Source organism: Malus domestica, chromosome 02 (genome assembly GCF_042453785.1).
Source record: "Malus domestica chromosome 02, GDT2T_hap1".
Classification (NCBI taxonomy): Eukaryota; Viridiplantae; Streptophyta; class Magnoliopsida; order Rosales; family Rosaceae; genus Malus; species Malus domestica.
The window spans coordinates 994788-1065165 of record NC_091662.1 but is presented as its reverse complement, the minus strand read 5'-3'; the positions used below and the strand labels follow the sequence as shown (position 1 = coordinate 1065165).

At 39.5% G+C, this 70378-nt stretch overlaps 7 protein-coding genes, 1 long non-coding RNA gene and 1 pseudogene across 9 annotated transcripts; 5 read left to right on the top strand and 4 right to left on the bottom strand.

The window, feature by feature from the left end:
* LOC103416067 (alcohol acyl transferase 1 allele RGc-like) overlaps nucleotides 1-1316 on the top strand; it is a 3788-nt pseudogene extending 2472 nt beyond the window's left edge.
* Nucleotides 1317-5784: 4468 nt separating this feature from the next.
* LOC103431628 (methanol O-anthraniloyltransferase) lies at nucleotides 5785-8661 on the top strand. Its single transcript, NM_001404980.1, is given in 2 exon segments — nucleotides 5785-6292; nucleotides 7563-8661. Coding segments are annotated over 2 exon segments (1380 nt in total). The 5' UTR covers nucleotides 5785-5851; the 3' UTR covers nucleotides 8502-8661.
* A 9124-nt stretch (nucleotides 8662-17785) lies between these two features.
* On the bottom strand, nucleotides 17786-27503 carry LOC108175038 (uncharacterized). Its single transcript, XM_070813710.1, has 4 exons — nucleotides 26451-27503; nucleotides 26281-26334; nucleotides 25581-26197; nucleotides 17786-18107 (listed from the first exon to the last, which is right to left on the bottom strand). The coding sequence occupies exons 1-3, from the start codon at nucleotides 26814-26816 to the stop codon at nucleotides 26192-26194; spliced, it is 426 nt and encodes a 141-aa protein (XP_070669811.1). The 5' UTR covers nucleotides 26817-27503; the 3' UTR covers nucleotides 17786-18107; nucleotides 25581-26191.
* A 1304-nt stretch (nucleotides 27504-28807) lies between these two features.
* LOC103447378 (uncharacterized) lies at nucleotides 28808-30071 on the top strand. The gene is made up of 4 exons (XR_011571321.1): nucleotides 28808-28954; nucleotides 29079-29222; nucleotides 29346-29435; nucleotides 29578-30071. It is a non-coding gene; the product is annotated as an uncharacterized lncRNA (long non-coding RNA).
* Nucleotides 30072-34290: 4219 nt separating this feature from the next.
* On the top strand, nucleotides 34291-37591 carry LOC103447370 (probable protein phosphatase 2C 27). Its single transcript, XM_008386559.4, has 4 exons — nucleotides 34291-34776; nucleotides 35737-35934; nucleotides 36059-36267; nucleotides 36612-37591. The coding sequence occupies exons 1-4, from the start codon at nucleotides 34579-34581 to the stop codon at nucleotides 37171-37173; spliced, it is 1167 nt and encodes a 388-aa protein (XP_008384781.2). The 5' UTR covers nucleotides 34291-34578; the 3' UTR covers nucleotides 37174-37591.
* Nucleotides 37592-37608: 17 nt separating this feature from the next.
* On the bottom strand, nucleotides 37609-39282 carry LOC103451810 (protein ROLLING AND ERECT LEAF 2-like). Its single transcript, XM_008391240.2, has 2 exons — nucleotides 38393-39282; nucleotides 37609-38311 (listed from the first exon to the last, which is right to left on the bottom strand). The coding sequence occupies exons 1-2, from the start codon at nucleotides 39280-39282 to the stop codon at nucleotides 37609-37611; spliced, it is 1593 nt and encodes a 530-aa protein (XP_008389462.2).
* A 1868-nt stretch (nucleotides 39283-41150) lies between these two features.
* Nucleotides 41151-52312, bottom strand: LOC103447358 (putative glycerol-3-phosphate transporter 5). Of its 2 annotated transcripts, XM_070805223.1 has the most exons (4): nucleotides 51713-52312; nucleotides 51533-51587; nucleotides 42000-43077; nucleotides 41151-41833 (listed from the first exon to the last, which is right to left on the bottom strand). In XM_070805223.1, the coding sequence occupies exons 3-4, from the start codon at nucleotides 42304-42306 to the stop codon at nucleotides 41370-41372; spliced, it is 771 nt and encodes a 256-aa protein (XP_070661324.1). In that variant the 5' UTR covers nucleotides 42307-43077; nucleotides 51533-51587; nucleotides 51713-52312; the 3' UTR covers nucleotides 41151-41369. The 2 variants fall into 2 exon arrangements, with proteins under 2 accessions (XP_070661324.1, XP_070661322.1); XM_070805221.1 differs by lacking the exon at nucleotides 51533-51587 and having other exon boundaries at nucleotides 51713-52311.
* LOC139188121 (uncharacterized) lies at nucleotides 42534-43034 on the bottom strand. The gene is made up of 2 exons (XM_070805227.1): nucleotides 42726-43034; nucleotides 42534-42683 (listed from the first exon to the last, which is right to left on the bottom strand). The coding sequence occupies exons 1-2, from the start codon at nucleotides 43032-43034 to the stop codon at nucleotides 42534-42536; spliced, it is 459 nt and encodes a 152-aa protein (XP_070661328.1).
* Nucleotides 52313-66177: 13865 nt separating the features above from the next.
* On the top strand, nucleotides 66178-68870 carry LOC103447337 (alcohol acyl transferase 1 allele GSd-like). The gene is made up of 2 exons (XM_008386535.4): nucleotides 66178-66826; nucleotides 67761-68870. The coding sequence occupies exons 1-2, from the start codon at nucleotides 66386-66388 to the stop codon at nucleotides 68697-68699; spliced, it is 1380 nt and encodes a 459-aa protein (XP_008384757.2). The 5' UTR covers nucleotides 66178-66385; the 3' UTR covers nucleotides 68700-68870.
* Nucleotides 68871-70378: the final 1508 nt, after the last annotated feature.

Genomic DNA, 70378 nt, shown 5'->3' with positions numbered 1-70378 from the left:
AGAGGTTCAGGGCCGAAGGGGTAGAGGAAGACCTAGGAAAACTTTGGAAGAGACCCTAAGAAAAGACTTGAGTACTTGGATCTAACGGAGGACATGACACAAAACCGAGCGCAATGGCGTTCTAGGATTCATATAGCCGACCCCACTTAGTGGGAAAAGGCTTTGTTGTTGTTGTTGTTGTTGTTTGTATTTATTTTTTTGTCTTTTCTTCTAAAGAATTGTTAACTAGCACGAATATGATCAAGAAAAAAGTCTAGTAACTAACTTTTGCAATATGCAGGTGACATGTCTTACATGTGGAGGCTTCATACTTGCATTGCACGTAAACCACACAATGTGTGATGCACCTGGATTACTCCTGTTCCTGACCGCTATTGCAGAGATGGCAAGATGCGCACATGCACCATCTATTCTACCAGTGTGGGAGAGAGAGCTCTTGTTCACTCGAGATCCACCAACAATTACATGTGCTCATCATGAATATGAAGACGTGATTGATCATTCTGATGGCTCATACGCATCCAGTAACCAGTCAAACATGGTTCAACGATCTTTCTACTTTGGTGCCAAGGAGATGAGTCATTCGAAAACAGATTCCACCCCACGTAATTTCCACTTGCTCCACATTTGACTTGATCACAGCTTGTTTGTGGAAATGTCGCACTCTTGCACTTAAAATTAATCCAAAACAGGCTGTTCGAGTTTCATGCATTGTCAATGCACAGGGAAAGCACCACAATGTACGTCTTCCCTTGGGATACTGTGGCAATGCATTTGCATTTCCAACTGCAGTTTCAAAGGCTGAACCTCTATGCAAAAATCCACTGGGATATGCTTTGGAGTTGGTGAAGAAGGCTAAAGCTACCATGAATGAAGAATACTTAAGATCAGTGGCAGATCTTTTGGTACTAAGAGGGCGACCTCAATATTCATCAACAGGAAGTTATTTCCTAGTTTCTGATAATACGCGTGCAGGTTTTGGAGATGTTAATTTTGGATGGGGACAGCCTGTATTTGCTGGACCCGCCAAGGCCTTGGATTTGATTAGCTTCTACGTTCAACACAAAAACAACACTGAGGATGGAATATTGGTACCATTGTGTTTGCCATCCTCGGCCGCCATGGAGAGATTTCAGCAGGAACTAGAGAGGATTACTCAGGAACCTATGGATGATATATATGTAACAACCTTAGATCCACTAGGATCATGTCAATGGTGTGAGTTTTAGACGTAATGCACTTTCTGTAATGTAGAGTTGTGTCTCTTGGAACTTATCCAAGAGTTATAGTTGTTATCCAAAGGTCTGAATGTTATTACAACAACAACAACAAAGCCTTTTCCCACTAAGTGGGGTCGGCTATATGAATCCTAGAACGCCATTGCGCTCGGTTTTGTGTCATGTCCTCCGTTAGATCCAAGTACTCTAAGTCTTTTCTTAGAGTCTCTTCCAAAGTTTTCCTAGGTCTTCCTCTACCCCTTCGGCCCTGAACCTCTGTCCCGTAGTCACATCTTCGAACCGGAGCGTCAGTCGGCCTTCTTTGCACATGTCCAAATCACCGGAGCCGATTTTCTCTCATCTTTCCTACAATTTCGGCTACTCCTACTTTACCTCGGATATCCCCATTCCCAATCTTATCCTTTCTCGTGTGCCCACACATCCCACGAAGCATCCTCATCTCCGCTACACCCATTTTGTGTACGTGTTGATGCTTCACCGCCCAACATTCTGTGCCATAAAACATCGCTGGCCTTATTGCCGTCCTATAAAATTTTCTCTTGAGCTTCAGTGGCCTACGACGGTCACACAACACACCGGATGCACTCTTACACTTCATCCATCCAGCTCGTATTCTATGGTTGAGATCTCCATCTAATTCTCCGTTCTCTTGCAAGATAGATCCTAGGTAGCGAAAACGGTCGCTTTTTGTGATCTTCGCTAGATTGCTCCGGTCATTAGTGTGGATAAGTATATAAATGGATAGAGATAGGAAAGCAAACACAAGATGTACGTGGTTCACCCAGATTGGCTACGTCCACGGAATAGAAGAGTTCTCATTAATTGTGAAGGGTTTACACAAGTACATAGGTTCAAGCTCTCCTTTAGTGAGTACAAGTGAATGATTTAGTACAAATGACATTCGGAAATATTGTGGGAGAATGATCTCGTAATCACGAAACTTCTAAGTATCGGAGTGTGGTGTCGTCTTGACTTGCCTTATCTGTCTCATAGGTAGATGTGGCATCTTCTCTGGAAGTACTCTTCCTCCATCCAGGGGTGGTATCTTTAACTGGTGGAGATGCACAAGGTAATGTATCAATTTCACTTGAAGCTTACTTGTAGTTTCAGGCTTGGTCAAGCGCGATACAAACCATGTAGTAGGAGTCCCCCAAGTCGCCGAGCTAGGGGGTCTGCTGAAAGAGGTGACAGACAAGGTAAGCAATCAGAGCTCCGACTGATTGTTCACCTTCTCCCCATCTTGCAGCAGCATGAAGGATAAAGAGAAGAAAAATGAGAAGAGATGATATGAGATACTTTTGCTTTTGAAGAAGTAACTTTCCACAGGCTTATTCTTGAACTGAGCTGGAGGGTTTTCTGGTTTCCTCCAGAGTATAAGGCCGACTCAAGAATTTGAGGGTCAAAACAAGTCCATCAAATCTAGAGTACGTTCCACCCTGCTGATATGGGATACTTTTGCTTTTGACAGAGTAATGGATGTATCGGCACGTGTGCTGTTACGCTTGTCTCCACATGCTTCCTTGTATCCTTCGCACTTGCCCTATCTGTTCCTCAAGCAGATGCGGAATCTTCCCTGGAAACATAACATGTTGAAGATGAGTACTCGAGAGCAATGCCAGGTAAGTAATCAGGTAAGGGGTTCCAGGCAGTCACTTCCTGGCTGGAAGCTTGATTCCAAGTGCTGACTGATTGCTCTCTTTCTCCTTGTCTTGCAGGTAAAAACAAGGCCAAAGGAAAAGACAGGGAAAAAGCATGATATGGGATACTCTTGCTTTTAACCCTGATGATATGAGATATTCTTGCTCTAGTATAGCTTGTTTGCAGAGGTATTATCGGGGGGAAAGAAAGCTGAATATTTCGAAAGGCTTCGTTGGGAGTGCCCTCTCAGATATGATGAAGGGTTGAGCATTTTTGCAGGTCTGCCTGTCCGTTGGGGATGGAAGTCGACATATATAGGAGTCTCCCTAACAACAAGTAGTAATGCTATTCCTTTACCCTGCTTGGTCATAGCACGGTAGTGGGAGCTGCCAGTTTCACATGTTTTAACTCTGTCAGAGCACTTTGAAAAGGTGGTCTGTGGTATCTGGCAAGGGAAAATTAGGTTCACATCCTTCTTTTTGTTACTTCATTAATTAAAATTTTATTCATTTTCAATTTTTGATCAAGGTCCTTGGGTATTAATAACATCATTAATTATTTGAATAATAAAATATTTTTATTTTTAAATATATTCCTTTAATGATAAAAATGTTACAATTAGTGTATTTATATTTATGACTAAATTTTTTATCATATATTTTTATTTTTAGTTTGTACCAATTTTTAATTTGCAAATATTTTTTAATTTGTACCAATTTTCTTTTCATTTTTAATTTGTACCCATATATTAGTTTCTTGTTGTGCCCATATTTTTTTAAAGTTTTATTTGTGTTTGTACCCATGTGTATACCGTCACATGACATTTAATCAATGATAGAAAAATTACATATAATATATTTATGTTTTATGCCTAAACTTTGTATCATATATTTATATTTTTAGTTTATACCCACTTTTAATTTGCAACATTTTTTTTTTTAAATTTGTAGTATTTTCTTTTTGGTTTTATTTTGTACCCATGTATTAATTTCTTTTAGCGCCTATATTTTTAAAAATTCATTTGTATTCATAATTTTTAATCTTTTATATGTACCCTAATTTATTTCTAATGTACCCATTCTTCTTTATTAATGTACCACTTTGTTATATGTGAAATGTACCAATTTGTTTGTAAAATTTACCAATTTTTTTAACACTATGGATACATTCTTTTGCCATTTATTATTTATTATTTTTACATAGTTTTTATCCATTTATTCAATCAAAATTTGACAAAAAGTTCAATGTTCGGAAGTTAAGCACCGAACATAAGAGTTGAGGATTAGCCGATAACCATGAACATGGAATCGGGGGTTCAGTTAACCAGTGCTAGCTGAACCCGCTCGCGATCTTCTCCTCCAAGTCGACTTCTGACCTTCATGCTGCTGTTACAAAGTCTTGATACAATTTGGCTTCTTACTTCTTAGTGATGGAATTTTACGTATTGTTATATTCAACTCCAATGAATATATGAACACTCAAGTCTAGTTTGGTTTGATTTCTTCTAAAAATTGATGGGGAAGAACAATTGGATGGCTAACCACCAACTTAAATGAACGCAAATAAATACATAATTCACAAGTAGTTGCTAAGAGCTGTTGGTTTCATGTTCCTTATAATTAAGTTGAATTCTCAAAAGAGTGTGCATAACTTGATGAAGAACCAAATATTGATGGAGGAAAGTGGGTTCGGCAGCCCCGTATTGAAGGGGAGGTTGTTGGAAGATATATCGTGTAAGATGGAGAAGGATTTGGAAGGGGTAATTTTGGAAGATTCGGTGAGTACGGAGAGTAGATGTTAATTTTTTAAAATCTTGTAGAGTAAAAGGAGTTCATTGGGTGAGGAGATAAAAGTTGGGTGTAATCAGAAGCTCCATTGCCATTTTAACAAACATAATATTGTCTTCAGTGAGTCTTGTCTTTAACAAATATAATATTGTCTTAAGTGAGTTCTATTTTGTCCAAGTGATCGAATTATTTGTTCCATTTTTTTTTTGTACATATTTGCTTAACAGTGAAATGTTGAGAGTATAGATCTCATATTAGGTAAGGGAAGGAATTTGCATGTGCTTATAAGTAATTGAGTTACTCTTCATATTGTCAATTAGTTTTATGATAGAAACTCAACTACTCTATGTTTTTGTTTAACAAACGACATTATCTACACTAAGAGAAAAATAATGGGTTTAGACTCACAATGGAGTAATAATAATGTAGTTCAAGTTCTCCTTTGAACCTTTGACGAGAATTGAACATAAAATCTTTCACTTATAAGTGAAGAGAAATACAACTAAATTATAATACTAAATGAAGATGGAACCTCAACTTTTATCATGGTATCTGAGCAAATTATGTCATATGTGAAGCCCAACGCTTGACGTGCTCCACGCCATCAATACGCCAACAATGTTTTCCTTTATAGCCCAACACTTGACCTGCTTCTAACAATGTTTTCCTTTATAGCCCAACACTTCACGTGCTCCCAAGTCCCAACAATGTTTTCCTTTATAGCAGACGTCTAATGGATGTTTTACAAAAGTGACAGCTGTAATTGGGGCAGGTACGAACGATGTTGGCCTTTTTACTTCCATTCCTATCAAAGGTTTTCTACCGAACACCTGTCCTCATATCCCTGTTAGTATTCAGTTTTCTGATGTTGAATTGAAATTCATTATTATATGTACGAATCTGTGGTGTGAACTGTGAACTGTGAATTGGGGCAGGTACGTACAATGTTTTCTTTGCAGTCCATGTTGATTGCGTGATTTAAACGTTTCTTTCTAACAACATTTTTAATGGAAAAGAAAAGAATCACATTCACAACAGGTGGAAACTTGGACGAAGGATTCGGGAGCCCTAGAGCATCTGCATAACGCTATATAAGTACTGACTATCAACTTTTAGTTACCATGCATACCAAAAAATAAAAGTTCCAAATCCTTTGATCTTTTGCTAGTTCTTAAGCTCGTTACTGAAATGATGCCACTCTCAGTACTTCAGGTAAAACGATTGCAATTGGAACTTATAACTCCGGCAAAGCCAACTCCTCAAGAAACAAAGTTTCTCTCAGATATTGACGACCAAGAAGGCTTGAGATTTCAGGTTCCAGTCATAATGTGTTACAAAGATAACCCTTCACTTAATAAAAATTGTAATCCCGTTAAGGTGATTAGGGAAGCCTTAAGTAGAGCATTAGTGTATTACTACCCTTTAGCTGGAAGGCTTAAGGAAGGGCCTAACAGAAAGCTCATGGTCGATTGCAACGGTGAAGGTATCTTGTTTGTTGAGGCTTCTGCTGATGTCACACTTGAGCAACTAGGAGACAAAATTCTACCCCCTTGTCCACTTTTAGAGGAGTTCTTATTTAATTTTCCAGGCTCTGATGGAATTATTGGTTGTCCTTTGCTGCTGGTTCAGGTGAGTCAATTAATTATCAATTACATGTTATTTAGTTTTTCGTATTCATATTTGGTCATAGACTCATAGCCATTAATTCTTTACAAAAAATTTGAAGTAGGTTAAGGATATGAGTAGTGTTTTTTGCGTTAAGGTCGCATACACACCCCGAAGATTTTTTGTAAGAAATTCGTGCAATCAACAACATATGAAATTTTTAATGACAAATAGGTACATAAACAAGAAAGCGCTAACAATATTGTTAATAAGTTGAAGTTTGGTGGCACCGCAACCGTTTTTTAATTTTTCATAAAATTGGTAACCCTTTTCATAAACGAAAATTTATCATACTGCCACCACTCCCAAACTTGAACTTATCTACGATACTACCACGCCTCTTTGTTCTTATGATTAAAGAAAGTCATTAGGTGGTTTTGGAAAGAAAAGATTATGAGACGCTTTTCATTATTTTTCGAAACTAATTTTTCTTCAACAATCCTTATGTTTAACCCTATACATTGTAAAATTTGTATACACACCGAATTGAGGAAATTATATTTCTACATGGTATCTGCCTAATTAGGTCCTAGGTGTTCTACCAGTCTTACATCACCTTTATTGTGTAGTTTTTGATGAAATTGGGGTTCCACCATGAAACCAATTGGCAATTTAGGGAGTAGCCCAAGACCATATAAGCACATAGCAAACTTTGTCCCTCATCGATGTGGGACAACTCTCAACACGCCCCCGCAAGTGTGGTGGATTTTCAAGCCTACACGTGGACAACAACTGGGTGACGTGGAGCGCGTGTGACCGTTGGGCTTCACACGTGGACAACCTTGCTCTGATACCATGATGAAATTAAGGTTCCACCATAAACCAATTGGCAATATAGGGAGTAGCCCAAGATCATATAAGCACATAGCAAACCTTGTTCCTCACTAATATGGGACAACTCTCAACAGGTTTTCCTTTGCCGTTCTTCTTCTAGGTTTTTTGCATGTCCTCATGTCGTCCTCTTTGTCTTCTGTCTAAATTTTTCTCTTCTATAAGCGTTTTGTCTAAATTCCTCTATATTTAAAGACTCTTTCAAGTAACTACAACAGGCACGAGACTCCATCCTTTTTGAATTTTATTCCTAATTTTTATGAAATTTTTGTTTCCTAATTAGATCATCTAATTTAGATGGGTGTTTTTTTTTTTTTTTGGTCTTTTCTTCTAAAGAATTGTTAACTAGCACGAATATGATGATCAAGAAAGAAGTCTAGTAACTAACTTTTGCAATATGCAGGTGACCTGTCTTACATGCGGAGGTTTCATACTTGCATTGCGCGCAAACCACACAATGTGTGATGCACCTGGATTGCTCCTGTTCCTGACCGCCATTGCGGAGATGGCAAGAGGCGCACATGCACCATCTATTCTACCAGTGTGGGAGAGAGAGCTCTTGTTCGCTCGAGATCCACCAAGAATTACATGTGTTCATCATGAATATGAAGACGTGATTGATCATTCTAATGGCTCATACGCATCCAGTAACCAGTCAAACATGGTTCAACGATCTTTCTACTTTGGTGCCAAGGAGATGAGAGTCCTTCAAAAACATATTCCACCCCACGTAATTTCCACTTGCTCCACATTTGACTTGATCACAGCTTGTTTGTGGAAATGTCGCACTCTTGCACTTAAAATTAATCCAAAACAGGCTGTTCGAGTTTCATGCATTGTCAATGCACGGGGAAAGCACCACAATGTACGTCTTCCCTTGGGATACTATGGCAATGCATTTGCATTTCCAACTGCAGTTTCAAAGGCTGAACCTCTATGCAAAAATCCACTGGGATATGCTTTGGAGTTGGTGAAGAAGGCTAAAGCTACCATGAATGAAGAATACTTAAGATCAGTGGCAGATCTTATGGTACTAAGAGGGCGACCTCAATATTCATCGACAGGAAGTTATTTAATAGTTTCTGATAATACGCGTGCAGGTTTTGGAGATGTCAATTTTGGATGGGGACAGCCGGTATTTGCTGGACCCGCCAAGGCCTTGGATTTGATTAGCTTCTACGTTCAACACAAAAACAACACTGAGGATGGAATATTGGTACCAATGTGTTTGCCATCCTCGGCCATGGAGAGATTTCAGCAGGAACTAGAGAGGATTACTCAGGAACCTAAGGAGGATATATGTAACAACCTTAGATCAACTAGGATCATGTCAATGATGTAAGTGTTAAACGTAATGCACTTTCTGCAATGTAGAGTTGTGTCTCTTGGAACTTATCCAAGAGTTATAGCTGTTATCCAAAGGTTTGAATGTTATTAAAAAATAGCCAATAATAAGATTGGCCTAGTGTTGTAATAAAAAATTGAAAGCAAAAGTAAACTAATCACACATGTGATAGGAGCCTTGCTTACTGTAGAATCATATGGAGCAACAATTACAAGCACTTAAATATTCTTCCCACCCACTCGTAATTTAGGGTTTTGAGATCTCCTTGGCTCGTTCATTCTAGTTAAAATTTGCAGCCCTATTTTGTTAAAAGTTTGTTGAACTTGAATTGAGTTGAGACTCAAATTAAAGTAAAAATCAATCACTACCACGTTTAACATTTAGCACGATGAACAAAAATTGGTCGTGCAAAGGTTAATAGCGTCGCACAAACGTATGTGTGATGAAAACTTTGTTGCGCAGAATCGGTCCCGCAAAGATCGTGAAGAAAGACTTTGCGCGATGAATAAAAGCATTGGTCGTGGAAAATAATGCGTGACGGTTTCTCATTCGTCGCACCAAATTTTTAGGAACGAATATGTTCGTCGCACAAAATGCCAAGATACAAACCTAGGACAACTAATATTCGTGTCTAAAAACTTTGTGCGATGAAAGTGAGTTATCGCAAAAAAGTATGCACAACGAAGCTATTATTCGCAAAAAAAAATATATTATATTTTGTTAAAAATTATATTTTTTGTTCTAGGTTTAATTTTATAATAAAATAAAAAATGTATGACAAGAAAAATAATTTATTTAAAATAAAAATAAAATGTATGTACAAGGAAAAAATTGTAAAAGTAAGGGACTAAACAACTTAAAAAAATGTGGAATAATCTACAGGGTCGTCGTTCGCATGCAGATGAAAAGATTGGGGCAAGAAGGGGTCGGGGTTGAGGACAGGCTCAGAGGTTGAAGGGGCATAGTTCTGGGCATATTCAGGTTGGAGGGGCTAGCACGTCGACTGTCACATCCTTGCCCGGGCCCTCACCACATCCCGGGCTCGACTCCACCATAGCACGATATTGTCCGTTTTGGGCCTCGACCATGCCCTCACTGTTTTGTTTCTAGGAACTCACACGAGAACTTCCCAGTGGGTCACCCATCATAGGATTGCTCTCGCGCGAATTCGCTTAACTTCAGAGTTCCTACGGAACCCAAAGCCAGTGAGCTCCCAAAAAGCCTCGTACTAGGTAGAGATGAGAATATACATATAAGGCATAGATGATCTAATCCCCTGGGCGATGTGGGATCTAACAATCCATCCCCTTAGGGGCCCAACGTCCTCGTCGGCACACATCCGGCCAAGGATTAGCTCTGATACCAAATTGTCACATCCCGGCCCGGGCCCCCACCACATCATGGGCTCAACTCCACCATAGTACGATATTGTCCGCTTTGGGCCCCGATCACACCCTCACGGCTTTGTTTCTGGGAACTTACACGAGAACTTCTCAGTGGGTCACCCATTATAGGATTGCTTTCTCGCGAACTCGCTTAACTTCGGAGTTCCTAAGGAACCCGAAGCCAATGAGCTCCCAAAAGGCCTCGTACTAGGTAGAGATGAGAATATACATATAAGGCATAGAGGATCCATTCCCCTAGGCGATGTGGGATCTAACATCGAAAGGGGACAAATATCTAAGAGACGAATGTATAACTGACTGAGGGCCTATAAAATTAGTAACATCTGGCTCTTATATGAGGCGAACCCAGTCCTAAGGTCGGCCACCTTTGTTGTCAAATATGTCACCTCATCCTTCGATTGGGAGGATGAAAAGGCTCAAAGTTCCCACCGCCAAGCATTCCGCATCCCCCTACAATACGTCCTTAACCTCCACCCAAGAGTCTGATCTAAGGTGTCTGTAAGGATCTGAAACCCCACATCCTTGGGGGATCCACAAACTTAAGAGGAGTCTCAGGAGGAAGCTGGGAGGCGGACCCCTGAAGAACCAACTGCATCTTCTCCATCATCGTCGCATGTGTAATATAATATGAAATATTAATAATAACATTCAAATAATAACCATGATACTTGAATGCGTAAGATAGTAATTACAATTGAAAAATACTTACATGAAGGGGCTTGGCCAACTCATCCATGGGTCGAACATAAACTCTGCAAAGACATTGATCTCCGGGAATTTTGAACCCGTCTGAATAGAATAAGATAAGAAAAATGTTAGTACAAAAGAAAAATTAATATTACTAAAATATTAAAAATTTAATATGAAAAGCTTTATTATTACATGTCGCTGCGCCTCCATCCTGTATAAGAAGGGCCTCAAACCCGAATGGTAGAAAAAAGTCTTCTTCTCCTGATTGATCTTGTTGGCTTTCGCCTTCTTCTATTGTACAAAAAATAAATGTATATTAGTTCTAATTTAAATGAAATATAAAAAAATCAATAAACATTAGTAAGAAACATATAATACTTTTAGACTTTGTTGATGCACAAAATCAGTGAGGAGTTTGGTACAACAGAAAGTGTTAAGTTTGTGACCTTCGTTAGATTGCTCCGGTCACTAGTGTGGATAAGTATGTAAATGGATAGAGACAGGAAAGCAAACACAAGATGTACATGGTTCACCCAGATTGGCTACGTCCACGGAGTAGAGGAGTTCTCATTAATTGTGAAGGGTTTACACAAGTACATAGGTTCAAGCTCTCCTTTTGCGAGTACTAGTGAATGATTTAGTACAAATGACATTAGGGAATATTGTGAGAGAATGATCTCTATTTATAGAAGAGAGTTTCTAGTTTCATTCTGACATTGACACGTGTCGTGTTGTGATTGTCTTCTGATGTTGACACATGTCGTGCTATGATTGGCTTCTGATGTCGACACCTGTCGCGCTGTGATTGGCCTCTTAGTTGGAGGGAAACTCTTTTGCGTCTTTGACGGTATAACGTTGACTGGTGCTCAGTAGTTTCGGGATTGGTCAAGTATTGTACAAACAGTGTTCCCCTAGGTTCCTGAGTGAGGGAAGCTCCTTGGTTGGGGACTTGTAAGATCCAAGCCATTGAGTAATCACTAAACTTCTAAGTACCGAAGTGTGGTATCATTTTCACTTGCCTTATCTGTCTCATATGTAGATGTGGCATCTTCTTTGGAAGTACTTTTCCTCCATCCAGGAGTGGTATCTTTAACCGATGAAGATGCACAAGGTAATGTATCAATTTCACTTGAAGCTTACTTGTAGTTTCAGGCTTGGTCAAGTGCAATACAAACCCTATAGTAAGAGTCCCCCAAGTCGCTGAGCTAGGAGATTTGTTGAAGGAGGTAATAGACAAGGTAAGCAATCAGACTTCCAAGTAAGCAACCTGGATCGGAGGTTCGACTTCGGCTTCCGGTTGATTATTCTCCTTCTCCTTGTGTCATAAACAGCAACAAAGATAATGAGAAGCAAATGGAGAAGAGATGATATGATATACTTTTGCTTTTGAAGAAGTAACTTTCCATAGGCTTATTCTTGAACTGGGCTTGAGGGTTTTCTGGTTTCCTCCAAAGTATAAGGCCGACTCAAGAATTTGAGGGTCAAAACAAGTCCATCAAATCTAGAGTACGTTTGACCCTGATGATATGAGATACTTTTGTTGTTGACAAAGTAGTGGATGTATCGGCACATGTTCTGTTACGCTTGTCTCCACATGCTTCCTTGTATCTTTCTCACTTGCCCTATCTGTTCCTCAGGCAGATGTGGTATCTCCTTTGGAAGCATAAGATGTTGAAGATGAGTACTCGAGAGCAATGTCAGGTAAGTAATCAGGCAAGGGGTTCTAGGCAGTCAGTTCCTGAATGGAAGCTTGATTCCAAGTGCTGACTGATTGCTCTCTTTCTCCTTGTCTTGCAGGTAAGAACAAGGCCAAAGGAAAAGACAAGGAAAAAGCATGATATGGGATACTCTTGCTTTTAACCCTGATGATATGAGATACTCTTGCTCTGGTGTGGCTTGTTTGCAGAGGTATTATCAGGGGGAAAATAAGCTGAGTATTTCGAAAGACTCTGCTGAGAGTGCTCTCTCGGATGTGAAGAAAAGTTGAGCATTTTTTATTTATTTGCAGGTCGCCTGGCTGTGGAGGATGGAGGTCGACATATATAGGAGTCTCCCTAACAACAAGTAGTAGTGTTATTCCTTTACCCTTCTTGGTCATAGCAATATAGTGGGAGCTGCAAGCTTCACGTGTTTTAACTTTGTCAGAGCACTTTGAAAAAGTGGTATGTGGTATCTGGAAAGCTGATGTTGCGTGTGCAGATTGCAGACAAGCTTTATCCAAGGAAATCTGGCTCTCGAAGTTCGGAGAGCGGTGCCTCTTCAGTTTTCGAACAAGCAATTCTGTCGGGGATCTGGCTCTCGAGATTTAGAGAACGGTGCTTCTTCGATTTTTGAGAAAGCAATCCCGTTGGGAGTCTGACTCTTGAGATTCAGAGAGCAGTGTTTATTCGATTTTTGAGAAAGTAATCATGTTGGGAGTCTGGCTCTCGAGATTCGGAAGGCGGTGCCTCTTCAATTTTTGAGCACGTAATCCTATTGGGAGTCTAGCTCTCGAGATTCAGATAGCGGTGCCTCTTCGATTTTTGAGCAAGCAATCTTGTTGGGAGTGTTTTCTCGATGTGAGTAAAGGTTGGGCATTTTTGCCAGTCTGCCTTGCCATGGAGCACAGAGGTTGACATACATAAGAACTTTCTAGTTATCAAGCAGTGGTGCTATTCCTTTACCTTTATGGGTAATAGTAGGGTAGCTGGACCTTCAAAAATTATGTGTCTAAACTTTGTCAGAGATCTTTGGCAAAGTTATATGTGGTACCCGAGAAGCTGATGTTGCGTGTGGATTGGTGCCTCTTCGGAATCCGGAAAGTGGTGCCTCTTCGATTTTTGAACCAACGGCCATGTTGCCCTTTGTTTTATAAGGGCACCAATTGTGTGCAAGAAGTACATTCAGAGAGTTATTGCTTGTAAGAATTTTCCCGTTACTTCAGAGATTTATTGCACCTCATTTCTCCTTCATCATTTCTGAGAATGTTTGGCTCATCCGACCGTCGTTTTGACTTGAACTTTGGTGAAAAGGCAGCCATGCCTTCTCAAGACAACATATGGTGCCCATCCTTCTTATCCCCTATTAGTCATCTTACCGTTGGGGACTCTGTGATGAATAATGATATGACCGCTGCGGTGGTGGCCAAGAACCTTCTCACTCCCAAAGATAACAGACTACTTTCCAAACGGTCGGATGAGTTGGCTGTTAAGGATTCTTTGGCTCTCAGTATTCAGTGTGCAAGTTCTGTGTCTAATATGGCCTAACGCCTATTTTCTCGAACACGCCAAGTTGAATCATTGGCGGCTGAAGTGATAAGTCTCAAACAGGAGATCAGATGGCTCAAACATGGGAATAAACAGTTGCATAGGCTCGCACATGACTATGCTACAAACATGAAGATGAAGCTCGACCAGCTACAGGAATCTGATGGTCAGATTTTACTTGATCATCAGAGGTTTGTGGGTTTGTTCCAAATGTATTTATTGCCTTCATCTTCTGGGGCTGTACTGCGTAATGAAGCTCCAAATGATCAACCTTCGGTGCCTCCTCTTTCTGGGGTTCTGCCTAGTACTGAGGCTCCGAATAATCACCTTCTGGTGCCTCTTTTTTCTGGGGATCTGCCGACTGCTGAGATTTCTCCTGAGCAACCTTTGTAAAGGCTCCCTCTTGTTTGTTTGTTTTGATTCATGTATATGTACATGTTTGTAACTTATCGGAGATATCAATAAACAAGCTTTGCTTCATTTCAACGTATTGTGTTAAATACACCAAGAGGCCTTCTTCATTAAGTTCTTTGAATTTTTCCTTTTGTTAAAGCTTGTATGTTGAAGCTTTGTGAGTGAAACATGTAGGTTGAGGTAGTGCTCCCTTAATTTCCCGAGTGAGGAAAACTTCTCGGTTGGAGACTTGAAAAAATCCAAGTCACTGAGTGGTCGTGAGTCTTCCGAGTATCAAGGTGCAGTAGCATATGGTAGGAATCCCCCAAGTTTTCGGTCGAGAGAGTTGACGAATGAGGTGTCTTGCTAGTAGCCAAGTTTCCAAAGTAACAAAATTTCACCATTTTTCTTTCTAAGTGGTAGCCCAAAACTCCTCCTTCATATATATTTGTTTTAAAATTGTTATGCCTAAAGAAGAAGAGGCCTAGGCAATTTTTTTTTTAATTTTTGAATTTTTGAATTTTTGAATTTTTGAATTTTTGAATTTTAAAAATTTCGAATTTCCAAAAAAAAAAATATATATATATATTTTAAGCTTTATAGGTGAAGCTTTGAGGTTGAAGCTTTGTTGGGTACCATGAATTGATTTTGCTTCACACTACCTTGATCAAGATAGTGTGAAACTTTTGTATATGAAGCTTTTGTGTTGAAGCTTTGTAGGTGAAGCTTTTGTAGGTGAAGATTTTGTGGGTGAAGCTTTTATGGTGGGTGAAGCTTTTGTTGGTGAAACTTTTATGGGTGAAGCTTTTGTGGGTGAAGCTTTTGTGGTGGGGGAAGCTTTTGTGGGGGAAGCTTTTGTGGTGGGAGAAGCTTTTGTGGGTGAACCTTTTGTTGGTGAAGCTTTTATGGGTGAAGCTTTTGTAGGTGAAGCTTTTGTGGTGGGTGAAGCTTTTATGGGTGAAGCTTTTGTAAGTGAAGCTATGGAGTTGAAGCTTTGTAGGTAAAGCTTTGGAGTTGAAGCTTTTGTTGAGTACCATGAATTGATTTTGCTTCACACTATCTTGATCAAGATAGTGTAAAGCTTTTGAGAATTTGTAGTTGTCCTCCATTGATGAAGCTTTTGTTAGTGAAGTTTTTGTGGTGAAGCTTTGTTGAATTTCCCAATTTCCTTTCTTTTTTTTTTTTTGGGGAAAACTGGAAATTTGTTGAATTTCCCAATTTCCCTTTTTTTTTTTGGAAAATTAGAAATTTGAAAATGTGGGAGAGACAACATATACAAATTTTGCTTCCACATTGTTGAGCAAGAGATTGTGATGCAAGCCACACTTTGTAGTAGTCGAAGGTTTGGATGAACCATATAAATTAAATATGCTTCGAACAGTCTTGATCAAGAGTGTGTGAAGCTTTCTACGAGTTGTAATTGCCCTTCATTGATGAAACTTTTGTTGGCACCATAAATTGGTTTTGCTTCACACTGTCTTGATCAAGACTGTGTGAAGCTTTTGAGAATTGTGGTTGAACTCCTTTGATGAGGCTTTTGTTGGCACCATAAATTGGTTTTGCTTCACACTGTCTTGATCAAGAGTGTGTGAAGCTTTTGAGAATTGTGGTTGCCCTCTATTGATGAAGCTCTTGTTGGCACCATAAATTGGTTTTGCTTCATACTGTCTTGATCAAGAGTGTGTGAAGCTTTTGAGAATTGTGGTTGCCCTCATTTGATGAAGCTCTTGTTGGCACCATAAATTAGTTTTGCTTCACACTGTCTTGATCAAGAACATGTGAAGCTTTTGAGAATTGTGGTTGCCCTCCATTGATGAAGCTCTTGTTGACACCATAAATTGGTTTTGCTTCACACTGTCTTGATCAAGAGTGTGTAAAGTTTTTGAGAATTGTGGTTACCCTCCATTGATGAAGCTCTTGTTGGCACCATAAATTGGTTTTACTTCACACTGTCTTGATCAAGAGTGTGTGAAGCTTTTTGAGAATTGTGGTTACCCTCCATTGATGAAGCTCGTGTTGGCACCATAAATTGGTTTTGCTTCACACTGTCTTGATCAAGAGTGTGTGAAGCTTTTTTAGAATTGTGGTTGCCCTCCATTGATGAAGCTCTTGTTGGCACAATAAATTGGTTTTGTTTCACATTATCTTGATCAAGAGTGTGTGAAGCTTTTTGAGAAGCTGGTTGCCCACCATTGATGAAGCTCTTGTTGGCATCATAAATTGGTTTTGCTTCACACTGTCTTGATCAAGAGTGTGTGAAGCTTTTGAGAATTGTGGTTGAACTCCTTTGATGAAGCTTGTTTATACCATATTTAGGACATCCGTATTTAGATCTCGTACAAATACTCGGGAGACTTAAATGTAATTATGTAATAAAGGAATGGGCAAATATGTAATAAGTGAGGAGCCCTTATTCTATAAAATGACTCATCACCCTCACAATTAGAGGAAGCCAATTCCTAAGCTCTCTCACGTCCTCTCAAAGCTCTCACTCTCAGAGCTCTCTCTCTCTCAGAAATATAATTAGTGTAGACGTAGCCCAAACCTTGGGGTGAACCACGATACATCTTGTGTTATTTACATTTCATGCAGATTCACGGTCGAATTTATGTTGTTTCAAGACCTTCGATTTTGTGCATCAACATTTGGCGTCGTCTGTGGGAAACGACACGAAAATCTATGTCGGTTCTCTTTCATTTTTTCATCTCTCCACCGTGAGACCTCACCACACTTCACCGTGGATCTGTAAAACCCAGAGACGCCCGACTCTCTCTCAGGTTTTGTACATAAACATTTTTCCGATTCATCCCCCATTCGCATGAATCGCCCACACTCCCCTCCTCTTTGCAGCAGCAGCTCAACCTTTTAGGGTTTCCAAACTTTCAAAATCCCAATCACAACTACGGTTTCCCCCACTCAAAGTCCCTCCTCCACGGCTTGCTCATAGTGGCCCGGCTTAACCCCAGCCCCGGTCTGATTCCCGAACCAGAATACGTAAGAGCTTTGCTGATGAAGTTGTTCGGTAAAGCCGAGAGCTTGCTTTACACGATGGCCGAAGCGGCTGTGTTGTCAACGTTGGAGAATTTGACTACTTCGAAACAGAGCAGCGATTGGCTTTCTGGGATTACCAGTTACCTCGAGAGCATTCTCAAGTTTTTGAAAGATGGGTTTTCTGCTGTGCATGTTCCGTACTCCTATGGCTTCGCCATCATATTGTTGACCGTTCTTGTTAAAAATGCTACCTTCCCGTTGAGCAAGAAACAGGTGGAGTCCGCCATGGCTATGCGGTCCTTGCAACCCCAAGTGAAAACTGTGCAAGAACGCTACGTGGGGGACCAGGAGAGAATTCAACTCGAAACTGCTTGATTGTAGAAGTTAGTCGACATAAACCGTTTGGCATGATGTTTGCCGACACTTGCAACAATCCCAGTGTGGATGGGATTACATAGAGCTTTTTCAAATGTGGCAGATGAGAATGACGATCCTCAGCCTTCGTGTTTTGGATTGATGAACAACAGCAAGGATGGAAAAACTTACAGCACCAATCTTGCATACACACCTCTGAATATCTAAGAAATGGAAGGGTGACTCCAAAAACTGTTACATTCAGCTTTAGGACTGTCCTTTTGGATCTGCTCAGTGGAAAACACATCCCTCCCAGTCATTTGGCCGGTCCAAGGAGGAAGCCAGAAGCTTCTCGATCAGACGACTGCCGTAGTGGATGCCATCGCGGCCATCGGTTCTCCACCCTCAGATTTCTCAACTGTGGAGAACGTCTCGGATATGGTGCAGATTGTACAGGCAGGAAAAGGAAGGCACATTTACAACTATAACAGAACAAGTTGGTGCTGACACAGAGATCCCACCTCCTGCGAATACCACGAGCATTAGTGGAAAATAGGAAGAAGATAAGTTTTCTCAATAACAATCCTACTATTATTCCTCTTGTCTACCATCCGCCAAAAGAAAGGAAAGTAAAGAGAAAGGATTATTGCCCTTAATCACGTCATCAAGCGACATATCCAAAGCAGTGGGAAACAGAAACAAAAGCAAAGCAGAAAAGAAAACAGAAAACAAAAGAGAAAGCAAAAGCAAAAGCAAAGAATAAACACCCCACCGGAATGATGTGATTTGCTTTTTTTGTTTTTGTATAATGTAATTTATTTTTCCTATCTTTCGGAGACATCTGTATAAACCCCATCAGAAGGTAAAAAAAAATACGGCAAAGCCCAAAATAAATGGGCCGGAATGTTGTGTAGAGGGCGAAGGCCCATAAGCCCAAAATAGCTTCAATTAGGCGATCAAAAGTACGCCCAGTACTCCAAAATTATTCGGCAACCTGCCGCTATTACCACCAACCAGGTGATCAAAAGTACACCCAGTACTCCAAAAATTATTCGGCAACCTGCCGCTATTACCACCAACCAGGTGATGAAATGTACAACTCGTACTCTAATACCATTTGGCAACTAGCCATTCATGCCACCAACCAGGTGATAAAATGTACAACCCGTACTCTAATATCATTTGGCAACTAGCCATTCATGCCACCAACCAGGTGATGAAATGTACAACCCGTACTCTTCTTCATGCCACCAACTAGGTGATCAAAAGTACGCCCAGTACTCCAAATTATACATGAGCATTACTCATGTCATTCATACATAAACATTCATGACCATCACTCATGACAATCATACATAAACATTCATGACCATCACTCATGACAATCATACATAAACATTCATGACCATCATTCATGTCAACATTCATGAGCATCACTCATGTTAACATTCATGAGCATCACTCATGACAACATTCATGAGCATCACTCATGTCAATCAACATAAACATTCATGAGCATCACTCATGTCAATCAGCTTCAAAAACTTCATTTACGGAGCTCTAGCTTCAAAGCTTCACCTATAAAGCTTCAGTGCAGGGTATACAAATACGACCTAAATCGGGGTAATCCAACTATCCCCATGTTGTAAGTTACACACTTCCGCAACCATGGTGCTTGGTATTGCCAACAATTCGACCTAAATTTTTCTCCCAATCTTGTCTTCCACCGCTGAGGCGAGGCGAGCCAAAGCATCTGCATGACTGTTTGCCGCTCGAGGAATTTGGGTGATCTAGTAGTGGAAGTGTTTCAGCAACAATTGTGTTTGTGCCAGATATGCTGCCATTGAGCTATCCTTAGCGTTAAAGTTATTGGTGACCTGGTTAACCACCAATTGGGAGTCACTGAAGATATCAATTCGTTTAACCCCAAGGTGTTTGGCCAAACGTAAGCCTGCTAGGAGGGCTTCATATTCGGCCTCATTGTTCGACGCCTTGAATTTGAAACGAAGAGCATACTCCATCGCCACTTTGTCAGAGGTCATAAGGACTAGTCCTGTTCCACAACCCTATTGGTTGGACGAGCCATCAACATATAGACTCCATGCTGGGGCTGTTGGTTATATTTTCTGAGCTTTCGAGGGTAATGAAACCACTTATTTAGGTGTAGAAACAATGTCAATAGGATATGTGAAGTCAGCGATGAAGTCTGCCACTGCTTGGCCCTTCTCAGCTGGCTTTGGTTGGTAGGAGATGTCAAACTCACCCAATGCTATCGCCCATTTGATCATTTGCCCAGAAGTGTCAGGATTTTGAAGTATCTATCGAAGATGATGATTGGTAAGCACGATGATGGAGTGTGCTTGGAAGTAATGGCAAAGTTTTCGAGCAGACATGACCAATGCTAGAGCCAATTTCTCAATGTTGGAGTATCGTGTCTCTGCATCTTGTAAGGCATTGCTGGCGTAGTAGACAGATCGTTCAACATTACCATCATTTTGAATGAGAACATAACTTACTGCTGAAGTCGATACCGACAGATAGATAATGAAAGTGTCACCAACCTCAGGTTTAGAGAGTAGATGGGTTTTACTCATGTAGTCTTTGAGGTTCTTGAATGCCTCAGCACATTCATCAATCTATGTAATTTACTTCTTACTTCATTTAAGTGATTTGAAGAAAGGAACACATCTATCTGTGGCCTTAGAGATGAACCTAGTTAAGGCTGCCACATTGCCAATAAGGATTTGGATGTCTTTTGAAGTTACCGGTTCCTTCATGTCGAGGATTGCTTTGATCTTCTTGGGATTAGCCTCAATGCCTCGTTGGCTTATCATGAAGCCTAAGAATTTGCCAGAGCCTACGCCGAAGGCACATTTATTGGGGTTCAACCTCATTCGATGCCTCTTCAGAATGGTGAAAGTTTCAGATAGGTTGGTGATGTGTTGGTCAGCATGTTTACTCTTGACTAGCATATCATCAACGTAAACTTCCATGCTCTTCCTAATCTGTTCGGCGAACATTGAATTGACCAATCTCTGATAAGTTGCTTCTGCATTCTTTAGGCCGAAGGGCATGACTTTATAACAATAAAGTCCCCTGTCAGTAGTGAAGGCTATGTGTTCTTGGTCCGGAGGGTTCATGAGGATTTGGTTGTATCCTGAGTAAGTATCCATGAAGCTCAGAAGTTCACACCCTGTCGTAGAGTCTATAAGTCTGTCTATTAGAGGAAGAGGAAAGTTATCCTTCAGGCATCCTTTGTTTAGGTCGGTGTAATCGACACACATTCTCCACAAGACCTTTTGGAGCAGGAGACTTTCCTTGGTCGGATTCTTCTTAACAAGGACAACATTTGCTACCCACGTTGGATAATTGACTTCGCGGATGAAGCCTATGCCTTTGAGTTTTTCAACTTATGCCTTCATTGCCTTGTACCGTTCAGCGTCATAAGATATTCGCTTCTGTCTCACTGCCTTGGTCTTGGGGTCAATACTTTAGCGATGACAAATGATATCGGGAGAGATGCCTGACATGTCCTCGTATGACCAGGCGAATACCTCAGTGTTCTCTTGCAAAAAAGAGATAAATGCCAACCGAATGGGTGGTGACAAGGTGGTGCCAATCTTCACCATGCGATCTGGATAATCTTTTGAGATAGAGACCTTCTAAAACTCTTCAGCGGGTTGTGCTTGCTGGGTGAAATAGTCATCTCGAGGATTGTCGGGTTAACTGTTGCCACCGTGAAGATCCAAGTTGGCTTCTTCTAGGCTGGTCTTTATGACTTGGTCATGTATAGAAAGGGTTTCCTTGGGCACAAGCAGGTGTTGTTGCTTGACCGAAGTGTTGTAATATGATCGTGCACTAAGTTGATCTCCTCTAATGTAACCATTGCCATAAGGGGTTGGAAATTTCATCAACAACATATGTGTGGATACAGTGGCGAAGCTAGAAATTTTCAAGGGGAGGGGCGAAATTTAAAAGCGTACAAAATTCCAAAAAATATGTAAACAACAAAATCCTTTTATATAGTAAAAAGTTTAAGTGTCGTTCGTAATATATTAATACAAACAAGTTACAACTGTTGTCGTTCATAATGTATTAATACAAACAAGCCTATACGTGATGTCACACCCCACTCCTAATTAAAAATAGTTTTGGGGTCTTAATTGGTGAGCCCAAGGGCTCACCCCTGATATCTGTCCCTTTCTCCCGTACTCCCTCTCTCATCTCTCTTCCTTTCTCCCCTCACTCCCTCTTCTGCTCTTCGAAACTCCCCGAGCTCTCTCTCCCTCAAGTCGCCCTCACCCTCTCCCTCTCTACCCGTGAGCAACATCCATACCCACAATCTTATACACACGCACACCCTAGGACCCTCCCAAGCAAGAACTCGAACCGAGGACAGGTCCGTGGTGCACCACAGTGGCGGAGGTAGAACAGCCATGGAGGGGTTGGGTTTTCCGGGAGGGGAGGGGCTGAACCTGCGCTAGGGCTGTGTTTTCCGGCGAGGGGAGTGGCGGACGCCACTCCTCGCCCTCACGTGGCTTCGCCACTGTGTGGATACCATGGCCTTGAGATCATTAATGCATGTGCGTCCCAAGATGACATTGTATGCCGTTGGGCAATCAACCACCAGGAAGTTAGTGGTAATGGTAGCTGTGTAAGGGCCTGTACCAATGGTGAAAGGTAAGTGTATGCTTCCCAAAGGTTGCACGATATCATCGGAGAAGCTTATCAGAGGGGAAATCGAGCGATTGAGCAAGTGTTCAGCTACATTAAGTGCCCTGAAAGCTTCAGCAAACATGATATTGACCGAAGCCCCCGTGTCTACCAGGATTTGTCGTACTTCAAAGTTGGCTATGTGAGCTTCCACGATTAGTGGGTCGTTGTAAGGGTAAATGATACCTCTTTCTTCCTCAGGGTAGAAACATATTAGATCCCAGTTAGGCATTTGATATTTACCTTCCCTGATGTCTTCCACGTGAAACACTTGGTGGCCAGACCTTAAAGCTCGTTCACTATTTTTCATAGCCCTGTTGGAAGATTTAGATATGGGTGTGCCACCACTTATGGAATATATCACATTCACCTGGCATTAGTTATGGTTACCCTTTGGAGGGTGAAAGAGGAATTGATCAATTTTTCCTTCACGTGTCAAAGCTTCAATATGATCACAAAGGGTGATACATTTCTCACCGTCATGGCCGTTATGCTCGTGGTAGCAGGAAAATGTGCCCGTGTTCTTCGTGGGCTTGTAACCCGACTGCCTTGGCATTGGCTTCGGTATCAGGTGTGCTATGCTGGGGTAAATGGCCACACATGTGGCATTCAAATGTGTGTATGTCTCATACCTCGGGGTAGGCCTGTCCTGACACGTGCTTGGCCCACTGTGTTGACTGCCTGGGGGCGGGCATTATCTTGGCGATACCCTTGGTTATCGCGATAGTGTCCTTTACTCCTTTTACTAAAATGAGACTGGTGAGGATGTAAATCTTTCATTTTACCCTGAGATTGATATGTCTGTTGACTTGGTGAAGTATTAAGTAAGGTAGGAGGAGGCACCGCTGCCGTTTGGAAGGTTGAGGTCTTCTCATTTGGTTGGATCTGGCTTCCACTCCCTACTTGCTGATAAGGGGTGGCTGTGGGGGGTTTCCCTTGATATGTCATTGCCTCGACGGAGGCATGGTTATAAGCATGGGCCATCACCTCAGAGTAAGTCTTCCAAGTGTTGGCATTGATCATGTACTTAAAGAAACAGTCACGTAAGCTTGCCGTAAAGGCTTTGAGGGCAGTCTTGTCGTCTGCCTCGGCACAACGGGAATACTCATGGCTGAAGTGGCCAGCATACATACGTAATGACTCGTTTGGCTTCTGGCGAATAGGGTATAAGTCATCCGCAGAGTGCAAGCGATCGATTTGGAAAATGTGTTGAGAAACAAACAGTTTCCTTAATTCCTCAAATGAGTTTACCGTCTCAGGTAGAAGACGGCAATACCAGTTTAGAGCTCCACCAAAGAGGATAGAGGGGAAGAGAAGACATCGCTCTTCATCGATGTGCATCCGGTATGCCATGGTGAACTCAAAAAAGTTAAGGTGTTAAATCGGGTCCTCCTTTCCAGTATAGAGTTGCAAGCTTCTGCTTTGTCTTTGCTTGGATGGGGGTGTCGAGGGTCCTCCTTGTAAGAGGGTCAGGCCTAGGTTGGTTCCAATCAGGTATCTCAGCTTGTCGTTCGGCTTTCAAATTGTTTACTTCCTTAAGAAGTTGTAGGACAAGAGGGTCCTGAGTGGAGTCATGTACCACTGGAGCTTTCTTTCGTAAATCTTCATCTCCTCTTAGAAGTATGAAGGTTTGATCAAGAGCATGTGATTTTTCCCTGGACTTGCCGTACTGACTTCCAAGGTATGTCTGTCGGAATATCTCTGAGTCCCCTATACCTTTGTGTTTCTCTAGGACTTGTTGCCCCTTCCCCAAATTGGTAGCCGGCCTGGGACATGGAATGGGACCGAGTCTTTCAGAAACCCTTGGGTCATTGATCTTCGAGCTTACATGGATGAGATTGTCTCGACGTTGCTTTAGGAAATCTCGACAGTCGCGAAAGACGGCTTTCGATCCTTCCACTCCTTCTGTAAGGAGGTGTCTTCATCCACTTCTCCTGCTTCGGGTCGAAGCAGTTGGGTTAAGAGAAGTCTCATGTTGATCAATGTTCTGATGATTAGCTCACTCCTCATCAGGGATACCTATGTCGAATGAAGGTGACCCTCCGTGTTGGGGGGCACCTAGATGATGGTTGATGTCCACAGGGGTAACGAGCTCGCGTGTTTGAGTACGCCTAGTTTCGTGGAGCGTCTCAAAGAGTTTCTCATACTGCTCCTAGAGGACCTCATTCTTCATTGTTATCTTGTTGTTCTGAGCTTCTAGCTCATCGACTTTAGCTTAAAGAGCAACCCTATTTTCTTCCTTCTTTCGTTGCCTCACACCAAGTGCAAGAAGGGTGTCATTCTGCGTGTTGTGGCTTCCTTCGCTCCCCATGTTGGAGAGGGATGCCTGGTTAAAAAAGAGTGTACGAATGGTGGAAACCACCTTAACAAAGCTGAAAATAGTGGGAATAAGTGTCGTTCCCACAGACGGCGCCAAATGTTGATGCACAAAATCAGTAAGGACTTTGATACAACAGAAAATGTTAAGTTTGTGACCTTCGCTAGATTGCTCCGGTCACTAGTGTGGATAAGTATGTAAATGGATAGAGACAGGGAAGCAAACACAAGATGTGCGTGGTTCACCCAAATTGGCTACGTCCATGGAGTAGAGGAGTTCTCATTAATTGTGAAGGGTTTACACAAGTACATAGGTTCAAGCTCTCCTTTTGCGAGTACTAGTGAATGATTTAGTACAAATGACATTAAGGAATATTGTGAGAGAATGATCTCTATTTATAGAAGAGAGTTTCTAGTTTCATTCTGACATTGACACGTGTCGTGTTGTGATTGGCTTCTGATGTTGACACGTGTCGCGCTATGATTGACTTCTGATGTCGACACGTGTCGCACTGTGATTGGCCTCCTGGTTAGAGGGAAACTTTTATGGGTCTTTGACGGTATAACGTTGACCGGTGCTCAATAGTTTCGAGATTGGTCAAGTATGGTACAAACAGACTTAATATAAAAAACGTACCACATAGCTGGGCACTTGAAAATGACTGCAGAGCCACACCCAATTTTTTCCGAATCCTCAAACTCCTTCGGGCAACCCTCCTTAAGAGCGACCTGCAGATCATCAAATGTTTGAAAATATTGGTGCATGCCTCTCTTCCACTGCTTGTACCGTTCAACGAAGAGCTTGTTGACGTACGACAACATATTGTCTTTGATGTTGTCGAAATTGTAATTCAATTGCAATGCAACAAATTAATTACATACATTAAGTAATATAAATATATAATTTCAAGAAAAAGCAATAAAGGCAGGATACTTATCGACAAATAAGTGCGCACATTTGTCCTTACCTAGCCTGGCATCGCCTTCCAAGACTTCTATAGCATAGGGCAATAAGTCCAAACAATGTGACCAATGTTGTGGGCCAATGCGCTATGCTGCTCCAGCGTTGGTGCAGCCCAATGCCACTCATCGTATCTGATCGTGATACGTCCGTTGGTCACTTGGGTGACCTTCGCCATCTTCAATTGGAGACAAGGTCCCTGGGTATTTTTCTTTGCTGAAAAAAAATAAAAAACAGTCAAACAAACACTACAAATTATATCGAAATTTCGGCAGAACCTCCCCTAAGGTTATAACAATTCCCACACCTTGGACATTGTAATAATAATATATGATATCAAACAACAATCACAACTAGGGGTGGACAAATTAATGGGGCATGGACCCGTGGGTAGGGGGCAGGTCCAATTTTTTTAAATTTGAAACAGGGCGAGTCCACATTAGTTGTGAGGCGGGGCGAATCCTAATTGTTGAGGAAATGGATCCCCAACCCGGACCGTTTCCACCGTCCAAAAATTTGTCTGTCTCTCAAACAAAACTCTTCATCTCTCTCACTAACTCTCCCTCTCTTTCATCTCTATCCCTCGCCTTTGCAACTCACTCTATCGGGATTTCCATACTAAAACTGCATAGTGTCAAGCAAATAAACATCAACAATTTGATAAACTGAAAACGGAGTGACAAATCTAAGAAAGAAGTAACTTTTACCGCTATAACAGCAGCATCTGCCAGAAAATATATGAAGTCACCATCAATATCAAGCTGCACACAAACTTGGTCAATATGCAAGTGACAAGTGAAAAAAAAAAAAAAATTCCCACCGGTTGGAACTGGACTCATGATTTACAAATGGTGGGTGCAAAGTGTGAAATTCCAACCTGGCTTGCACCAAACAACGCCCTTATTGCTTTTCCATTAGTTGTAAGACTTTGTTCAATGATACGAGTAGTTTCTTGAAGTGCAGCTTTACATTGTGGACTTGCAGACTCACCAATCTGCAAATCCGACTTCGAATTCTCTACCGCCTCACGAGCTTGCCGCTCGCGGTCCGCCCAGAAGAAGTTGGAGTTCCCCTTGAACGTCAAAACGGTGTCGTCGTCGTCGATCTCAGGGATGACCCACTCCTTCTTGGACCAGACGCCGGAGCCGTACGAGGAGTGGAGCAAGGTATAGGAAACCATGGCTGAGAGGAGAAAGAGGGGAAGTGTGTGGACTTCACTTAACAAGAAGCTACCGGAAGACATGGCGCAAAACGGAACAGCTCTTATTGTGATAAGACTCTCGGTTGTTGGTGTTGTATATATTAACAAGAGAAAAAAATGTTACCAAAGCCTCTAGGGCAACGACTGAAGAAAGAGGTGGCGTCAGGCATGCCATCTTCGTTCAGCCAAGGATCAAACATCGTCTTCAGTATTTGGAGGATCTCTGGATTCTCGAACCACTTGACTTTCTTCTGACCAGCAGTGACGTCCTTCATGCTATCGATCTCCATCATCGCTATCGCTGTTGAAACCCTAGGCACAAAAAAAAAAAGGAAAACTTACAACTCGATCGAATTGTTTTATTTTTTAAAATAAATTTGAATTGGATATCTGATGATGTTTTGCATGTCCTGTTTTTGAAAATTCTAGTATGATCTAGTCTACGATGCACATATACTGCACATCGGTCGCATATCGCATGTCGGATACGCAAATGGACACGATACGCATTTGATATGGTCGAATATGTGTTGGATACGTATTTGAATCAACAGATACGGCGTTTGACAGATGGATACGGTTATCCGACTATTAGGATACAGATATCTGCACCATGGCCTTGGACGCAATTTCGTGGAAGAAAACCTCATGACGGAGATGACCCAATTTGGTGGGAAAAGGCCTCGCGAAGAAGATAATGCGATTTGGCAAAGGAAAGCGTCGCACGAAGACGACCCGATCTAGTGGAGGAGGCTTCGCGAAGAAGATGATTGTTATAAGTCGACATGCCATTTGTTTGTTTCTGTAGAGAAAAACGACACCACAGTTTCTTTTTTTTCTTTTTTTTTATTTATTTACATTTTTAGGGTTTAAATGAGACTAAAGCCCAAAACTACATAGCCCACATTTACACCACTACCATCCTTTCTTTTTGAGAGTATGAATAATACAAATTAAATTTGAGTAATTAATTTTTTTATTGTTATTTAAAATGTATTTTTAAATATATATTATATAAATTTCCGTATCCATTACGTATCGTGTCTTTTAAAAATTTGACGTATCCCTATGTCTGTGTCCGTGTCCATGCATCGTAAGATCTAGTGTATCTTATACACTGGAAACTTTGCACCGGAGCATATTAGAAAATCCGGCTTTGTTTTTCTTTCAACGGATGGCCAAACTAACCTCTTCTTCACCATCTGGAGGACTTTTGGATCTTCGTACCCATGAACGGAGCCAATGAAGGCTCACTGGGGGTAGATGCCCCCACTAAAGTAATTTGTTTGTTTAGTTGCAGATTATAATTATATAATATACACGGGTTATTTTTGAAGAAAATATATTTATCTAATATCCAACATACATTCATTCTACTTATACTCCATATCAAATATTATATGAGCAATAGTGCTCTTGTTCTGTCATTCAAACCGAAAAAAAAACCCTCTCATGCCTATCATGTACTTATATTTTTCTCATCACTTTGTCACTTTCCACTACTATATTGAAATTTTTGTAACATTGGAATTATGATACATCATCATTTGAAATCATCTTTAATATCATATTGTATATAACCATACTATAATAAGATTTTCTTAGTTATTTTTTATTGCCCCCATTAGAAAAAATTTATAGCTCCGTTCCTGTTCGTACCACTTGATTATTACCTTATCAGTGAAGCTTCTCTCCTCTTTGGTCTCAATCGTTGCTCTTGAATAGATGAGATGAGATAGAGTAATAATGAGGAATTTAATAGGAATAGAAGAAAATATAGTATATATGGTGGTTTGCCATGTTGATCAAGATTCTGTTAGTCTCTCGAAAAAAAAAAATCCACGAAGATCGCAGCCGCTCAATTGATCAGGGACAAAAGTTACTAAATCTGAGCCGTTGAACATAATTGAATGGATGGGATTATAGGGAATTGAATTGAACACACCATCATTTTCATGGTTAATTTTGTCTCTTGATCTACTTCTAATCTGAACCCCTCAGTTTCCCTAAACACAATCCGATGGCTGGATCAAGATAACACTTGCCTAACGGAGATAACGAGAACCATTAGCAATCTGGACCGATGAGAGGCGTAATATATGAGTGTTAGTCTGTGAAATAACTCGAATTTCAAATCAATCACTTGAAATGCTTATGTTTTTTGGGATTTCCAATGTTCGGTTCGTAAATCTACTCCAAATTGAGCCGAGTTGTACTGTTTATTTCTTGTCTCAGTATTGGGTACGTGCAGTATTGTATTTGCTGATTGATACGATGGCTACATGTGCCTTTTGCATCTTACAGGGACTTACATTGATAAGAAATGCCCTTTCACTGGAAATGTTTCTATGGGGGCCGCATCCTGGCTGGCACTTGCCATGGTGCTAAGATGAATAAAACAATCATCGTTCGAAGGAATTATCTACATTATGTCAAGAAATATCAAAGGTATAACGTTCGCATTAATTTTTTACATTTTCTATTGTATCTGTTGTCATTTTGGAGAATTAACAAGTACCATCCTCTTTGCTGTTGTTCTGAAATCTTTTTCTTTCTTGCCGTTTTCTTAAGATATGAAAAGAGACATTCCAACATCCCGGCACACGTACCTCCATGCTTCGGTGTGAAGGAAGGAGATCATGCTACCATCGGCCGGTGCAGGTGATTTACCTTAGCTCGTTCTTAACTACATGTTTATGTATGTAATTTGGCAAGCGCTAGTGCTCATTTTGTTCATTTTTTTTTGGGTGCCTTACCAATGTTCGGGCCACTGTCCGAGACTAAGAGGTTCAACGTGTTGAAGGTGACTCCTGCTGGATCTTCCGGCACTGGCAAGAAGGCTTTCGCTGGAATTTGAATTTAGGAACTCTTGAGTTTCATGGTAGGCTGGCGCTGTAGGCATTGAGGAGACATTAGTAGCTTCCCTTGATTTTTTTTTTTTTTTTTACCCCTTTCAATTTTTGATACACTGGCTAAATTTTGTTGTTTCGATGACTCTCGTGTTTGAATTATAGTGCGTGTGCTTTGAGTTGAGATGGCTAGTTCTTTCTGTTCCACCGCGGCAGCCGCCCTGCGCCACCACCATATTGACTGATTTTATGTAGTCTAGTATGGTGCGATGGGTACACAACAAAGTGGGCGTGTTTAGGTGCGGTCCAAATTCAAAGGGATGGGTAGCACTCTGTCGGGCTTGTATAATTCTCATGTTTTAATGACCCATTTCTGTATGCCTCCAGTTCTTGTCGGAGTCCATTCCTCCTTGACTTCATGCAATAAATTAGAAAAATCTGGCTCCCACTTCCTCTGCAATTCGCAAAAAATTCCACCCGGAGTGCCAAAATTATGTTGGCTCACACTTGCACACAAGTGAGTTGAGTGTCTTAATCAAGTTACTATAACGTGAATAGGGTTAAAATTCATTTTACGTTTTTTTTTTTATGCCTTGTTCTTTAAAGGACTTCAAATATTGTCTTTATGTTTGTCAAATGATACTCACAAACTAATTGGATATTGATTTAACGCAGTTTTCAATCCTTATACTGATATAATCACAAAAATGTATGACATACTATACGAAAATGAAAGAACATGGTTAAAAAAAACGCTTGGCCTCCCGCCGAAAACAACACCTTCTTCTGTCTCTCTCTAGATCTCTCTTCGTATTTTCTGGGCTCAAATTGCTTTGTTTTGCTGCAGAGGAAGAACATGGTAAAAAAAAATGCTTGGAGCTTTTGAAAATTTGACTGTTTGTGGGACAACTTCATTACAACATCGAAATTATCCATTTATTTAGATAGCTAACCAAAACAATCTGAACTCTGAAGCAGGCCCCATTAAACCATCCCAATGAATTAAACAGAACTAATCAAAGTGAAGCGAATATTGTTTTTTTATGACGTTAAGCGACAAAATATAAGTTTAAAGGGAATGTGAGATATTGTGTTATAGGGTGCATAACAAGAAAAAATAAGCCCTGCTTAATTCATTTTGAGTGATTTTTGCACTCTCGTTTTTTCTTTTACAGTAATATTTTTGTTCCACTCTTCGATTACCTTTTAAGTTATTCAATTCGTGACATATTTACTTATTAAGAATGAAGTAACAAATTAAGAAATAAGTGAATCTAGGAATGACAATCAAACAAACTAACCCCTAGTAGATCCCACTCTTTCTTTTTATTCTTCGTGTGCTAATGAACGTGGGGGAATTTAAGACTTGAAATGATTTGCTTCCTACATACACTCATTTTAATAAATAAACGCGTCATCAAGGGTTAGAAAAACAACGAGTTCATGTCAAGAAAATGGACGCTCGAAAATCACTATGCTTCACATAACTGTTGTCTAGCCAAGCAGCATGGCCAACACAAGGACTTGGCACTAAAACATTCAAGACCAATAATACAATTTCAAGTTTTAAGTTTCTCACATAAAATTAGGTAATTAGTTAGAGACGTTCCTGTCTTGTCGACTCCATTTGATGTACGTCATTCGGCAATTTCCATGTATAGTGGACGATGTTATGCCACGTCAGGCTCCACCCACTAGTAAGCACCGAACCACGTATCCTTCCCTTCTGTTGGAAGTTAAGTAATCAGCCGACTAGGAAGGTTCCTTCTGTGTTTAATAAGCTAATTGCCAACCAAACCAAATAATTAAAATTTGGTAACTTTAACGAAAATATCTTAGTACTGTTTATTTTAACGAAAAATCATATTTTTACACAAAAAAGTCAATACTGATACTATTTATTTACCATTTATTTTGTTCTTATCGTTACAATTTAAAATTTCTGACCATTTTCATTAGTTTTCCTTTAAATTTTTTAAAAGAGGAAGAGATAGCTCCCCTTTCTTCTTTTACATGGCTTGACTTTTACTACCACAGAAAAGGAGAAAGCCCGAAAGTGCTTTTGATCCACGTCCACGTGAACCGGGTAAAAGTTGAGTCCCCCACTCTTTAGCAATAGCTTGTTTGAGTGACCGGAAATAATTGACAGTGAATTTACAGCCGCAGTGCAATTATTGTGAAAAAGAAAATTACTTTAAAATGTAAAAAATATGGTGCTGGTGGACAGGTTGCAGAGAAGTGGAGGTATTGTAGCAACTAGCAAGCAACCCTTCGTAGAGGCAAAAGGCAAAAGCACGAAAGACTTCTACAACCGGATGCTATGGTTGTGGTATTTCAAGTTAATTATTTATTATTATGTGAAAAATTGTTGAAACGTATCACGATTTGTGAATACCATTGTGCACTTCTAAATGCATGTAAGTTTTATTTCGTTTCTTTATAGTTCTACATACAACTGTATTACTTTTTTCTCCATGTATATCAATTTTCACGATGAGAAATATATAAAGAATCTGTATATCCCGATTACATTCAAGAATCAGAATTTAAGCCCTATCAATTTGCCATTGTGAAAGTGGAAAGCAGAAGAAAAAATCCAATGTCATTTTCTGGCATTATCATTTCCTTTTAATGAATATGTCCTTTAGTTTCACTTTCTAACTTTTTTGGAGCAATTGTTGTCAAATTAAATTAAACTAACTTCCTAATATAACTTGTCTTTTAACTTATTAGGCCTTGGACAAATCTTATGGATTTGAAAATAATTGTTGGGGCAGTAGAATTCCTCCCATCATATTCTGAGGCTTGATGGACAAGTGTAGGAAAAATCAGGTGGAAGATTAAATATTTTTGGGTTAAGTATATATGCGCTAACTTAATCAAGCCGACTACTCTTCTATCTTATGTGTTATGGAAAGTTATGCAACGAAACAAAACTCAATAGAAGTGGTGCTATCCACACACATTTTTTTACCTTTTACCCATTTCTCTCAATTTTTCAGATTTCAGATTTAATGAATTGAAGAGAATTAAAGTACAGAAACTAACAAAGGGGGTGTAGAGGGTAAAAAGGATGAAACAAAACCCATCATATATAAGAGATGGTGCTATCCACACACCTCATTTACCTTCTGCACATTTATTTCAATTTTTAGCCTTCATATTTAATAAATTGAAGAGAATAAAATGACATAAATTAACAGAATATGTGTTAAAAGTAAAAAAAGAAGTGTGTGAATAACACCACCATGTATAGTTACTTATATCTTGGAAGTCTATTCCAAATCCCATCCTTGGAGATTTTTTGTTCTATTTTTGCCCAAACATTTCTTTCATTTTTAACTTCTTTTCTAGTTTAGTCACTTAGTTTAAATTTAGTTATATTTTTTTGTATTTGTAAGCATGCGGTTTTGACTTCGACTTCTGTAGATAATAACTTCGATTACAAAATTATAGATGGTTTATTGTGTAGCTTATCTATTTATTACCACGGTCAATGGTTTTTTTTTTTAATTCTAACAAGAAACAAAACTTCTTTTTTTAGTGTTTAAATAAGGAAATTGTCTACCGACCAAAACAACATGGAATTTGTCTTATTTTTTATATTCTGATATATGTCTTTTTTTATCAAAAATTCAAGGACATATCCCACAGCTGTGCGTGATGTAAGCACAATTCTTTTTTAATGTTTTATATTTATTTTTTATCATCAATTGTGAAATATATTTGGTCATTGCACTTAAAATTGTATATTCTCACGCATCTAATAATATATTGTCAAAAAGGGACGATTAAGACTGTGATTTTTGGCTAATGGTGGTTACTACCAAATTAATTAATTAATTAGTTATTAATGGTTAAGACATTTTCAGATGGAACTTTCTTTTTGTCTAGTTGTGGCATTTAATCAAATGACAATTTAGATTTAATAAAAGCAAAATAAAGGCATTTTTAGATAATTTCGAGGACATTTCTTCCATATGGGAATTTTGAGCATAGTTTGACGTCTCTCTAAAATATTGAGGGAAAAATGGTATCTCTAAATTTATGAGATTTGATAAAATAAAGATGTTGATTTTAACGAAACTATTAGAAAACAAAAATGCATGAAGTACAATGGCATTTTAGCGTGCCTTGGTCAACATCAGTTCATTCTTTCATACCCTCGAAGATTCACAAAAGCATTTCAGCTTCTCATTAACCGTCATCTTGTGATTCATCAGCATCAGAAATTGAATTTAGAACGTGTCTTGTGGAATATAGACATGTAATTCATCCATAACCTAAAAACATTTTAATAATTAAATGTGCACCGAAAAAGTTCAAAAGATTTAACGAGTGCACCAACTAATTGAAGATAACTCATATTATTTGATAATGTATAGTAAAATCAGTTGACTATTACTATTGTAATTATTAATTTTAAGGGAATAATTCATTTTAACTCCAAATCTAGATAGCTTTTGGACCGCTTGAAGTTTCGAATTGAAACTTTCCTCACTTTACATGGTTTAGATAAATTTCTATAGATTATTCAATTATTTGTTAAAAAAAGAGAATGAAATGCAATGTAAATTTTTAAAATAAAATGAAATTTTTTATTTACCAATAAAAAAAATATAAACATAAAACATTTGAACAATGAAAATAGGAAAAAGATATAATAATATCACAAGAACCCAACAAACTGGTTTCCAGCCACGCTTTCACAGAAAAATCTGGCATTCCTCTCTCTCTCTCTCTCTCTCTCTCTCTCTCTCTCTCTCTCTCCTCTCTGAGACTACAACAACAACTACAATAACCAGAGGCCCCTATTTCCCACTCACATATTCTCAGAATCTTCTCACCAGAGTCACCCACAAATCTATATTTTTCTTCCCTCTCTGTTTCTTACTACTTTCCGATTCCCTCAGAAACACAGTAACACCGCCATTAACAATTTCATCAGCACCATCATGTGCCTGATAGACGCAGAACAGCTCGGTCAAGAAATGGGGAACATGGAGAATAATAACGACATCGATTCCAACGACAATAACAACAAGCAGTGGTCTCTGCAATTAGACCACCGGACGGAGGAGGAGAATTTGGACCGGGAAACTCCTACTGTGATGAGCTCAAGTCCTCAGAAGAACATGATAAATTCGTTTCAAGTAAGAATTCTTGTCCTTTGACTGCTTAAATATGTTGGGTTTGTCTCAAGTTTGAAACTTTTAGGACCCCTTTGGCTAAACTTGAGTGTTGAATTGATTTCAAGTATAAACTTTTGTCCCTTGACTGCTTGATTGTATTGGGTTCTTCTCAATTTTGCAACTTTTTTGGACCCATTTGGTAAAATTTGAGTCCAGTCTTCAGAAAACCCTGTTGAATTCATTTGAAAGTGAAGCTTCTTGTTCTTTGACTGCTTTGCTCTGTTGGGTTTGTCTCAATTTTGAAACGTTTTAGGACCTTTTGTTTGAAATTGAGTTCTGGATCTTTGTTTTCTTATGGGATTGATGATTGGAAGTAACTTTTACCCTTTATTATTTACTTAAGCTTTCAGTTAATTTTTTTTTATCCTTGCACTGCTCCCATTAATTTTCCTGTAGTCATTAGCTTGTACTGCTGCTGTGCTGCATCTTAAACGAAATTTTTGTGCCTGAAGCCTTGAACCACCCCAATTTAGTAAATTTCACTTCTGTGTTTCGCTTTCATTGATCGTGAGGCGATTCCTTTGCAGAAGTTATGTATTTCCTTATTGTGCTCTGTGCAGCTGAATGCTTATGATTAAAGCTCTTCCTTTCAAAGATTCCTTGGATTGTGGAATATGGAGGGAAATTGGTGCTTGTTATGTGTTGACAGAATTTATATATTCACAGCCTTAGACTTTGCTTTAGTAGGTTTTCATTTCTCATCCTTTTGGTGGCATCCCGTCGGCGTTGATGTTTAGTTGCTATGTCAACTTTTGTGAATTGATTTTGTGGTTCGTTTTCTGGTTGGAGAACATTTTCCATATGAAACTGTGCATATAATACTTGGTGTAACTTTGGTTTCCAAAAATTTGTTTCCTTAATCTTTTTACTTGCATTCCTTCACATTCTGATTTGAGTTCGTTCATGTTTACCGCCTTTTAGCTTGAAAGCATAGGCGAGGATACAGTGATTGCAGACAAAAAGCAGAGCCTGTTGAACTTTGTTCCTGCCCTTCGGTCAGGAGAGTGGTCTGATATTGGTGGTCGAACCCATATGGAGGATACTCATATATGCATTGGTGACTTAGCTAAGCAGTTTGGTTATAATCTACTCGGTGGGGAAGCTATCTCCTTCTATGGTGTAAGTTTTCTCGCTCTCTTCCTTTTACAACAATTCAAACCATCCCAATGAAAGCTCATACATCAGTTCTGACTTCTGTTTTTTCTCCAATCTTAATAATGTAAATGGAAATTTGAATAAACAGGTATTTGATGGCCATGGAGGAAAGGATGCAGCACACTTTGTTCGTGACAATTTACCAAGAGTCATTGTTGAGGATGCTGACTTTCCTTTAGAACTTGAAAAGGTGATTACAAGGTCATTTATGGAGACAGATGCTGCATTTGCAAAGACGTGTTCTCTTGAGGCTCTTGTTTCTGGCACAACTGCACTCACTGCAATGATATTTGGGAGGTAAGGAACTCTTTCTTGCGGTGTAGGTTGGTTATTATTTATAATCATGGTGTTATATTACAAGTGGTGTCTTGGATAATCTGTCACTGCAAGTCTTGGTCATCAGGTTAAAGAGTAAGAGAAAAAACTTCATAGGCCCATTCATTCGGTGTTACGTGGAAAAATGAATTGTCTTTGAATGAGCAAAACAAAAAATAAAAATGGTATCCATGCCCTATATCTCCCCACCCAAGTTCCGGTTTTACCTTGTCAAGCCCCGTTCTTGAGACTGCTTATTTTTTTATTTATTAGACCTTTTGTGTGCCAATTAGCCTGTTTCACCTTGATATTATTATTTTGAACAGATCTTTGCTTGTGGCAAATGCCGGAGATTGCCGGGCTGTATTATCGCGATGTGGAGTGGCTATAGAAATGTCAAGGGATCATAGGCCATGTTGTACAAAAGAAAGAACGCGGATTGAGTCCTTGGGTGGATATATTGATGATGGTTTTCTAAATGGTGAGTTAGGTGTGACCCGTGCATTAGGTAATTGGCATCTTGAAGGAATGAAGGACGTGGGTGAAAGGGGCGGACCCTTGAGCGCTGAGCCAGAACTTAAACTGATGACACTGAGCAAAGATGATGAGTTTTTGATCATTGGCAGTGATGGGATATGGGATGTGTTCACCAGCCGAAATGCTGTTGATTTCGCTCGAAGGAGACTGCAAGAGCACAATGATGTGAAGTTGTGCTGCAAGCAAATAGTAGAGGAGGCAATAAAGCGGGGAGCAACGGACAATTTGACGCTTGTCATGGTAAGTTTCCACTTGGAGCCACCTCCACATGTGGTGGTAGAGAGACCTCGAGTCAGACGAAGCATTTCTGCCGAGGGACTTCAGAATCTCAAATTCTTCTTGGACAGATAGAATCACTCGTTTATTTGTCGATAATTCCTTGATGGGCAACCGGTCAGCAATAATACAGCCAATGGACCTGAGTTCGCCTTATGTATATACATTCATCCAAAATCCGGTGCTGGAATCTGTTCCAGAGAACAAGGATGCAGAAGATGTTTGTATTATCGAGTTTTGGAATAAATACTTGTACCCTATTGGCGAACGATAGAGTTAGAAAGCTTATTCGATGAAAGAACGCATTGTATATCCGAGGTATTCAGGCTGGTCGGATTTACGGAGAGATTGTTCTGTTATTGTACCTTAGTTTTTCAAGTCGTATGCATAAATTTTATCTGTTAGAACTCAAAATTTGTAATTGTTAAGGTTACTGTTATTCGAACAAGAGTACATAATTGTATACTTTAAAAGAAACCCAACATTCTGAAAACCTAGTACGCATCCTTTTCATCTGTCGATCGCTTTCACACGAGTCCTGCTTGCATTTTTGCTTGGACGACCAGACTTTTTTGTAGCAGACTTTGAAAACAACTCGGCCATGGAGTCGAAAAATTTAGCCATGGAACCGAAAACTTCAGAAAACTGCGTCTGAAATCCGTTCACAGCGATATCTTGCATCTTCTGCGTAATAGTATGAAGTTTCTTCTTCTCAGTCCGCATCTGTTCCTTGAGGTCTGTTTCCTGCAAAAAATTCTCCCTCCTGAGTCTTCTGGCAAGCTTGTCAACCTCCCTCTTTTGTCGGCGCTCCTTATGTTGTTGATCCCTCAGTGCCCGGACATCTTTCACGAAGCTTTTGATGGCGCCAGTCACAGCTTGATACGGCAGCTTATCTAGGCCATCTGACCACTGTCGACAAATTGCAAGCGATGACGGGTTAACCCCCTTTGATTTTAACTTGCTTTCAGTTTCAGCATCGTCCAACTTAGCTAGCCAGCGGTCTAGAGCTTTGACGTACGCCTTTTGCGAAGAAACATACGACGCAAAGTGTGTACGCCAATTTAGAAGTTCCTTTTCGAGCATCCGAGTAGCAACCTGGTTCGAGTCATTGCAGAGCGTTCCATTGGACGGACATTTGAGAGAGTTCACTTCGGACATTATTCTCTTTTGGGTTTCCAGAAATTCAGACATTTTCTTTGAGTTGCTCATTATGCTGCAGAAATTGAGAAAGAGAGGTTAGAACAAAACTCCAACTAAAAAAAAAAAACCAGTAAAACTATGAAATCTAGGTTACCTTTTTAACAACTTAACGAGCTGTGGTTGTAGCTCTTCATCTCTCATTTTCCGAATTGTCTCGGAGATTGATTTAGCATTCTTTTTGGCCGTCAAAATTCTGCAATACAAGCTTTCAATCTCGTATATTTTGGTGTCTAGATCTTCCGATTTTCGGTCACAAATTTTCTCAGTTTCCTCTATTACCTTCTGCTCGCTGTAGAGGTTTTCCTCCAAAGCATATAGCTTTCCTATCGTTAACGAATGGCTTGGAGATCCCTTGTCACCGAGGAGACCACCATCGAAACAAGCCCGTGTTGAAGAACTTCTTAAGCTAGATTTACGTAGACTTTTACGAGAGGAAGACCAAGATAATGTAGATGAGATGGAGCGGCTCCGCGTCATTGAACGGTTGAGATTCCCTTTAATTTCCTCGGCTGCTGATTGCACCTGAGCCATGTCGGTCTCTAACATCCTCGAAACGTGCAAACCAGAATCATACGCCCGACGGAAGTAGTCTTCGACATCTTTCAATGCTTCCAACAATTCTCTCTCTCTACCCTTTTCATTACTTGTCTTCACCACCTCTTTTCTATCACCGTCACCATCGGAGCAATCGGAATCTCCCCGCGGTGACGGCACTGTTTGATCCACCTCCTCTTGTTCCTCATCTGTCTCAGCACAGTCTGAGTTTTCCTGCAGCTCGTTTCCTCTGTCTGCATTTGAAGAGTGCGTCGAAACTTCGAAAGAATGGCTTTCTACAAACAACTTTATAGCCTCCGCTACTTTAAGGAGCGCGAGAATATGCTCGCGCTGTGCATCCGCAAACGCGTACCTGTTCATCTTCACTGATTTCATCAAGTCCTTTCTCTTCGCATTGTCTTGCTTGCTCTTCGAGCCAGCCGAACCCATGTCTCGACTTACAAGTTGAATTCCTCTCGACTTACAAGTTTTTCGCGGCCGGGAAATTAAGAGCTCGAGAAACTGTTGGTGTTGTTTGTGTTCGTTCATGGTGGCGGGAGGGAGGGTGTTCATTTATAGTGGTGCGTAGAAATCCATGTTTAAACAGGTAATTGACATGGTTTTCCTATCAAAAATAGGTCATTTCTAACTCTTTTGAGTAATCCCACGGCCAATAGGGAAACCCTTTCCCTTTTTTTCTTCCTTGGGCCTGAAGGTACAAAGTGCTTGCGCGGGCAAAGAACAGGAAACGGGGGCCGAAACCACGTCATTTTATTGGAAAATGATCGAAATTTGATCCAACGGCTAAAAACATGACCTTCTTTAAAAGTTATAATAACCTTGATAGTTGGATCAAATTTCAAGAGCCTGGATTGGTGAATTTAGCCCAGGATCCCTTTTACCATTTTATCGTCATTAAAAGAAATTGACGACGTGCCATGTTTGTGCTCGGTTTTAAATGACTCAACATTGGAAGGTTTATCTGAAAGTACTTTTAGAATAACTGAAACCGCTTTTAAAATAAGTTTAAAAAAAATGTTTTTAAGTTTTAAAAGCACTTGAATTTCTTCTAGAAAGCACTTCAAGTACTTTTTTAGGATTCACTTACATTTTTATTAAATATTGGTTCTAAAAACATTTTAACCAAAAACTCTTTCAGTCATTTTAAAAGCACATTCAATCGAGCCCCTATTCAAAATTGTTTTCACATTTGTCACGCGAACAATACTCGAGCTACTTACGAGGGTTAAATTGTCATTTTGGTGCACTCAGATATATGGTTGTTAGAGTATGCGTTCAATTCGTTCACGACGGTGGGTGTAGTGAGGGCCAAAAATCGTTCACCTTTTAAGTGGCTCATGGACTGTCCACGTGACATATACACACCAAATTGAAAAAATAAAAATAAAAAATTTTAAGAGAAAATTAATAAAAACCAACTTTTGTGGTATAATCAATAAGTTGTGTTTTGTCCTGGCTTCAAGAAGGGTTAGATTGACCTGCAATAATACCTACAGTTTCTCCCAATTCAACCAGGTCACCATGAGTGGGGTTTCTGCCATAACATAATCGACAGATCCAAGATGTACTCCTATAAGTAAAGGAGGTTCAGATAGATATTGGTTGTGTTTGAAAGGTTATGAATCAAGTGACAAGTCCAATCCCAATACTTGATTTCGAACGGCAATACATCGTGTGCCTATATATATATCGTCTGCTAATACACGGCCAATCAGTTGATCTTTGGAACCTGTTTCAAGTCAGGATGACTAACCAACCAATCTTGGGGGAAAACACTTCTGTTTATGTTTATTTCCGCTTAACTCTCTAACTCTTTAAGTTTCGTAAGGGAACTGGAGCAGGCTAACATGAGACAAAAGATCTTTTTTCTAAAGAGATTCTATTCGGTACTATTATATGTCCAAGGTCCAATATTGAAATAATTTCAAATGTTTTCCTTGACTTTGTCCGTGTCAACAAACAAGTCGAATAGCAATGATTCAAAGCACTTCTTTATCTAAAAATGTCGAATTTCATCCAAATCATCACTTATCAGAACTATTCGGAGTGAGTTCCTTGGCTTGGACAGGACATTTAGTTCATGTCGCCATTCCCGAATCCAGGGGAGAAAACATTCGATGGAATAATTTCTTAGATGTATTGCCACATCCCCAAGGATTAGGTCCACTTTTTACAGACCAGTGGAATCTTTATGCTCAAAATCCCAATTCAAGTAGTCATTTATTTGGTACCTCCCAAGGAGCAGGAGCCACCATTCTAAACATTCTGAGGTGGATTGCCGCAGCGAAGTAACCAAATTTCTATTTTAAAAATAAGTTGAATTTTGAATAATGAATGTTGAACAAAACAATGAGATAAAAAACCGTACAGAGAAATGGATCTGCCTAAATTCTACTTGCTTTTGTGGTATGACAAGAAATTAGAAAATCTCAATCACTGTGTGCCTCCTATGCGGCTATATAAAGACCATTTTCCCTCATTCAATTTCCCTTTAATCTCGGTTCTCGCAATCCGAATCAAAAACAAATTGCACAGAAAATAGCAAGAATCAGTATAACAAACACGTTGTTCCACCCCGTCGTGGAGATATACCCGGCCAAAAGCGGGCCAAGAGCTGCAACAGAACCTATTCCGTCTATGATTGCAGTTACAGTGGCTAATGCTTGGGAATTTCCTTTGATCGTGGTCTGCGTACCAAGATCAGCAGCAGCGGCTGTTGTGATGAGTGAGTACGGCCCATTCACCAGCAATCCCGAAAGAAACATCAAAACAATGTTGGCGACCATCGATAGGCTTCCATAAAACCGGTAGAGAACAAGGGCTGGAACCGAAAGTAACAAAAACGCGATTGAGGTTACAGCTCTAGCTTCGAGCATATCAGATATCAATCCTGCTAAAATTCCACCAAAGACTCCTCCAACATCGAATATGGCTGAAAGGTTCCCGGCAGTTTTGTGTGACAAATGCACGCCGGCAACAGCTGCAAGGTGAAACAAAATTCATAATGAATACAGCAAGATTAACGAAGGGGGTCGCTTAAAACTAAAGCATGAAACCCTACAATAATCACAAGACTATCCCAAGAATTCAATTGCAAAATCACAGATAAAAGGAATATTCTTTAACTATTTTCTATATACATTTACCTTCATCATTGCGGATAACTGCAGCGTGCAAAGCCATCCTACCATTTGGGCCTTCATATGTTGGATTTTTGCAACCTTCAAGTATTTGAAGACAATAATGATCGTATCCCCTCTCGACAGCTAGGTAGAGAGGAGTCTCGCCGGCATCATCAGCAGAGTAGGAAAACTCAGGGTTTTCTAAGTGAACACTGTGAAAGGGTATCCTTAAAATGTGTCCAGCATTACTATGGCAGCAGAACGAGAGTGGTGATACTGCTCTACACATCGCGGCAAGATATGGGCGTGCTGGTATAGTTATAGCTCTCATCCAAGCTACAAAAACTTATTATCCAGGCAACCTTGATCAAGGCTGTGCGATCACATCAGAAGATGCCCCTTCGCAGGAGCAAAAGCTCATCAGGAAAACCAACAACAAGAAGGACACAACACTGCACGAAGTTGTCCGCTTTAATTACTTTGGTGTGGTGAAGCGCGAACAACTTTGTGTAGTGCTGTGTCATTCTTCTTGTTGGTTTTCCTGATGAGCTTTTGCTCCTACGAGAGGGCATCTTCTGATGCAATCGCACAGCCTTGCTCGAGGTTGCCTGGATAATAAGTTTTTGCAGCTTGGATGAGAGCTATAACTATACCAGCACGCCCATATCTTGCCGCAATGTGTAGGGCAGTATCACCACTCTCGTTCTGCTGTCATAGTAATACTGGACACATTTTAAGGATACCGTTCACAGTGTTCATTGACTCAAGTATCTCATCGCCAGATCCTTCATACGTTGGGTGCCTATAGCATGTTGTATAGATATGAAGGACTGTGTTCTTGGTTGCAGTCAATATTTTGTCCAGATTCTCGCCATGTTCCTTAAGGACATCGAGATTGCCTTGTTTTGCAGCGTTGAAAGCATCAGGATCCATGCTACTTGTTAAAACTGTAATATTGTTGCCTTCTAATTTTGCAGCTTCTTGGATGTCGGTCTGATCTGCTAGCTCGATCTGGTCACCGACCCGATCGGTTGGATGTCGGTCTGACTGATTAGCCATATTAGAGGCATCCATGTTGAGGGGGTGACAGATATTTTTACACCTGGAAAAGGTTAAAAACAACTAAAATACTTGTTAGAGAAACAAGATTATCGTAGTATAATTGGCTCAAGCAAAGTCGTTCACCAACAACAACAACAACAACAACAAAGCCTTTTCCCACTAAGTGGGGTCGGCTATATGAATCCTAGAACGCCATTGCGCTCATTTGTGTCATGTCCTCCGTTAGATCCAAGTACTCAAGTCTTTTCTTAGGGTCTCTTCCAAAGTTTTCCTAGGTCTTCCTCTACTCCTTCGGCCCCGAACCTCTGTCCCGTAGTCACATTTTCGAACCGGAGCGTCAGTAGGCCTTCTTTGCACATGTCCAAACCACCGGAACCGATTTTCTCTTATATTTCCTTCAATTTTGGCTACTCCTACTTTACCTCGGATATCCTAATTCCCAATCTTATCCTTTCTCGTGTGCCCATACATCCCACGAAGCATCCTCATCTCCGCTACACCCATTTTGTGTACGTTGATGCTTCACCGCCCAACATTCTGTGCCATACAACATCGCTGGCCTTATTGCCGTCCTATAAAATTTTCTCTTGAGCTTCAGTGGCCTACGACGGTCACACAACACGCCGGATGCACTCTTACACTTCATCCATCCAGCTTGTATTCTATGGTTGAGATCTCCATCTAATTCTCCGTTCTCTTGCAAGATAGATCCTAGGTAGCGAAAACGGTCACTTTTTGTGATCTTCGCTAGATTGCTCCGGTCATTAGTGTGGATAAGTATATAAATGGATAGAGATAGGAAAGCAAACACAAGATGTACGTGGTTCACCCAGATTGGCTACGTCCACGGAATAGAGGAGTTCTTATTAATTGTGAAGGGTTTACACAAGTACATAGGTTCAAGCTCTCCTTTAGTGGGTACAAGTGAATGATTTAGTACAAATGACATTAGGAAATATTGTGGGAGAATGATCTCGTAGCCACGAAACTTCTAAGTACCGGAGTGTGGTATCGTCTTGACTTGCCTTATCTGTCTCATAGGTAGTACTCTTCCTCCATCCAGGGGTGGTATCTGTAACTGGTGGAGATGCACAAGGTAATGTATCAATTTCACTTGAGGCTTACTTGTAGTTTCATGCTTGGTCAAGCGAGATACAAACCATGTAGTAGGAGTCCCCCAAGTCGCCGAGCTGGGGGATCTGCTGAAAAAGGTGACAGACAAGGTAAGCAAATAGAGCTCCGGCTGATTGTTCACATTCTCCCTATCTTGCAGGCAGCATGAAGGATAAAGAGAAGAAAAATGAGGAGAGATGATATGGGATACTTTTGCTTTTGAAGAAGTAACTTTCCACAGGCTTATTCTTGAACTAGGCTGGAGGGTTTTCTGGTTTCCTCCAGAGTATAAGGCCGACTGAAGAATTTGAGGGTCAAAACAAGTCCATCAAATCTAGAGTACGTTCGACCTTGCTGATATGGGATACTTTTGCTTTTGATAGAGTAGTGGATGTATCGGCACGTGTGCTGTTACGCTTGTCTCCACATGCTTCCTTGTATCCTTCTCACTTGCCCTATCTGTTCCTCAGGCAGATGCGGTATCTTCCCTGGAAGCATAAGATGTTGAAGATGAGTACTCGAGAGCAATGCCAGGTAAGTAATCAGATAAGGGGTTCTAGGCAGTCAGTTCCTGGCTGGAAGCTTGATTCCAAGTGCTGACTGATTGCTCTCTTTCTCCTTGTCTTACAGGTAAGAACAAGACCAAAGGAAAAGACAGGGAAAAAGCATGATATGGGATACTCTTGCTTTTAACCCTGATGATATGAGATAATCTTGCTCTAGTATAGCTTGTTTACAGAGGTATTATCGGGGGGAAAGAAAGCTGAATATTTTGAAAGGCTTTGTTGGGAGTGCCCTCTCAGATAAGAGAAAGGGTTGAGCATTTTTGCAGGTCTGCCTGTCCGTTAGGGATGGAAGTCGACATATATAGGAGTCTCCCTAACATCAAGTAATAATGTTATTCCTTTACCCTGCTTGGTTATAGCACGGTAGTGGGAGCTGCCAGCTTCACATGTTTTAACTCTGTCAGAGCACTTTGAAAAAGTGGTTTGTGGTATCTGGAAAGCTGATGTTGCGTGTGAAGATTACAGACCTGTCGGGGGTCTGGCTCTCGAGATTCGGAGAACGATGCCTCTTCGATTTTTGAGAAAGCAATCCTGCTGGGGGTCTGGCTCTCGAGATTCGGAGAACGATGCCTCTTCGATTTTTGAGAAAGTAATCATGTTGGGAGTCTGGCTCTCGAGATTCGGAGGGCCGTGCCTCTTCGATTTTGGAGCAAGCAATCTTGTTGGGAGTGTTTTCTCGAATGTGAGTAAAGGTTGGGCATGTTTGCTAGTCTACCTTGCCACGAAGCACGGAGGTTGACACACAGGGACTTTCCAATTATCCAGCAGTGATACTGTTCCTTTACCCTCTCTTCGATTTTGAGAAAGTAATCATGTTGGGAGTCTGGCTCTCGAGATTCGGAAGGCGGTGCCTCTTCGATTTTGGAGCAAGCAATCTTGTTGGGAGTGTTTTCTCGAATGTGAGTAAAGGTTGGGCATGTTTGCTAGTCTACCTTGCCACGAAGCACAAAGGTTGACACACAGGGACTTTCCAATTATCCAGCAGTGGTACTGTTCCTTTACCCTCTCTTCGATTTTTGAGAAAGTAATCATGTTGGGAGTCTGGCTCTCGAAATTCGGAGGGCGGTGCCTCTTCGATTTTGGAGCAAGCAATCTTGTTGGGAGTGTTTTCTCGAATGTGAGTAAAGGTTGGGCATGTTTGCTAGTCTACCTTGCCACGAAGCACAGAGGTTGACACACCGGGACTTTCCAATTATCCAGCAGTGGTACTGTTCCTTTACCCTTGTGGGTAATAATATGGTAGCTAGACCTTCAAAATTTATGTGTCTAAACTTTGTTAGTGTTGTTTCTTTGCAATTCTTTTACCCTTCTTGGTCAGAGCGATGTAGTGGGAGCTGCAAGCTTCACGTGTCTCAACTTTGTCAGAGAACTTTGGCAAAGTTATCTGTGGTACCCATGGGCTACTGTTGCGTGTGGGAAGTGGGTGATTGAACAGTACGATTCATGTGCTTTCTACTTCGCCAGAAATCTTCGACAGAATGCCCATAATTTCCGCAAAGCTGAGTGTGCGTGTGACAGGTGCTGACAAGGCTGGAAAAGTAGGTGCCTCTTCGATTTCTGAAATCGGCCCTCGTGGTCTCTGAGCAGCCCAGCTTTTGAGAAAGCAAGCCTCTTCGATTTCTGAGATCGGCCTTTGTGGTCTTTGATCAGCCCAGCTTTTGAGAAAGCAAACACCTCTTCGATTTCTGAGATCGACCCTCGTGGTCTCTGAGCAGCCCAGCTTTTGAGAAAGCAAACGCCTCTTCGATTTCTGAGCAGGCGCCTCTTCGATTTCTGAAGCTTCGTCGAGTGCAGATTTTTATAGGGGCTGACATTAAGTTCCAAAGCACACTTGAATATCCACCAGTAGAAGCTCCATTCTTGCACTTCTAAGATCTTGATTTGTCCGACCTCTTCTCTCTTCAACACCTTTGAAAATGTCTGGCCCCTCCGACCGTCGTTTTGACTTGAACCTTGTTGAAGAGGCAGCCCCGCCTTCTCCAGACAACATATGGCGCCCATCATTCGTCTCCCCTACTGGTCCTCTTACCGTTGGGGATTCCATGATGAAGAATGATATGACCGCTGCGGTAGTGGCCAGGAACCTTCTCACTCCCAAAGATAACAGACTACTTTCCAAACGGTCTGATGAGTTGTCTGTTAAGGATTCTCTGGCTCTCAGTGTTCAGTGTGCAGGTTCTGTGTCTAATATGGCACAACGCCTATTTGCTCGAACCCGCCAAGTTGAATCATTGGCAGCTGAAGTGATGAGTCTCAAACAGGAGATTAGAGGGCTCAAGCATGAGAATAAACAGTTGCACCGGCTCGCACATGACTATGCTACAAACATGAAGAGGAAGCTTGACCAGATGAAGGAATCTGATGGTCAGGTTTTACTTGATCATCAGAGATTTATGGGTTTGTTCCAAAGGCATTTATTGCCTTCGTCTTCTGGGGCTGTACCGCGTAATGAAGCTCCAAATGATCAATCTCTGATGCCTCCTCCTTCTAGGGTTTTGTCCAGTACTGAGGCTCCGAATGATCCCCCTCCGGTGCCTTCTCTTTCTGGGGCTCTACCGACTGCTGAGACTTCTCCTAAGCAACCTTTGTGAAGGCTCCCTCTTGTTTGTTTATTTTGACTCAAGTATATGTACATATTTGTAACTTATCGGGGATATCAATAAATAAGCTTTCCTTCATTTCAACGTATTGTGTTAAATACACCAAAGCCTTCTTCGCTAAGTTCTTTGAATTTTCTTTTGTTGAAGCTTGTATGTTGAAGCTTTGTGAGTGGAGCATATAGGTTGAGGTAGTGTTCCCTTAATTTCCCGAGTGAGGAAAACTTCTCGGTTGGAGACTTGGAAAATCCAAGTCACTGAGTGGGATCGGCTATATGAATCTTAGAACGCCATTGTGTTCTGTCCTGTTTCATGTCCTCCGTTAGATCCAAGTACTCTAAGTCTTTTCTTAGGGTCTCTTCCAAAGTTTTCCTAGGTCTTTCTCTGCCCCTTCGGCCCTGAACCTCTGTCCCATAGTCGCATCTTCTAATCGGAGCGTCAGTAGGCCTTCTTTGCACATGTCCAAACCACCGTAACCGATTTTCTCTCATCTTTCCTTCAATTTCGGCTACTCCTACTTTACCCCGGATATCCTCATTCCTAATCTTATCCTTTCTCGTGTGCCCACACATCCAACGAAGCATCCTCATCTCTGCTACACCCATTTTGTGTACGTGTTGATGCTTCACCGCCCAACATTCTGTGCCATACAGCATCGCCGGCCTTATTGCCGTCCTATAAAATTTTCCCTTGAGCTTCAGTGGCATACGGCGGTCACACAACACGCCGGATGCACTCTTCCACTTCATCCATCCAGCTTGTATTCTATGGTTGAGATCTCCATCTAATTCTCCGTTCTTTTGCAAGATAGATCCTAGGTAACGAAAACGGTCACTCTTTGGTATTTCTTGATCTCCGATCCTCACCCCTAACTCGTTTTGGCCTCCATTTGCACTGAACTTGCACTCCATATATTCTGTCTTTGATCGGCTTAGGCGAAGACCTTTAGATTCCAACACTTCTCTCCAAAGGTTAAGCTTTGCATTTACCCCTTCCTGAGTTTCATCTATCAACACTATATCGTCTGCGAAAAGCATACACCAAGGAATATCACCTTGAATATGTCCTGTTAACTCATCCATTACCAACGCAAAAAGGTAAGGACTTAAGGATGAGCCTTGATGTAATCCTACAGTTATGGGAAAGCTTTCGGTTTGTCCTTCATGAGTTCTTACGGCAGTCTTTGCTCCTTCATACATATCCTGTATAGCTTGGATATATGCTACTCGTACTCCTTTCTTCTCTAAAATCCTCCAAAGAATGTCTCTTGGGACCTTATCATACGCTTTTTCCAAATCTATAAAGACCATGTGTAAATCCTTTTTCCCATCTCTATATTTTTCCATCAATCTTCGTAAGAGATAGATTGCCTCCATGGTTGAGCGCCCTGGCATGAACCCGAATTGGTTGTCCGAAACCCGTGTCTCTTGCCTCAATCTATGCTCAATGACTCTCTCCCAGAGCTTCATTGTATGACTCATTAGCTTAATTCCCCTATAGTTCATGCAATTTTGTACATCGCCCTTATTCTTGTAGATAGGCACCAAAGTGCTCATTCGCCACTCATTCGGCATCTTCTTCGTTTTCAAAATCCTATTGAAAAGGTCAGTGAGCCATGTTATACCTATCTCTCCCAAAACTTTCCACACTTCGATTGGTATATCGTCTGGGCCTACTGCTTTTCTATGCTTCATCTTCTTCAAAGCTACACCCACTTCTTCCTTTCGGATTCTACGATAAAAAGAGTAGTTTCTACACTCTTCTGAGTTACTCAACTCCCCTAAAGAATCACTCCTTTCATGTCCTTCATTGAAAAGATTATGAAAATAACCTTTCCATCTGTCTTTAACCGCGTTCTCTGTAGCAAGAACCTTTCCATCCTCATCCTTGATGCACCTCACTTGGTTTAGGTCCTTTGTCTTCTTTTCCCTTGCTCTAGCTAGTTTATAGATATCCAACTCTCCTTCTTTGGTATCTAGTCGCTTATACATATCGTCATAAGCCGCTAACTTAGCTTCTCTCACAACTTTCTTCGCCTCTTGCTTCGCTTTTCTATACCTTTCACCATTTTCATCGGTCCTATGCTTATATAAGGCTTTACAACATTCCTTCTTAGCCTTCACCTTTGCTTGTACCTCCTCATTCCACCACCAAGATTCCTTTTGGTGTGGGGCAAAGCCCTTGGACTCTCCTAATACCTCTTTTGCTACTTTTCGGATACAACTAGCCATGGAATCCCACATTTGGTTAGCTTCCCCCTCTCTATCCCACACACACTGGGTGATTACTTTCTCTTTGAAAATGGCTTGTTTTTCTTCTTTTAGATTCCACCATCTAGTCCTTGGGCACTTCCAAGTCTTGTTCTTTTTTCTCACTCTTTTGATATGTACATCCATCACCAACAAGCGATGTTGATTAGTCACGCTCTCTCCTGGTATAACTTTGCAATCCTTACAAGTTATACGATCCCCTTTCCTCATTAGAAGAAAATCTATTTGTGTTTTTGACGACCCACTCTTGTAGGTGATCACATGTTCTTCTCTCTTCTTAAAGAAGGTGTTGGCTAAGAAGAGATCATATGCCATTGCAAAATCCAAGATAGCTTCCCCATCCTCGTTTCTCTCCCCAAAACCATGGCCACCATGAAAACCTCCATAGTTGCCTGTCTCCCTGCCCACGTGTCCATTAAAATCTCCTCCTATAAATAACTTCTCCGTCTGAGCAATTCCTTGCACCAAGTCTCCAAGGTCTTCCCAAAATTTCTCTTTCGAACTCGTATCCAACCCTACTTGAGGTGCGTACGCACTAATCACATTGATAAGTTCTTGTCCTATTACAATCTTGATTGCCATGATTCTATCTCCTACCCTCTTGACATCTACAACATCTTGTGTCAAGGTCTTGTCCACGATGATGCCAACACCGTTTCTCGTTCTATTTGTGCCCGAATACCATAGTTTAAACCCTGAGTTTTCTAGATCCTTTGCCTTACGACCAACCCACTTAGTTTCTTGTAGGCACATAATATTTATCCTTCTCCTCACCATAACTTCTACTACTTCCATAGATTTTCCCGTCAAGGTTCCTATATTCCACGTTCCTAAACGCATTTTGCTCTCTTGAACTCTACCCTTCTGTCCTAGCTTCTTCACCCTTCCCCGTCTAATAGGATCAAAGTACTTCTTTTGTGTGTCCCCTGTAAAGTTGATAGGAGCATATGCTCCCAAACAACTTTGAGTGGAGTCGTTCGAAAAGAAGTTTCTATAGCCCCCTTGCTCATTTAACACTGTATCCGGGTGCCGATGGAGATACAGCGACCCTTGCTCACTTATCACTGTGCTCAGGCCACACAACGCGCCACTTACGGGTGACGCCCTAGCTTTAGCGCGATTTCGTTCTGGATTCATTTTCATAAGGATTCGACGTGATCATGGAGTGCCGGCTGTCGACTACCTGACGCCCTCCCCCTCCTCCTTTATCCGGGCTTGGGACCGGCAATGTAAGATAAACTTACACGGCGGAGTTAAGCAAAGTCGTTCACCACAGAAATTAATTTAAATAAATTTATGTAAACCAAAACTCAACTAATTGTTAAGAACAAAATATTAGAAAATGGTGATTTAAAGACTTAAATTAAGAAAAACGAATTTAATTTAAAAAGTTAATTAAATCTGCAATTTTTAAAGAAGGAGAAACGAAAACAATTTTTAAAAATGAAAACTAATGAAAAAACTTTGAATTTTAATGATAAGAACAAAATAAAGGGTAAAGTAAATAGTACCAGGATTGACTTTTTAGTGTAAAAATATGATTTTTCGTTAAAATGAACAGTACCGGGTGCTTTTCGTTAAAGTTCCTTTTTAAAATTCATGTGAGAAAGCGCTAGGTTTCTAAAAACACATTCAGCTCTGCGAGGAATGAGAGACATTTTAGCTTTTACTAGACTACCATGAACAATGAAAAGTGCTTCAAGACACAAACATCCCATGATATCTCACAATATCATGAGGGCATAAACACATACAATTATCAAGAAGAACACATAACCATTAACCCCTTTGATCTGCAAAACCAAATAACATTTTTCAACAAAAAAGAAGTAATTTGACAAAGCAAATACAGAATACAAAAACAGATATGTAGCTTCATTTAGATTACAGGAAGTCCATTCAAACAACAAAAGGATATAAATTATAAATAAAATTATTCAAGAACCAACCGTTTTCAAAGATCACTGGTTCCAGCGTTCAAAACAACCAACTGAAGACGGTTACCTGAATTAAATGAAAATTAAAATGTAATTAATTTACTCTTAACCATGATTTTTCTTCAAGAACCGGAAAACCCTAAAAATATCCCAAACAATCCCAAATTTTGGAACTGTTTTAAGCCAACTTACCATGAAATTACAGTCGCTAGAGAAATCTTCCTCAAATCAGGACGGAACAGGCATCGCAGACTGCGTTTCTTGGAAACCGCTAAAAAAACTGGAATCAGCGCAAAAGCTCCAGGGACGTTATTTTGTTTGGGTGGTGTTTGGAGATGATGTGATGGTGGTTCTCGGTTTTGCGGAGAGGGAGAATGAGACAGATGGTAGAGGCAGAGTAGTGAGGGATGAGAGAGATTGACAGTGTTGGGAGATGGGGGAGTCTGAGTGGGGTAGAGAGAGGTGAGGGCTGAGTGAATTAGGCGCGGGAAGGAGGGGGAGAGGAATTAGTGGGGGATAGAAACCATGGAAAATTCCAGAGATCCGGCTGTAGGAGAGATTTTTCCACTGTCAATCTCTCTCATCCCTCACTCCAGGGGCATTTCGTGTACTGTTAATGAACAGTATTTTTCTGTTTGGAACCCTAAGGAGACCCATACACGGACGGATGCACGACATGTGTGTCAATCGTGTGCATTTTCTGTCTGATTTTTTGAGCTGTTTTGAATTCAAGGGGAGGAGAGCCGTTTGAGCACAAGGGGCAGCTTTAGGGTTGGGGAGCATTTTTGCTCATCATCCTAAATTTTGGCGTATGCTCGTCAAATAAAATGCTCCTCAACCCTAAACTTTGACGTATGCTCATTATATACCTAATTATTTATCACGTGTCATTTCATTTAATCTTTGTGAATTTTCACATTAAATGTTAATTTTTTAATTTTGAAAAAAAATTACTCAAAATTAAGTAAAATGACACATGATAAATAATTAGATGTATGATAAACATACAACAAAATTTAGGTTAGTGAGAAAAAATGCTCCCTTAGGGTTGTGAAATGGGGCATCAGAAACATGGGGGCATTCCACTATCAGCACGTTTTGATCTTTCGAAGGCCCACGGGTTGTCATACCTTGAGGACTTCTCAAATGAGCCCAGGTGTGTCCATTTTCTTTTATATTTGTTTTTGTTTTATTTATCATTTATTCTTTTGTTTTGTTTCTTATTTTATTTTATTTACTATTTTTCTACACCTTGAGGACAAAGTATGAAATAAGTTTTGGAATTTAGAATTTTTAGAATTTTTTTTAATTTTCAAGTCAAATAAATTTTTTTATTCTTTTTAAGTTAATATCCATAGATTATTTCAAGAAAACAAATGGACATGGTAAAGGTTAATCCCACAATGGTCTTTTCTATTTATCGTTACTTAGACACTAATTTATGAGTTATGCTTTGACAATTTGCACATTCACATCAACATGGTTTGTGGGGAGTGAGATTGAAACACTTACTTTTAGTCCATGTTAAACTTTAATTTTTAATCTTAGTAAAGTAAAGTTTAGTTCTTGTTATGAATAAAGTAATAATTGTTCCAACCAAGGCTTTGCTTTGTAACCGGGTTAGTCATGCCTAAACAGTAGTGATTCTCGCGTCAAACGGTAAAGTTTTGGCATGGGGTAAGGTGGTTAGTTGGTTTCGTAGCCTTTTCAGCTTGAGTTAGTAAGTCCTTAGGAGTGTTTTACACCTAGTGCCCTAAAGCCCTAGTGGTTTAGGAGTTATTGACTTAAAGCTAGCTACATGGGTTGGATCGAAAGTTTAAGTAAACTGGCATTGCACGACCACTATTGTTACTAAAAAACAAAAATTGAAAAGAAGAAAAAAAAAATATAAATATATAATACTTGTCTCAAGTGAGTTTGTGTGAAGTGTTGAATAAAAGGACAAGAGATAAGGGTTTTAGTCGAGTCTCCTTAACTATGTTGGTTCACTTTATACCAAAGGAAGTTTGTGAATTCTTTTCTAATTGATTCTAAATAACTTAGACTCTATGGTGGGATTGGTTGGAACTTTTGAAAAGATGTTCTGATTTTTAACATTTTCTATGGATTGCAACTTAGAGGTGAAAATTTTGTCTTAGTTTAGTTTTGTTTAAGTCCTTAGTTCGTTAGCTTTTATTTTTGTTTTTTAGTTCTATTTTGCTTGAGGATAAGCAAAAAGTTAAGTTTGGGGGTATTTTGATGTGTCAAATTCATATTATATATTTTATCTTATTCTTAATATGTTTTGGTAATTATTTTGGTAGAGTTTTGATACTTTACTTTGTATTTTCAATATAGAATTTTGGGAAAGTTTGGATTTATTCAGACAAACTTTCTCGCCAATTGGACAAACTTTTTATTGTGGCTGAAGTGCTTTGGAATGAAATTTTCTTAAAGAAAATCGATACTACTAACAATGTAGTTAAGCTAAAAACATAAACACAAATGCTTAAGTTGGAACCCTAATATTCTTCATGTGAATTGGTATTAGGGTTTCACAATGATATATATATATATATATATATGAAATCCTTCATAAATGCAAATGCTTAAAACTCTGCATCACTCGAGCGTCCCGTTTCATCGTGTTGATAATGCAAGTCGGACGCACTTAGTGAAGAAAGCAATCTCCCGCAATTTTCTTTACTAATTTCAACCAACGCAATGGACCTAAAGCAATGATATAATCTTCCTGTTCATTTACGAGCAAAATAAAATTTATTAATTTCATCATTCCCCACTTACGAGAAATTTTTTTAGTACTTTGAAAATACGGTTTTTGTATGAAGTGTCATTAACACAAGTGTTGGATTTGTTTTCAAATATCCAACTACTTGTATACGACACTTCTATAACAAGTCGTGTTCCAAAATCATTGAAAAATCTCTGTCTCCTCACATAAAGGTGAAAAACCTAACAAACAAACGTACAATTAATAAAATCATCTAATCACAAAAGGGGAATAGTAACACTTACGCGGAAGAAAATATGGCCGTCTAGCTGTGCTGCAATTGCCTACAATTGTATTAGGATAGTTTAGAGATACAACAAACATGAACATTTCTGAACTTGTTTGAAAGCGTTTTAAATAGATTAAAAGTACTTTTAGAGAAAATATTTTTGTATTCTAAAAGTACTTTCCCTTGCATATTTGCTAAAGATTTGTTCACAAAAACTTTTCACTAAGAACATTTGCAGCACTTCCAAAAGAGGTTTAAGGTTCTGTAGACATAAATTTTCATTAGAGTTTATGTTACTGAGTTGGAACAACAATCCAATGCTTTTCTGTTCATGGAACAGGTTCCAAAAAGATAGGTGCTGGAAGGTTAAAATCCAAGTGTCTCTGGTGTTCTGAAATTATAGCCTTTAACCAAGGAAGAAAATATCGGTAATATCGGAAATATCGGTAGTCCGAAAACACGGAAATATCAATGCAAATATCGGGATAATATCGATATCGATAAAAATTACATGGAAACCACGGAAATTGTAAGAAAAACTTGGAAATTTTTATTGAAACTTTGCAAGATGTTTATTTAGTCAATTATCTATTAGTTTATCATAAAAAATTGGAAGGAAATGCATTGCATGATGGATTTAACATTATCAAGTTGATTATATAGCGAGCTGACAAACATTATGAGTGTAAAAAATATATAGTAATTAATGAAAGAAATTTAAACACACCATAATCATTTATATATATTAAATTAGTACAATATTTTACACTTTATACATTGTACCATTCCTAAAAGATGTAAAAGTTGAATTATTTACCATGCTTTTCTTTTCTCACAACGTCACACACCACCTACACACACACGCCACCGACACACACACGCACACACAAGATCACACACGCCACCACACACGCACACCACACACGCACACACGACTTATATCTGGAACCTTCTCTCTTCTCCCTCTCCCTCTCCCTTCTCCCACAAACACACACACAGATCGACAGATCTCTCGAATTCTCGATCCTTCTCTCTTCTCCCTTCTCCCATACACACGCACAGAGACCTTTCTCGATCCTTCTTCCACATGGCATTCTCCTCCTCCCTCGCCTTCCTCCTGGTCCGCGTATTCCGCCTCGTCGGCGAACCCAGGAACTCTGAGTTCTCTTGATCCTTCTCCGCCTTGCTCACCGATCCCACCGATAACAACCCCACCTCTGTCGTTGACTCCAACGACGACCCCCAATCGCCCCCAAACCCCAACCTCAACCTCCACAACAACCACCCATTCTCCTCCTCCCCCCGGAGCCTGCCCTGCCGGCGCCGCGCTCGCCTCCGTCTCTGTTCCCCGTCTGCTTCAACCCAAGACCACGCCTGCCTCGCCGTGGGGACAGACCACGAGTTGTGGATCTACAACTGCGAGCTCGATCCGTTCTGGAGTTGTGGATCTTTCGCCGCGACTTCGACAACGGCGGGGGAATCGGTGTCGTTGAGGCGCAGATCTTAGGTTTGAGCATGGATTGCAGAGAGATCTGGGCAGCTAGGGGGACGACGCAGCCTCGGCTGCCTTTCCGACGACGGATCCACGACGACTTTTTCGATAATATCGAAAATATCGCGATATTATCGATAATATCGCGATATTTTGACGATAATGAGACGGATATGTGAAAAAATATCGAAGCCTCTGAAAAACGATAATATCGGCGAAATATCGCCGATATTATCGATATTTAAAACCATGCCTTTAACACATCCACTGTAGCTGCCGGGTGCACTTGCACTAGAACTTTGTCGTCACACCCGTGCTGGACCACCCGAACATTTATGTTGGCATTGATGTTGTAGGGAATTGCAAGAGACTGCACTTGTGTAAGAACTTGTATGGTTTCCCCCTCTAGTTGAACACTATTCCACGAATACGACTGACTGTTATCCATGACTGATTTCTTGTGGGCAAACAAATAGAAATTTGGAATCTAGTGAAGTGCTTCCAAAAACACTTCACTAGATTCTATGCATTTGGAAGCACTTCACTAGATTCCCTAGACTTCCGTGCTTTTGGAAGAGAGTTGACGAAGTTGTGTTGGCTATCACTTCACTAGATTCCAAATTTCTATTTGTTTGCCCATAAGAAATCAATCATGGATGACAGTCAGTCGTATTCATGGAATAGTGTTCGACTAGAGGGGAAACCATACAAGTTCTTACATAGGAGCAGTCTCCTGAAATGCCCTACAACATTAATGCCAACAGTGGTCCAATGCGTGTGTGACAGCAAAGTTACGGTGCAAGTGCATCGGGCAGCTATAATGGATGTGTTGAAGGCTATAATTTCGTAACACCATAAACACTTGGATTTCAACCTTCCAACACTTGATCTTCTGGAACCTGTTCCATGCACATAACCAGAACACAAGCGTGAGATAGTTCTCATCTTTTTTCGTTTAATCTAAAAGCAGTCACGAAAGGGACGGAAGAGAGTGAGAATTGTTACCTTTCAATGATGACTGGAGCTCTGATTTGAAAGATTTTTAATGATGATTGGAACTCGGATTTGTTGAAAAACCGTCATGAGAGAGAAAGGCTAAGCTTGAGTCTGAGCTCTGGCAGAGATATGGCAACCGATTCAGGTAAAGCTTGGGGTGTGGTTCTCGAGGTTGGCTGAGAAGTGAAGTAAGAGAGAGTGAGAGGCTCTTCAAGTGGAAAGTGAAGGCGAGATTCCAGGGAGTTCTCAACGGCACCTAGGGTTTAAGGGAGCAGAAATGACAAGTGGGGGCTGAAAATTGGCTTTTATAAAACCACACCCAACCTTGGGCTATTTGCCAAATTACCCCACTTATTCCCCTCCCCCCCCCCCAAAAAAAACTCAACCCAACCCAACCCAAGCCAAATCTTTGGGCTAAAAGCCAAATGCCAAAACAAGGCCAAATACCCCCCAAGAAATAGCCCACAAACGTGTGGACTAACTAAAAGGGAACCTAGTCTTGGCCCGTTCACTTGTGCAGTCGCCCTGACAGTTTGGCTTCAGCGCCCGACAGGGGGCCCACTGTCAGGGCCGCTGTCGACCACCAACCAGAGCCCAACGGCTCTTTTCTGTATCCTACGACTGGGCTTTACAGACCGTTGATTGATCCAACGGTCCAAATTCAAATTTTGTTTTTTTTATATGTAATTTTAAAATACATTGAATCCAACGGCTAAGATCGAATATAATCAAATCTAACGGTAAAAAAAGATCTAACCGTCCAAATTTAAATCCAATGGCTAAAATAATTAAAAAATATATATTTAACTCAAAATTCACCCAAAAACTCTATAAATAACGATGTATTTGTTCAAACATCAATACAAAACTCAATTTTCTCCTACAATTCTTCCAATTTTTCTTTCTACCATTTCTTATTTCCAAATTATTCAAAATGGCAAGAAAGCATATTAGAGGTCGTAATTGGACCTGTGAGGAAGATGTTGCTTTATGCTTGGCATGAGTTTCTGTTAGCAAAGATGGTGCAGTTGGCACGAATCAAAATAAAAAGGTTTTGTGGGATAAAATCATTGAAAAGTTTCATGAAAACTGCAATTGCGGCGGGAGAGACGATGGTGGTGTTTATGATTGGTGGAAGACTATCAACAAAGCATGCACTTTATGGCAGGGAAGTTTGAGAGAACTGTGATTGACATGGCTAGTGAAAAGAGCGCAACATAAATTGTGAGTTTTTTTCTTAATATTTTATTTGTCATGTACATAATATTATTTTGCAACTAATTGTTTTTATGTATTTTGTATGTCCTTCACATGTGTACGTGCTTCACATGTGTTTTGTATGTGCTTCACATGTGTTATTTGTCTTGTATGTTTTATGTATTTTGTATTTATACATCTCTATCATGATTTTCATATTTTTCCATAGTGTTTCATGTATCGATTGAGTGATTTTTCAATATTTATTGGAATTTAAATATTTTTAGATTAAAATGTTCATAAAATTAATTTACGATAGTTTACATCTTTTTTTTAAGTAATTTAAGAAAAAAATTAGCCTAAGTTCATTCTTTAATAATCTTGGGCAAAAATTCTAGGCCAGAAAGGTTAGAGTAGAAAAACTGTTTCTGAGCTAAAAAATTTGGCTTTTAGCCCAAGAGTTGGAGATGGTCTAATGAGCTGGCTGCCAGGGTTTCCCTTACTGTGACACACGTGTGTCTTGTGTGTGCGTGTGTGTTCCGTGCATGCCAGTAGGCTTTTAGGTAAGGGTGGGCATGGTGCAGTTCGGTGTAGTTTTGAGTGAAGCCTTAATCGAAATCATAACTTTTCGCGGTGCGGTTCGGTACGGTTTTGAAGCCAAAACCGAAAGAAACCAAACCGTTTGATTCGGTTCGGTTTTTGAGAAAAATTATACAATTTAAAATGGAAAGTGTTATTGGCACTCCAAAAATCTCATTCGACACTCCTCATAAGTGTATTTTTCTGTCTAAATATAAAAAGTTTGGAGTGTAGAATGAGAATTTTGAAATGCCAATAACAATTCCTTTTAAAATTTACACTTACGTACGCATAAGACGGTCTCATGTGAAGGATCTACTCTTACCGAAAAATAGGTGCTTATTTCATCCTATCACAATGTAATTTTCAATGTATACATACTTTAATTCTTTAAACGTTTAGTGTAACTTCCAAATATATCTTGTTCCATGTCATATAAAAGGCTAAGTACACCATTCATTTACATAGTATTTCTTTTTCCATCTTTCAAAATCTGGAGAGATCAAAATAACAGTGACTATGACACGGAATTTTTTTTAAATTTTATTTTTTTACCTAGTGTTGGAGAACGTACGATGGTTTATTCAGAACGAAATAAGCACCAAAGGTAAAAATTAGGAAACGGATGACATTACAGTGTGGTTGTATCCATACTAAATGTATAGATTCTAACAAACAACCAATTAAAACATGATCTAATTGAGGTGCGGTTTTGGTTTCAGTGCAATTTTCAAAAGCCAAAACCGAAACCAAACTATTTCCTACATTGCGGTTCGGTTTCAAAACCACAACCGTATGAAAACCGCAGAACCAAACCGTTTAGTGCGGTTCGATTTGGTTCGTGTTTTGGTTTTGATTTTCGGTTTCAAGTGCCCATCCCTACTTTTAGGTCACGACTTCAAAAGTCTTTAAGTGCTTTGTTAGGTATTGCATATATTTATTAGTTTTTTCTATTTTTATTTATTTTCCTCTCCTTTTTTTAGCAGTAAATCAATACGCAATTTACCACTGCACGCCTTAGAGTAGTCCACCTCGCTTTCTAACGTAAGCAGAGGTGTCGAAATAGATGTGTTTTCTAAAAGTCAGATTGCACAAGTAGAAAGTGAATATGCATGCTCTATAATCACACTTCTTTCAAGGCCTGATCAAAACTAGTGGTGTCCCTAATTAAACATGCATCCTAAATAAAAAATTAATCCCAAATCCCTAAATAAAGAGGATTACCGGGGCTTCTCGCTTTTAATTTCTTGCATGGCGCTCGGGATCTCAATCATCGGGGTCTCTTCCGTTTCAGAGAATAAGAAGCGGCAGTAAATGATGAAAAATCAAAATGCGAGACAGAGAGTTCTTAGCCCGCCGTTGTTGTAGAAATCGTCGAGAGAGACGCCGACTCCTAGAAAGAGATAGTCTGAGAGAGGGAAATGGAGAATTGCCGGATCCTGGTGGCTCATGGTTGTGTGTGGTGGTGGTTGGCCGTATTTGTGTGGTGGAGGGAGGTTTTGTTCTTCAGTTCGAGAGAGTTGCATGCTTGCAGCAGTTGCTTCGAGAGAGACTGAGAGAGAGGGTGGCTGTTTGTTGGGAGTGTGCTAAGCCTCACAATAGGCTAGTAATAATATGATTTAAATTCGCCTTTAGTGAAAATCGGACCTAAAACCTCTCACTTACAAGTGAAAAGAAATATCAGGTAAATAGTTAATTTGTGGTTATGTGTACCAATATTTTTCACAGTTACATAAATAAATAAGAGAATGCAGTACTCTTTTACAATCTTTCTCAGTATCCTTAACTCTTTTACAACCTATAGTGGCAACCAAGGACCAAAATATCGAAAATATTGGCGAAATCGATTTTTTAGATGACGATATTTCGTGACTTATCCCATTAATTATCGTTAATATATCGCGATAATACCGATATTATCGCGATATTAAATCCAAAAATACTTAAAAATTTCTGAAAAGTCTCCCTTTTGCGCATAGAGGGATTGAAACCCCTCCTATTTGACTCCTTAACACCTTAACCACCATATCACTTATGTTTTTGTGATAATATGCTAAAATATTTATATATATGGTTTTGTTTTGAATTCTTTTTACAAGAAACAAATTTGCACATATTCCAAATTTTTTGTGGTATTATATTTTAAATTGTGTCAATTAATTACTTAGTCAATGTCACGTGGTTTTTAATTTTTCTATTTTTTATTTGGTCACTTACATGGTAGGGCTGGAAAAAATTCTCGAAAATCCCAAACCAAACCGAAAAAGTCCCAAACCCAAACCGAAAAATTCCAAACCAAAACCATCCTGAAAAATACCGAAATTTTTTATATGGGATTGGTTTCCAAATACCATTTGTTTGGTAATCCTAAAATCCCGAAAAATACTGAAGTATTCGGTTTCCTATTGACTTTTGGGTTTTGGTTCTTGAAAGTCATTGCCATGGTTGTTGACTACTCTTCACAATACACTTACTACATAGAGATGATGAAGATAGTGAAAATTTTGAACTTCATAGGAACTCTATGTGGTACTAAGTCACTCATGTATCTTATCATGCTATGTATAAAGTGTAAAATATTGTACTAATTCATTATATATAAATGATTATGGTGTGTTTAAACTTCTTTCATTAATTACTACATATTTTCTACACTCACACTGTTTGCCAGCTCGCTATATAATCAACTTAAATCAGTTAAATCCATCATGCAATGCATTTCCTTCCAATTTTTTTGTGATAAACTAATAAATAATTGATTACATAAACATCTTGCAAAGTTTTAATAAAAATTTCCAAGTTTTTCTTACAATTTCCGTGGTTTTTATTCAATTTTTATCGATATTGATAATATCCTGATATTTCCATCGAAATTTTCATGTTTTTGGACTACTGATATTTCCGATATCATCGATATTTTATACCTTGGTGGCAACAACTTCATCCTATTCATTTGCAAGCAGGCTGTTGCACTCAGTGGCGGATCCAAGATTTTAGACTCGGGGGGTCCCAATAATAAAGATAAAAAAAAATTATAGTGAAAAATGTCCTCTACATGCAACTATTGATCTCCCATTTTGTTGAGAAGTAGACCCTCAATGATATTCATAGCGAAAAATGTCATCTTCATTGAAACAGTTGCAATTCGATAAAATCAAAGCCCACTAAATAAGCAAATATACATATGCAAATATTTGGTGCAGCCCTTTCTTCCACCATTTTTTTGGCAAGATTGCTAATCCCTCTTAATTGAGAAAAATCATTACCAAAATGCACAAAATAAATATAAATATCAAGTTTTTTTTTAAGGGAGAATATAATATCAAGTTGAGGAAGGGATGGGGTGGGACTGCTGGGGACGTGATAGGGGTTTGGGTTTTTTTTATTTTATTATTTTATTATTATTATTATTATTATTATACAAAGGTAAAATTCATTAATTACCAAGAAACTTGACAAAATAAAGACCCAAAAAAGCAAGACAAAGAAAGAGTGGGTCCTGAAAACAAGAAAACGAGCATCACGCCAACCATCTCACCAAAAGCCTACGCAAAACATTAGGCCCACAACAAATAGAAAAAATCGAACAAAACCAAACAACATTATGGGCCAAGTCTTAAAATAGAAAAAAAATATTTCTTCGCGCGATCGTCTTCTCTAGGAAGACAGAAGACGATGCCGTTGCAGCTGCACTGGCCATCATCTTCAAGTACGGGGGGTCCTTAGAAAATTTCAAAGCACGATTTAGATTCTTCGAAGAGTCCTGGGACTTCCCAGATCCCTCTTTAGATCCGCCACTGATTGCACCTATATACTCAAGAGCTTCTCCACCCATGAAATTGCCCAATTGATATGATATTTCCTTCGACAAAAAAAAAAAGAGATATTTCCTTGAAATGTGGGGGCAAGGCTGCATGTTGTTCGATTGCGCACTGCCGCAAAGAAATTGAGAGTTTGGGCAACTTAAAAGATGTGATTAAGCACATAAAAGATTTTCTCATATGAACATCGTCCAACTATTTCACATAGAGAATGACAGTAAGTACCTACTTCACCAAACTAAAAAGTCTCTAGGATGAACGAGGAGTACTATGTTCGATTCTGGCATGTAGTTGTGAAACAAAGAAGGAGATTGTTTCGTACATTGAAACACATAAGACCATGAAGTTTCTCATGGGGTTGAATGATTCTTACGCCACCGTTCGCAGCAACACTCTTCTCTTGAGCCACTGCCCACAGTAAACAAAGCCTACTCATTGGTTCTCTGCCATGAGAGATAGGCTGAAGTTTCCAGTGGGAAAAACAATACTACCCAACCAGAAGTTGCGGAATTCGCCATGAAAACCACTAGCCGAGAAGCCGAATCAGAAGACGGTGGACCTCGATGTGGGAAGTGCAACAAGACGAATCACATTACTAAAAATCATCGTGCTCATCTCAAGTGTACCTTCTGTGGATGGAAGGGTCACTCTTTTGGTTTTTCCTTACAACTCAATTGTAAATCAATTGCAAAAATGTAAACATTCGAAACATGATTGATCTCAGAATTGTCTTCTACCCCCTACAATTTAAATGCTCTTGCTAGTGAATATGGTTTAACTTAAAATGCTTTATGGATGCTAAGTTTATACAAAATAATTTAACAATCTAGAACATATTCACTAATAAAAGAAATTAAGCAAGTCACTGAATGCAACCTACATAATAGTATTCCCCTAAATATTTTGAGCCATTTGGTTGAGAAAATTCTAAACATTCTAACAAAGGGCTGGTTTGGGATTGTAATGCTTTTAAAAAATCTGGAACATTAAGTGTGTTTGGTAACACACACAAAAAAAAAAGTGATTTTTTAAAAAACTATTGTCAATGACAGTAGAAAAGCATAGAAAAACAAAAGCAGAGTCTATCTTGCTTTTAAAGAAAGTGCTTTTTTTTTCGAAGTATAGTAATTAATGCTCATTTAATAAAATTTTCAAAGGCAAGTACAACCCCACATATTTTACAAAATTACAATTTTTGCCCCTACATTATTATCTTTGTCAATTATTATATCACACTACATACCATATCCTTTTTAGTTATTTAACACATTCACAATAATTTATATAAAAGTTTACCAAACACTCAGACGCTGTTTTTTTGTTGTTAAAAGCACTTTTACAAAAAAAAGAAAAAAAAAGTTACCAAACACGTAACAATTGTTTATTCTCATAGAACAGCAAAATCACATTTTTTTTAGAAAGCACAGGAATACCAAACTAATCCAAAGTATCGCCACTCGTGTCGTAGTTTCTAGGTTTAATTACTGAAAACGTGCACATCAAAGCATATATTGGAGTATCATGTGCATTCATATAGGAAACGAGAATCACATCATTGCATATCTTGAAGATTATAATATCAGTTTAATTGCCTAGTTTTAAGAAATAAACCCAATTTGATTTTATTCTAGTACATAATTCCAGTTTCCTTTATTCTAGGCTGTTGGTTTCATAGGAAATCAAGCCTATCATTCATCTTTGCTTGGTTATAAGATTTGAGCATAAAAGGTTCAAAGCAAAGTTCTTGAGTGCTAGGTTAGAAGAGTGATCTTAGTGAAACACTTCATACCTTTCATATTATTCATCATATTCATTTGAGTGAAGAAGTTGTTTCCATCTATGCGACGAAGTTGAGTGCAATCTCTTTAGTCGTGAGGAGAACCTGTTGAGTACGTCGTGTTCATCCAAAAGAGAGCAAAAGAAAGACTGTGTGCTACAAGATTAAAAGTACAAGAGAAAACTTCAAGTGTAGTAGATGTCTGTCTTGATGAGTTTTGTAAAAGTACTTATTTCTCAATGGTTGTGTGCCCATGAATTATATTGTGAGTCTTTTGTTCTTTTTACTCTATTTCATTTTGTTCTTCACTGTTATGTAGTATGATTGAAACCGTACATGAATCCTCGTCTAGAATTTTAATTGAGATTATTTATCTATTGGGTTGACCCAGCTACCTTTTCAAAGTAGATGCTATATCACTAAATTTCAACACCACCTTTGTAATTGCTCTAACAGGATATCCTCTGATTCACTAAAAAAACAAAACATGAAAAGAGGAACCATCACTTTATTAGAGATCTTTTGTACGTCAGAGAATGTGATTGAATTACTCTATTGCAAATATGAAGATTAAACTGTTGATATATTTACTAAGGATACGCTAAAGGAGGGTTTTGTATACCTCAGGGATTTGCTTGGCGTCAAAACTAGAAACAATTTGAAGGAGAGTGTTGATGCATAAACTGATTTCTAGCTTCCAATTTTTTGTATTAAACAAAAGTAATGCCTTAGTTTTTTCTAAATTTGTAACGGCCAAATATGTTGACTCAGTCCAAAATTACAAGTGTAGGGCTGAGATAGGTTTGCTTTGGTGTGAGGTTTAGATTAGCTTAGCACAACTGGGGTCTTGAAGGCTTTTGTTAGCTAGCTAATTTAAATGAGATGTAAGGTGGTATCGTGACCAAAACCCTAAATCATTGAAGTATGTTAGTGACGTTTGAGCTGCAATGTTCTGCCCTATGCCGTCACTTTTCTCTGAAATCCTCTTGGGTTTGTTTCTATTTTCTTAAATAAAATACAACTAGATTGAATCATGTATTTGAACATGCTGAACATAAAATTTGACAAAAAGTTCAATGTTCAGAAGTTAAGCACCGAACATAAGAGTTGAGGATTAGCCGATAACCATGAACATGGAATCTGGGGCTCGGTTAACTAGTGCTAGCTGAACCCGCTCGCGATCTTCTCCTCCAAGTCGACTCCTAACCTTCATGCTGCTGTTACAAAGTCTTGATACAATTTGTGTGAACCTCAACTTTCGTCATGATTGCAGAACAGATTGTGTGAAGCCCAACACTTACCGTGCTCCACGCCATGTGGAACATTATTCTCCCGTGCTAATATGCCTGTCTTTATACAACAACAATGTTGTCTTTATAGCAGACGTGTAATCGATGTTTTACAAAAGTCACAGCTGTAATTGGGGCAAGGTACGTACGATGTTGGCCTTCTTCCTTCCATTCCTATCAAAGGTTTTTTACCGTACACCTGTCCTCATATCCCTGTTAGTATTCAGATTTCTGATGTTGAAATGAAATTCAGTATTAATGTATATGTACGAATATGTGGTGTGAACTGTGAAATGGTCCCATGCACATAGCAACTGTGAAATGGTCCCATGCACATAGCTCCGAATATGTGGTGTGAACTGTGAAATGGTCCCATGCACATAGCTCTCAACAACATGTTTTTCTTTGCAGTCCATGTTGATTGCGTGATTTAATTTTAAACGTTTTTTTCTTTTTTTTCTTTTTTTTTGGAAAGCGATTTAAACGTTTCTTTCTAACAACATTTTTAATGGAAAAGAAAATAATCACATGTCTTCCAAAAAAAAAAAGAATCACATTCACAACGGGTGGAAACTTGGACGGAAGATTCGGGAACCCTAGAGCATCTACATAACGTTATATAAGTACTGACTATCAACTTTTAGTTAGCATGCATACCACAAAATAAAATTCCAAATCCTTTGATCTTTTGCTTGTTCTTAAGCTTGTTATTGAAATGATGCTACCCTCAATACTTCAGGTGAAACGATTGCAGCCGGAACTTATAACTCCGGCAAAGCCAACGCCTCAAGAAACAAAGTTTCTCTCTGATATTGACGACCAAGAAAGCTTGAGATTTCAGGTTCCAGTTATAATGTGTTACAAAGCCAATCCTTCACTTAATAAAAATCGTAATCCCGTTAAGGTGATTAGGGAAGCCTTAAGTAGAGCATTAGTGTATTACTACCCTTTAGCTGGAAGGCTTAGGGAAGGGCCTAACAAAAAGCTCGTGGTCGATTGCAATGGTGAAGGTATCTTGTTCGTCGAGGCTTCTGCTGATGTCACACTAGAGCAACTAGGAGACACAATTCTACCCCCTTGTCCACTCTTAGAGGAGTTCTTATTTAATTTTCCAGGCTCTGATGGAATTATTGGTTGTCCTTTGCTGCTGGTTCAGGTGAGTCAATTAATTATCAATTACATGTTATTTAGTTTTTCGTATTCATATTTGGTCATAGCCATTAATTCTTTACAAAAAATTTGAAGTAGTTTAAGGGTATGAGTAGTGTTTTTTGCGTTAAGGTCACATACACACCCCGGATATTTTTTGTAAGAAATTAGTGTAATCAACAACATACGAAATTTTTAATGACAAATAAGGACATAAACAAGAAAGCACTAACAATAATGTAAATAAGTTGAAGTTTGGTGGCACCGCAACTGTTTTTAACTTTTTTCATTAAATTGGCAACCCTTTTCATAAATGAAAATTTATCATACTACCACCGCACCTAAACTTGAACTTATCTACAATATGACCACGCCTCTTTGTTCTTATGATTAAAGAAAGTCATTAGGATGTTTTGGAAAGAAAAGATTATGAGACGCTTTCATTATTTTTCGAAACTAATTTTTCTTCGACGATCCTTATGTTTAATCCTATACAGTAAAATTTGTATACACATTGAATTGAGGAAATTATATTTCTACTTGGTATCCGCCTAATTAGGTCCTAGGTTTTCTACCAGTCTCACATCACCTTTGTTGTGTAGGTTTTCCTTTGCCGTTCTTCTTCTAGGTTTTTTGCATGTCTTCCTCTTTGTCTTCTGTCTAAATTTTTCTCTTCTATAAGCATTTTGTCTAAAATCCTCTATAGTTAAAGACTTTTTCAAGTAACTACAACATGCACGAGAGCCTTTCAAAGAGACTCCATCTTTCTTGAATTTTATTCCTAATTTTTATGAAATGTTTTGTTTACTAATTAGATCATCTAATTTAGATGGTTTTTTATTTATTTATTTATTTTGGGTCTTTTCTTCTAAAGAATTGTTAACTGGCACGAATATGATGATCAAGAAAAAAGTCTAGTAACTAACTTTTGCAATATGCAGGTGACCTGTCTTACATGTGGAGGTTTCATACTTGCATTGCGCCTAAACCACACAATGTGTGATGCATCTGGATTGCTCCTGTTCCTGACCGCCATTGCGGAGATGGCAAGAGGCGCACATGCACCATCTATTCTACCAGTGTGGGAGAGAAAGCTCTTTTTCGCTCGAAATCCACCAAGAATTACATGTGCTCATCATGAATATGAAGACGTGATTGATCATTCTGATGGCTCATATGCATTCAGTAACCAGTCAAACATGGTTCAACGATCTTTCTACTTTGGTGCCAAGGAGATGAGAGTCATTCGAAAACAGATTCCACCCCACCTAATTTCCACTTGCTCCACATTTGACTTGATCACAGCCTGTTTGTGGAAATGTCGCACTCTTGCACTTAAAATTAATCCAAAACAGGCTGTTCGAGTCTCATGCATTGTCAATGCACGGGGAAAGCACCACAATCTACGTCTTCCCTTGGGATACTATGGCAATGCATTTGCATATCCAGCTGCAGTTTCAAAGGCTGAACCTCTATGCAAAAATCCACTGGGATATGCTTTGGAGTTGGTGAAGAAGGCTAAAGCTACCATGAATGAAGAATACTTAAGATCAGTGGCAGATCTTATGGTACTAAGAGGGCGACCTCAATATTCATCGACAGGAAGTTATTTAATAGTTTCTGATAATACGCGTGCAGGTTTTGGAGATGTCAATTTTGGATGGGGACAGCCGGTATTTGCTGGACCCGCCAAGGCCTTGGATTTGATTAGCTTCTACGTTCAACACAAAAACAACACTGAGGATGGAATATTGGTACCAATGTGTTTGCCATCCTCGGCCATGGAGAGATTTCAGCAGGAACTAGAGAGAATTACTCAGGAACCTAAGGAGGATATATGTAACAACCTTAGATCAACTAGGATCATGTCAATGATGTAAGTGTTAAACGTAATGCACTTTCTGCAATGTAGAGTTGTCTCTCTTAGAACTTATCCATAGTTGTTATCAAAAGGTATGAATGTTATTAAAAAATAGCCAATAATAAGATTGGCCTAGTGTTGTAATAAAAATTTGAAAGCAATAAAATTAAATTTCAGTTGTCGTTCAAAAGTCATCCTTCATATATATTCTCTTGTATTCTTCCTTTCTACAGTATAACTGAAAACTGCTGATCTTTCCTCCAACAGTAAGAATATATCAAATTGCCCATTTGTTAGACAATTTAGTACGTTTTCAATGGATTTGTTGAAGTATCATGAAAATGTCAGGAAGTTTGAGCCTTTATTCCCTCAAACCAATAAGAGCAAAATGACATATAAGTGATTGAGAACACAAAAGTAAACTAATCACACACAATGATAGGAGCCTTGCTTACTGTAAAATCATATGGAGCAACAATTACAAGCACTCAAATATTCTTCGCACCCACTCGTAATTTAGGGTTTTGAGTGGCTCGTTCATTCTAGTTAAAATTTTCAGCCCTATTTTGTTAAAAGTTTGTTGAACTTGAATTGAGTTGAGACTCAAATTAAAGTAAAAATCAATCACTACCACATTTAACATTTAGTGCGACGAACAGAACTTGGTCGTGCAAAACTTAATAGCGTCGCACAAACGTATGCACAATGAAAACCTCATCGCGCAGAATTGGTCGTGCAAAGATCGTGAAGAAAGACTTTGCGCGATGAACAAAAGCATTGGTCGAGGAAAATAAGGCGTGACGGTTCCTCATTCGTCGCACCAAATTTTTATGAACGAATATGTTTGTCGCATAAAATGCCAAAATACAAACCTGGGACGACTAATATTCATGTCTAAAAACTTTGTGCGACGAAAGTGAGTTATTGCAAAAAAATATGCACCACAAAGCTATTATTCGCAAAATAATTAAAAAAATGTAATGAAAAGAAAAATAATTTATTTAAAATAAAAATAGGGTAAAGTACAAAAAACTACCTCAACTATTGGTCTCACGACACTTTCATACCTCATCTTTTAAAATTGACAATGTCATACCTCATCTTACGCATTTGTGCCAATGTCATACCTCCGTCAGTTTTTCTGTTAATTTCTAAGTTAAATGTTGACGTGGCTTGATTCGGAACCCACTTTCTATTAAAAAATTATTAAAAACTAAAAAAAAAATCATTTAATATTTTTTAAATATTAAAATAATAAAGAAAAGTTATAAAAAATTAAATTAAAAAAAAAAAAACCAAACAAAACTTCCCCCCTGTGCCATCTCTTTTCTCCATTCCTCTTCTTCCTACCTACTGCAACCCAAAAAAAAGAAAAACAAAACTTTGCCCCTTCCCCCCCCCCCCCCCAGGCCCTATCTCTTCTCCCCCATCTTCATCTTCTTTCCTCTTCTTCCCCCTATCTACTGCAACCCAGAAAAAAATAAAAACAAACAAACAAACAAAACTTCCCCCCCCCCCCCCCCCGCGGGCCCTCTCTCTTCTCTCCCATCTTCATCTCCTTTCCTCCTCTTCCTACCTGCTGCAACCCAGGAAAAAGAAAGAAAAAAAAAATTACACAAAACTTTGTCCCTCCCCCCCCCCCCTCCCCCTCTCTCTTCTCCCCCATCTTCATCTCCCATCCTCTTCTTCCTACCTGAT

Excerpts from the sequence above, each read along its gene's own strand:
- LOC108175038 (XM_070813710.1), bottom strand. The coding sequence starts at position 26,816 with ATGTCTTCCGGTAGCTTCTTGTTAAGTGAAGTCCACACACTTCCCCTC. Across the intron at positions 26,335-26,450 it reads CGTTGTTTGGTGCAAGCCAG|CTTGATATTGATGGTGACTT; the intron begins GTTGGAATTTCA and ends GTTTGTGTGCAG.
- LOC103447337 (XM_008386535.4), top strand. The coding sequence starts at position 66,386 with ATGATGCTACCCTCAATACTTCAGGTGAAACGATTGCAGCCGGAACTT. Across the intron at positions 66,827-67,760 it reads GTCCTTTGCTGCTGGTTCAG|GTGACCTGTCTTACATGTGG; the intron begins GTGAGTCAATTA and ends TGCAATATGCAG.
- LOC103447370 (XM_008386559.4), top strand. The coding sequence starts at position 34,579 with ATGTGCCTGATAGACGCAGAACAGCTCGGTCAAGAAATGGGGAACATG. Across the intron at positions 35,935-36,058 it reads AAGCTATCTCCTTCTATGGT|GTATTTGATGGCCATGGAGG; the intron begins GTAAGTTTTCTC and ends TTGAATAAACAG. Across the intron at positions 36,268-36,611 it reads ACTGCAATGATATTTGGGAG|ATCTTTGCTTGTGGCAAATG; the intron begins GTAAGGAACTCT and ends TATTTTGAACAG.
- LOC103447358 (XM_070805223.1), bottom strand. The coding sequence starts at position 42,306 with ATGAGAGCTATAACTATACCAGCACGCCCATATCTTGCCGCGATGTGT. Across the intron at positions 41,834-41,999 it reads AGTTATCCGCAATGATGAAG|CTGTTGCCGGCGTGCATTTG; the intron begins GTAAATGTATAT and ends TTCACCTTGCAG.
- LOC139188121 (XM_070805227.1), bottom strand. The coding sequence starts at position 43,034 with ATGGCTAATCAGTCAGACCGACATCCAACCGATCGGGTCGGTGACCAG. Across the intron at positions 42,684-42,725 it reads TACTTGAGTCAATGAACACT|CAGAACGAGAGTGGTGATAC; the intron begins GTGAACGGTATC and ends TTACTATGACAG.
- LOC103451810 (XM_008391240.2), bottom strand. The coding sequence starts at position 39,282 with ATGGGTTCGGCTGGCTCGAAGAGCAAGCAAGACAATGCGAAGAGAAAG. Across the intron at positions 38,312-38,392 it reads CTCGTTAAGTTGTTAAAAAG|CATAATGAGCAACTCAAAGA; the intron begins GTAACCTAGATT and ends CAATTTCTGCAG.